The sequence below is a fragment of the Juglans microcarpa x Juglans regia genome, unplaced genomic scaffold (genome assembly GCF_004785595.1).
Source record: "Juglans microcarpa x Juglans regia isolate MS1-56 unplaced genomic scaffold, Jm3101_v1.0 JmScfU0001, whole genome shotgun sequence".
NCBI lineage: Eukaryota > Viridiplantae > Streptophyta > Magnoliopsida > Fagales > Juglandaceae > Juglans > Juglans microcarpa x Juglans regia.
This window is the reverse complement of record NW_024475745.1, coordinates 532095-604183: the sequence shown is the minus strand read 5'-3', so window position 1 is coordinate 604183 and position 72089 is coordinate 532095. Positions and strand designations below refer to the sequence as shown.

At 36.1% G+C, this 72089-nt stretch overlaps 1 protein-coding gene and 1 pseudogene across 1 annotated transcript; one reads left to right on the top strand and one right to left on the bottom strand.

Moving 5' to 3' along the window:
* Positions 1 to 54461: 54461 nt before the first annotated feature.
* Positions 54462 to 55930, top strand: LOC121245220 (annotated as a pseudogene).
* Positions 55931 to 60382: 4452 nt separating this feature from the next.
* On the bottom strand, positions 60383 to 64291 carry LOC121245219 (acyl carrier protein 2, mitochondrial-like). The gene is made up of 2 exons (XM_041143494.1): positions 63958 to 64291; positions 60383 to 60762 (listed from the first exon to the last, which is right to left on the bottom strand). The coding sequence occupies exons 1-2, from the start codon at positions 64165 to 64167 to the stop codon at positions 60586 to 60588; spliced, it is 387 nt and encodes a 128-aa protein (XP_040999428.1). The 5' UTR covers positions 64168 to 64291; the 3' UTR covers positions 60383 to 60585.
* Positions 64292 to 72089: the final 7798 nt, after the last annotated feature.

Sequence of the window (72089 nt, the reverse complement as noted above, 5' to 3'; positions counted from 1 at the left end):
GCTAATTATAAAAAGATTAAAGGAAACGCAATGGCTGCATCATTGAGTGATAAGGAGGCTAAGTCAAGTGACTCATCTGAGAATTATTCTTCAGAAGAAAATCTTAATTATATGGTTTTTGCCTCCTCTGTTGGTGGAAAAGTCGCAATAGTGAGAATGTGTCTGATCACGAGATCGTGTTTGAAAATGAATTTGAATATGAGGATGAATTGCAAGAAGTGTATGAAAAGCTTTACAAGGAGTGTTTGAAATTGAAGAAACTCAATAAAGTAAATCTTGAGAAGTTAGAACTTTGCGAAAGTGAAAAAGAGGGTCTTCAAAACAAACTAGATGAAGTCACGAGTCTAGCAGATCAATTACAAACCAAAAATGTTTCTCTTGAAGAAAAAGTCAAAAGTCTGGAAAGTGAATTGATAGTGTCAAACACTAAACTTCAAAACTTTTCAAATGGGACACAAAAACTTGATAAACTCCTTAGTCTAGGGAAGCTATCTAGTGATAAGAGTGGCCTAGGCTATCTTGAAGAAGGATTTCATGTACCTTCTGCTTCTCAAATCTTTTTTGCTAATACAGAAAAAATAATGTTTAGTATTGCTTCTTCTGAAAATAGAACTGCTCACCTCCCTGAGAAAGAGAAGAAACCCATTCATGTGCTTAATTCTGTTTCAGCTTCCAAGAGTCAAATAGCTCGCAAACCGAGCCTTGTATGCCATCATTGTGGAAACATTGGTCATATTTGACCAAATTGTTATACCTTAATCTTATGGGATCCTCTAGGACCGAGAGTCTAGGAAGAAAGAAATACATATTGGTGATGGTAGTAGATAATTTTACCAAACACTCAGGTAGAATTCTTGAGAGAAAATAGTGAAGCTTCTGACTTGGTTAGAGCACTGTGTAAGAAACTTCAAAATGAACAGGGAAACCCCATAGCCAAAATTAAGAGTGATCATGGTAGGAAATTTGAAAATTCAAGTTTTGAGAGATTTTGTGATAAAGAGGGTGGCATTCGTCAAGACGATCCTGTGATGAAGAGGGTAATAAATGACACTAGATTTTTTTTAATAGGAAGAAAAATAATGAGGTCATCTAGCCCGTTGTCAATTCTGTATACAAGTAGAGCTCTCCTACACCTCTGATTGCCTCTACAAAATCTCATAAGGTAGTAAAATGTCAATTGACTGAACTAGGTGTGTAATGTGTGATGCAGGTAGCAAATTACAAAAAATACTTTTTTTTCTGAACCTTTGTGACCTATATAGGCATATGACACAATTTTCAAAAGATACATGCACTTAAATTTTTAGAATTGCCAACACTAATGTCTTGTACCACATCCATGTGCACAATATTATGTATTTTTTTAAACATAATAACATGAAGATGCATAACAGGAAAAAAATTGAAAAATATGATAAAACCAAAGAAAAAATAAAAAAAATACACAAAATAGAAACACAAAATATGCATGTAATGCATGACTCTTAGCCTTCAGGTCAATACACAAATACCAATAGTCTTTTTAAGACATTCAAATCGAAGCTCATCCAAGAGTTTGGTAAACAGGTCAACTAATTGGTGTTCAATGGGGATGTACTCAAGAGACACAACGTGTGTTTCCACAAGTTCTCGAATAACATGATGCCTGATGTCTATGTACTTGGTCTTAGAGTGTTGGCCATGATTTTTTGAGATGTTTATAGCCCTAGTATTATCACAATGCACACTCCTGATGCCTTGAGTAATGCCATAGTCACTCAACATCTACTTCATCCAAAACAATTGTGTGCAACAACGTCCAATAGCAATGTATTCGACATCAGCTGTGGACAAGAATTTAGAGTTTTGCTTCTTGCTCATCTAAGCTACAAAATTAGTGCCTACATAAAACACCCACCAGAGGTACTTTACCTATCATCTGCATTTCTTGCCCAATCTGTATCAAAATAACCCACAAGTTCAGTATTTGAGTCCCTAGAGTACCAGATTCCATAATCAACTGTCCCATTTACATATCGAAGTATACGCTTGACAACTGTCAAATAGGATTCTTTGGGATTGGCTTGAAATTTAGCACATTCCCTAACACTAAATGTAATGTCTGGTTTACTAGTAGTGAGATACAGTAGACTCCCAATCATACTACTCTATAATGATTGTTCAGCACTATTGCCAGCCAGATCAGCACTAAGCTTGACACTTGTACTCATGGGGGTTCTGGCATGACTATTGCCATCTAACCCAAATTTTTTTTATCAGATCCTTTGCATACTTTGATTGAGATTTAAACATCCCGCTTTCCAATTGTTTCACTTCGAGACCTAAGAAAAATGTTAATTCACCTACCATGCTTATTTCAAATTCATTTCTCATTTCTTCTGCAAATTCAAGAGAAAGTGCATCAATAGATGATACAAACACGATTCATCCACATATATCTGAGTGACTGTTATATCATCTCTAACTTTCCTGATGAATAGTGTCTTATCAACACCACCTCTCAAAAACCTATGATCTAATAGGTATGTAGTCAGCCTCTCATACCAACTCTTTTCTAAGTGTGTTGAGGGGAATGGACTTGTTTTTCTTAGATTGTGGAAGAGTATATTTATAGGTTTGTAGAGAACCCACCAACTCTTAAATTTTCATGTTGTCCAAGTCTTTGCTCTCTTTTATTACAGTGACTTTGGGACCAAATCTCTCAGGTAGAGATCTAAGGACCTTTCTTACAATTCTATTTTCAAGAATTTTGTCACATTAAACCTTGAATTGACAATGTCATTCAATTTGGCATAGAACTCATCAAAGGTTTCATCATCTTTCATTCTAAGTTCTTCAAAGTTGGTGGTCAATATTTGGAGTTTGGAATTCTTTACAGCCCTAGTACCTTCATAAGTAATTTCTAGAATATCCCATGCCTTTTTGCTAGTTTCACATATGGAGATTCGCTTGAACTCCTCAGGTGACACGACCATGAAAATCACATTCAGACCTTTGTTATTCCAATTACAATCATTAATTTCATCTCTAATCATATTTTCAATCCTTTTGGGAATTTAAGCTCCATCAATGATTGTAACAAGTTGTCTCCATCCTCTTGCCATATTTAACCATACTCGTTCATGTATGTATTTCATAAAAACTCTCATTCGAACTTTCCAATAGACATAGTTGCTGCTATCAAAATATGGTGGTGATGAGAGTGATTGCGGCCTATCCATTCTAACCACTAATGCCGGATCACACTTAAGAACTAAATCCTAGCGGAGTGAACCCTCTCTAATTCCAATTGAAAAATTAGTGGTTCTAGTCCAACACAACACCAAGAGGGGGTGAATAAGTATAATTCACTTTTATTGCACTATTTAAAAATGTTGTCAAACAAGTAGTCAATTAATGAAAAAAAAATTATAAATTTGGGAGGGAGTCACTCATGGACAGGTGATCTTCGTCTCTTCTTAAAAAAAAGCAAATAAATAAATAAATAAATAAATGAAAAAATTCACATAAAAGTAATCAACACAACAATTTGGTCATGAAGTGAAAACTCATTTGAAAAATGTCTTCAAAATCTAAAATTACTTCAAGTGTAAGTCACCACCTAAAATCCACTATAGAAATTTAGTTTGTTACAATTAATTTAAAAACACTCACAAGACCCTTATAGTAGCTAAATCTGGCTTGAAATATCACGACTGACCCACTTGATCCCTGCATGCATGCAGTTTTGGAACTCTGGCCTTTCTATAGCTTTACCATAAGAACCTCTTGATCTTTGCTTCAACGGCAGCTCCGAAATCCCTTCTAGCCAAAGAACATGTCCACACCAATGAACTCAACAATGTTTGATCTTACGTTCAATTGGATGGAGATATATTTTTCAAGAGAAAATGAGCTTTGGATGTGAAATGATATTTCTCTCAAGTGTTCTTACAGTGTATTTTGTTTATGCTCTGTATCTCCACAAGTTTGAACTGAGCTGAAGTAACCTTTTATAGCCATAATGGACACATCGCTAAAACCCTAGTCAAAGTCATATTTTTTAACATTCGTTCAAGTGGAGTGTTAAGCAAGTGTCAAACACACGTTATATCAAAGAGCTGCTCAATCCATGAGTCGAGCAGGTGTCGAGCGAACTCTCTGTCTGGGTAACTGCTTGAGCATCATGTCGAGAGGGTGTAGAGCGAACTCTTTGGTTGGGTTAAGCTCGAGCGCTATGTCGAGCAGGTGTTGAGCGAACTCTCTATCCACTTGAGCACCGTGTTGAGTATATGTCGAGTGAACTTTTTGTATGAGCTTTGCTCAAGCACTATGTTGAGCGCGTATTAGACGAACTCTTTGTATGAGTTTCGCTCAAGCCATGTTGAGCTGATTTCAAATCTATTTTCACTTTATCTCACACTATTATAACATAATTTAACACAAATTGTCACGTGAATATACCAACCTATTTATTTTACACTAACACAATGGAGAGAAACCAGCCCAACAGTTTGGACAAAATCTTGGAAATTGCATCGAAATACTTGCTCCTCCAACTGGGAAGTTTCTTTTGCGAAAATAGAGAACCAAACTAGAAAACTATAAGAAGCTTTCCCTATCTTTTTTGTTGAGAGCAGCTGTGCCTATGATTTTGACTTGTGTGAAAGAACTACCAATAGGGTGAGCTGTATAAATTGGACGTTCTAAGTTCAAAATCCTGCATTCACATTCTTGGAGCCGTTGGATTGACAGAATTTTTTCTTAAATTGCGCGATGCACTTGAGATTAGCATAGCCTTTTTATTTCTGTATATCCTGTGCTAATAAAAAAAGAGAGGTAATAATGCATTTAAGGCACTGTACTTTTCTACAATCTCACCCCAAAAGGGGGGCAAGAAAGGCTTAAAAACAGTCCCCTACCAAGTGCCAACATCTGCATATCACGTTCACTTTCCCCAGTAGCCTGCTAAGAATAAAAAACCTACTAGCTCCTCCTCTACCATCTCTTTGGCATCTGTCAATGGACCCCTTTGTGCTCCCCAATAGGATTGTGCTGATTCTCCTCCATTTCCTCTAGCAGCTTCTCTGCTGTATCTTTATTACGTTTAGATAACGAGAATATTTAAAAAATGTTAAGAATATTTATGAATAATTATGAATAAAGATTGAAAAGAGTTTGTGAATTTTATTGAGAATATTTTGAATTATTTAAATGTATAAATTATGTTGAATTGTTAACTTTTGGATAAGTAATTAAAAAAGATATAAGTCTCATAAATATTATAATGATTTTATTTTTAGTAATAAATATTATAGTGATTTTATTATAGTGATTTTATAATATTAATAAATATTATAGTGATTTTATTTTATTTTTATATATAATAATGATAAATATTATAATGATTTTATTTTTAATTTCTATATAATAGTGATAAATATTATAGTGATTTTATTTTTTATTTATATTTAATAGTGATTTTATTTTTTATTTATATTTAATAGTGATAAATATTAGAGTGATTTTATTTTTTATTTATATTAAATAGTGATAAATATTATAGTGATTTTATTTTTTATTTATGTATAATAGTGATAAATATTATAGTGATTTTATCTTTTATTTATATATAATAGTGATAAATATTATAGTGATTTTATTTTTTATTTATATATTATAGTGATTTTATTTTTTATTTATATATTATAGTGATTTTATTTTTTATTTATATTTAATAGTGATAAATATTATAGTGATTTAATTTTTTATTTAAATATTAGAGTGATTTTATTTTTTATTTATATATTATAGCGATTTTATTTTTTTATTTATATATTATAGTGATTTTTTATTTATATTTAATAGTGATAAATATTATAGTATTTTATTTTTTATTTATATATTATAGTGATTTTATTTTTTTATTTATATATAATAGTGATAAATATTATAGTGATTTTATTTTTTATTTATATTAAATAGTGATAAATATTATAGTGATTTTATTTTTTATTTATGTATAATAGTGATAAATGTTATATTGATTTTATATTTTATTTATATATAATAGTGATAAATATTATAGTGATTTTATTTTTTATTTATATATTATAGTGATTTTATTTTTTATTTATATATTATAGTGATTTTTTATTTATATTTGTAGTGATTTTATTTTTTATTTATATTTAATAGTGATAAATATTATAGTGATTTTATTTTTTAGATAAATATTATAGTTATTTTATTTTTATTTTTATTTAATAGTGATAAATATCATAGTGATTTTATTTTTTATTTATATATAATAGTGATAAATATTATAATAATTTTTGAAAAGATTTTGGTATAAAATTCATTGCGTTTGGTATGTAGAATATTTTTAATAGTACGAAAATATTTAAAAAATATTGAAATATGTTGGTTATCCAAACGTAGACCAAAGCCCGGAAACAAAGGGACTTTGTATCAACTGTTGTACTAGTCAACGTTAAGTTGAACTCTTAAAATTCTTGTATACTCGTCGAGATTGCAATATTCCGCAATATTCCCAAGGACGAGCTTGGAACGCTGTCAGTTGTGTTCCGAACGAGATGTTACAAGCTTCCATCTGATAACTATGCATGTAATCGATCTATATATACTGTTTATATAACGTAATTTAATTTAAAAAATAAATTTTAAATTTAAATCTTATAAATTAAATCTTACTATTTAGATGATATAAATGTGTGTACTTTACACACCGATGTGGCAATAGTAATACTCATCCACATATTATGTGTAAAGTGCTGTAAAAAGCATTTGGGACAAAAACTCAACAAATATTGAAAGAAAAGTTTTGATAATAAGTGCAGCCGTGACTAGATTAGATAAGAAAACCATTTAATTGGAAAATTATTATTTTCTATTTTCAGTCCGAACAAGTTTTAAATACCAAAAAATAAAAATAAAAATAAAAAATTAATTAATACAGATAATTAAATAATAATATTCCAAGTTTTACTTTATGTAACTAAGAGACATTAGATGAGAAAAAAAAAATCACCACCTTCAGTTGTCAATCTTTAGGCTTTGTATGGTTACACAATTTAGATGAGATGAGATAATATGTTTTGTTGAAAATTAAATAAAATATTGTTATAATATAATTTTTTAATATTATTTTTATTTTAAGATTTGAAAAAATTGAATAATTTATATATTTTATGTGAGAGTTTAGGAAAGTTATAATGATTATATGAGATGAGATGAGATAGTTTGATTTTATGTAACCAAACAAGCTTAGTATCTATATGAATCTCAACTTATAACATCCTGTTATGAGCATAAGGAACTGTGTTTTTTTTTTTTTTTTTTTTGAGTCATCGGGGTTGGGGGTGGGGGAGGCGAATCAAATAGTTATATTTTGGAGGTTTGAGTGTTATGTCAACAGGGTATATGCCTTTGGCAGAACCGTGTTAATGATAATATGTTGTTAAAAGTCTTTGGCATCTATAGAATTCTCCCTTCCTATACTGTTTTTTTTCCCCTCCTTGCACGTCCATGCTTTTGATCGCCATCCGACTTGCATTATTCTCCTGACTCCTCAGGTACTTGGAGAGAATTAATCTTCAAATTTTAAACACTATTGTCTTGATTCTTTTGGATGTCAAATTAATTCCTTCTTTCTCAATAATAAAATAGGATTCAAACTGAAATTCTTCTAATCAACTTGAGATAAAATAATGGATTCGTTGAATTTTTCCATGAATCAGGTTTTCTTTCCACATTCAAAATCCAAAGCTGATTTTTTTTTTCTTTGAGGAAAACCTCAAAACTTCTCCGATTTCAAGATAAATGGCATAGATTGTTTTCTCAAAATTCAATTGAAATTCCTCACACTGCATACTTCACCATTATCATTAAGGAAAAAATCTTACCTCCTCCAATCTAAGGAAAAATGTTTATTCTAAAGGCTATTTTCCTGATAGTAGTCATCAAGTCGGGAAGAATCCTAGTTATTTCAATATATTCATCATCCAAGTAGTCCATTTCCTCCTACATATTTAACTACCTGCATTCATGACTACTCTATTGATTCCATCCTCGTTATCCTTATTAGTGAAAGACATGTTTGTTTGATATATAGCAAAGACCGTAAGCAACATATCGAGTGATAATTTGTCACATAACTACCTTTTTAAGCGTTGTTAAAAGGTCTTTAGTTGCTCTTATAGTGCTGCCCAATTGCGTTCTTAAATATCGTAGATCCAACTTTGAAGCATGTCTTCCTCCATGTTTTCCTTTGCGTGCCATGGTAGGGACTTGAGCCTACAACTTTGATGCCAACTGATTGTTAGGAATTTGGACCTTCCAAATTCACTCCCAGTATTCACTTTTTGGTGAAATATGAAGAAAAATAGAGAAATAACAACAACACAAAAATTTACGTGAAAAATCTCAAAAAGGAGAAAAATCACCAGATTCAGAGAAGAAAATATATTATGTGAAAAATTATTACAATCACACAATTTTTCTCCTCACCCCAAATGACACCCACAAAGCTTCCCCACTAGCAAAACTTTAGCTCTCACCTCTTTCATTTTTACAAGAAAAAGGCTAATAGAGGAATTTTCTTAGAGTCACAAGTTACTAATTAAGCTTATGACTTGGTGTACTTTATCTAGAGGCTAAGCCCTCTTATTTATAGGCCATGCGCCTTGGCTCCCTTTACAAATCTCATCATCGGTGTGCGATTCCAAAAGGAGCACAAACCCAACACCGATGTACTGTGTAGATTGGGATTCGACACTGCTTGATAACGTAAAAACAAAATTTGCTACAATCAAATCACGCAACTCTTACGTAAAATTCGTCTGTTTGGATGCTAAGAGTATCTCAGATCATCTGTGAATAGTAATAAAGTAATATAAAAATATCTGAGAATAATTGTATTCCCAAACATGCCCTCAAAGAATCAATCTTGGGATCAGATATGACAAAAAGAAAAAAAAAGTCTCCATGCCCAAAAGGAATCATAATTTTCCTAAATACTTATGACAAATAAGATAGAATCAAAACTCCACTGCAAATGAGATTTTGATGAGACCATTGCACTCGACCAAGGTGTCTATCGTACATCAAACAAATCAAAACCACAAATCTTGTCCAACCAATCCTTGTATTTGATATCTTACACCATGGAGTCTCGAGCAAGAGTCAGAGCGAAATTTTGGGTTGGGCTCTTTTTGCATGCCTGTGCGATTTTCTAACATCCTTAAACTCTCCTTTTTACCTCTTCACTATTCCACACTTTTAATAACATTGCGACTAGCATTGGGAGAGTAAGGGACACTCCTTCCCTACACCCATGTGGTGTGGTGTCGAAATACCAACTGGTTTTACGAAATACCCTAAAAATTGTGCATGTTATTCAAACCATCAAAATAAATTGGTGTCACTTCAGCTCATGTAGAAATGAGAAACAATTAATGGATACATTTCGTGTTGTCGTTAGTAGTGGTGATGAGAGCCATTTAGAAAAGTAATGAAACATTTTTGTTGTTTAAGTTATACAAAATGAACGCCACACATCAAAAGCTATCGAAACACCAAATGCAATCGTGTTGTTTGTGTAGTGATAAAGATCCAAAAGTCCTTTATTAAGATTTTTTTTTGGTGGCATTAAATTATTTTCACTAGGGGTGGCAATATGTGACACGACCCATTAACTCAATATGAATACGACAAGATAAAAGTGGGTTTTGATTTAGCTTTAACGGGTTCGAGTCAAAATGGATTGACTCATTAAAACACGATTGCTTAACGGATTACTAACTAGTCAACCAGTTATGACCTGTGAAGAAAGTTAAATTTACATTTTTACCCTTATACCTAAAAACTTAAAAACCCTACTCCCGCCACACTCTAACTCAGACTCCCTCACAATCTCACATTCATCTTCAGATTTAAGTCTTCTGCCCGTTTTGAAAAAACCCTAACCCGTGTTGCCACCTGAGCCACCTCCCTCACGAGTCGCAACCTTGCTGCTCAGCCATTAGCCACTCAGTTGTCCTCACATTCTTATTTCTTCTTTTCTCCTCAACCTTGTCTCACGAGTCACGGCTCAAGCACTAGCAGGTTCTACACTTCTTCTATTCTCCTTAATTTTTCTTTGTAAGATTAGAGATGTTGCAGGTCATCTTATTAAAAAAAATGTTCATCGGATGCCCTGCAGATCAATCTCGGTTTTATACCAATATAGTATTTGGTTGTTATTCAACATCATAAAGAATTTCGAAATGAATGTTGTACCTTCAACTTGTATGTTTCCTTTGTAAATATGACTAGTCTCCCTGCAAGATTAGAGCAAAACCTTAAGACATGTATAATGTCTGTAGTGATAAGATTAGAATAGTTGAAGTGAATCAAATGGAGATCAATGTAAGCGCACCTATGCACAAATCCAAGGACAAATACAATATGGTAAAAACATCATAATACACAACCCAAGCTACTGTTGGCTTGAATGATTTCTTGCTAGCCGCGACTTTAGCCAAACAAAAATAATTTTCTTTAACCTGCAATCCAAAACTATATTTTATTAGTACCAAACACAAGGTATTTTTGTTTTGTTCTATTTTCATTCATGCATTCCACATTCATATACGTGCCTTACATAAAACATTTTATTTTCTTGAAAAACATTACAAGGTAGGGTTTTTCTTTTAAAAAGATTTTCATTCCTCAAAACGTTACCCACCTTGCACATTCCTTCATAAAACTAAAACATTTCATACATCCAATTATTCTTATCACTTTTCCTCTAGCCGATACACACAATTACACCCCGTGTGTTGGGGTTAGCGGTCTTTTGGACTCGATTCTGCCCGTGGTCACGGATTAGAAATCCCTCAATCTGGGGGTATTTGGTGCACTACTAGTACTGCTTACCCGACATTGCAATCTACCCAGTCCATTGATACCATCATTCATTCATTCAGTCATGGTCGTTACGCCGTTTCATACATTAAAACATTCATTTCCTTTTTGTCCTTTCCTTTCATTCATTACTTTCCTTTTCATCATTTCATTTCATTTCATAAAATATCTTTTCATAATCATAAAGCATAAAACCTCATCATTCATTTTATAGAAGATACATACATACAATACATACTATACATATAACATTCATTCACATGCATACAACTATTATTGGGATGCATAAAAAGGGGCTGCCAAAGAAGGTCATTACATACATATACTTAAACCTTAATACCTTAGCATTGATTCATAAAGTATTTTCATTCTAAGAAACATTTCTTTTCGTTTCATTTCATAAAACAACATTTTCTCATAAAAGCATTTTATAAGACATTCATTTTCATTTTCATATCTTTAGAAAATTCTAGAAGAGTATGAACATAGTACTTACTTGGACTCCATGCTATGCACATTTCATCTAATCCGTTCATGTGTATGTCAGATGGCAACCTACATGCATTCACAACCTTTTGTCATTTCCTTTTCATTTACAAGAACACTAAACGTAGAACCTGCATAATAAAACTATCCCTAACTCTTAGTCCATTATCTCCCTCATGACTTTAACCTCCAATTGGTTCTTTACTTAGATTTCTCCCTCTTAGACCAGTCATTGTCCAAATAACCTCCATTATCTATTTACTTGCATACTCCTCCATAAGATTCCTAATTGTACAAACTTACACATCTAGGTATTCAAAATATTCATATTATTTCACTTACACATGTTATCATCCAATCCTTGAAGTATAAACCTTGCCATACATCTTAAGCCTAATTACGAATCTGAAATCCCGACTTCATTTTCTGACTAATAAAGTGAGCTTCCATGCTTCTCTTTATTCTCCAACCATTATTCATGAGCCTACAACTTAATCCCACTTTACCATAAAACCCAACTACAGTCACAATAGCAGTTCTTAAACAATACCCTTCCGCCCGTACCTAATCCAATCCACATTAACCCAAGTCCTAATTCACTTCCTCACATCCAAATGCATAACACAAGCCAACTAAGCATACTAATACAATCCACCAAACACACACGTGCGATCCACCAAATATACATGTTTCATACTCTTTTATCACCTAAGATTAACATATAATCTAATTAAGATCAACAATCGCCATCCATGTGAAATACATTCAAGATATACAAATTTGTCCATTTAGAAACCAACATCATCATCATGCCTTTTAACTCACTACAACTCCATTGTTAAATTCCAACACTTCAAACAATTCATCTCCATCCCAACTCCGTGCATTCACATCAATCGTCCCAAAATAATTCAACTAGGTAGCAAAATCCACAATCAAGCATAGCCATGAAAATTACAAGCCACTCACATACTCACATCCAAAGTAAATAAACCCAAGATCTGAATTAATTGACTGATCTAACTTAACAGGCTGATTTGACTGGCTCACACACTTAACCATGTTTGCAAGGTTGTGCACCGGCCCCACATCCCGCTGTAGTAAGGGGAGCCACTAAGTAGTTTTCTAGCATACTACGGTGGACCACACTTGAGTTCTTGACTTACACATCCACCCTAAAACTAAACTGAATGGCCATTTGGTTAGCTAATTAAATTAACTGGTCTTATTTTATCTTGTACTTGAACTTAAGATAGTTTATGTATCTTATACGATGTGAGACACATGACATACATACTAATATAAATAACTATAAAATGTTAAATCTGAACATGATGCGGAATGACATGATCCTATGTTATACTGAGTGACATGCTTGCATATGACATATGTGGTACATAAAAAGTAGCTGACAAATAGTCTAACTATGTGCTAATCCTAATTTGTGATCAAATTACTTACTTCGAAACACTAATACCGAATAATCTCCTCATATCTCGTTGCCTATAGGAAATACTATACGTCACTAAGAATTCTAGAAATCGTATTTTGACGCTACATTTAATATTGAACTCACACTATAGTGAATAATAATTTTAATAACTATTTTGTTACATCTAAAACAAATACTATTATTATATTAAATTCAAATAATTATCTATTCTTCTCAATCATAACTCAGTAGAAATTTATATTAAAATCTATCAAAATAATTAGTGGAAAAATCATAAACTGAAACAGTTTAAATTGTTTTATTAAGCTTTAACCTATTATTATCTTCTACTGAAATTAGTAATAAAATACTTAAGTTTAAATTAAGTCCAGTTAAACAACCAAGCCCACGTAAATAGGACAAGTTAACCCGTTTTGTCATATGCCCTCAAAATCCGAAAATGTAATTACAATAAAAGCTGTTACGGAAAGCTCAACAATAAGCATTTATTATTTAAGGGTAAAAATGAAATTACACAACTGTAACACCCCATACCCAGGTGGGTTGGAGAATTACTACCTGTCACTTATAAACATGTCTCCCAACACATCTAAAAAAAGATCTCCAAAAAACTTCATAAGCAAAATCAATCTCATGTCTTCTAAATAAACACCTAAAAAAAAAAAAAAAACTCCACAAAATCATTACTGCAACAATAATAAACCAAGGGGTCCAGAATCTCCCGGTAGTCATAACATACCAAACTGATAATTTCATAAGTCCTACTAAACCCAAAAAAACATAATTAAATCTAAAAGACATCAGAATTCATTCTTTTAATATCTTCTCCTCAGCTTAATCATGCTCACCATTCTAATCCAAGTCCTTAGTTGGACTCTCCACATCATCTGAAAATATTATGAAGATAAAGGGGTGAGTTATCAACAACTCAGTAAGTAGAGGACATATACTAGCGTGCAAACATGAACATTTACAAAGTACAACATGCAGAACAAAATATTTTCCAGAGTTATTATGCAGAATAAAACATGTTTTCAAAAGTAACAGAGCGATGGTTTTAAGACCAGTAAAAATCCATCGTACTTTGGCATAATATAAACTGAGTATCATCATCACATCAAAATAGAGCATCTCACAGAGCAGATACCATGTTTCACCCTCGTGGTAGAGGTGTGCTAACCCTGGTGGCCAAACCAAGCAGAGACAGAGGTGAAATATTTCATTTATTCTTCTCGGAGTCCCGAGTGTGCACACAGGAAAGACCACAATAAAACCACTTTGTTTCCAAAGTGGGTGCACTTAGAGACAGAGAAGTTGGTACCAACCCAAACAGAGCAGAGCAAAGACAGTCAGATACAAAAATCAGTACAGCATGCTAAAGGTTTTCAGATGTTATATCAAAATAAAACCGAGTACCAAAACATAATCAGATCATTTTCACATACTGAAAACAAAAGTCAGGGCATCTTTATAAATAAATGCACAATTTTTCATATTTCCAATATCGCTCTTTTTAAGATTTCAGAGACCACATGACAGAATTTAGCTCATGTCTACACAATGCATGTCAGAAAATATTTTTCATTTTCTACACAGATTTCATGAGTAATACAAATAAGCGACCGAGATTGGTTTTGTTTTCCCGAGTTCTCATTTCATCACAAAATATGCAAAGTTTTTAGAAAGTCAACCTCAGTTTTAATAACTCGTATAAAGCCTAGCATAGGAACCCCGCTTACTTGACTCGTATTATCTATGCCTTGAATTTGACTTCTAATAATCTCGTCACCTATTGGTAGAAAACAAAATATACACTAAATGTTAAATGGCCATTAACACAACTTTGATCCAAAGTAATTAAAACTCAAGATTCCAACCCTCATTTCAACAAAAATAACCACACTCAAACAACCAAATAATAAACCAAACAGCTCACACTTCAGTTCAAAATACCGTATTTCAATTTCAATAATGACAGATACATCCACCAAACCAAAGTCAAACACACTTCGTCACACACAACCAGCCATAAAAACAGTCTTGACTGCCAATATCAACTCAGACCACAACTTATAACTCACAAGAAAATCACGTCAATTCCATAGTCTATATAAACACTCAAAACAACCATAAGCAACTCCAAACAATTACAAAACTCCTCCCACACAGCCACGTCAAACGCAACAACCACTCTTTATAATTCTTCTTTTAAAACAACTCACCAACATATTACATAGCCCTCAAGTTCAATTATAAAACAGTAGAAGTTTTCCAACGATCACAAAAATATAAGCCACTAATTTACACCATGTCAAAATGTAAAATGGACACTCGGCTTACCTTACCTTCGTTCGACAGGGCTCGGCGTCAACACCTCGATAATGAGGTTAACCACTTCGCAGACGGGAGAGGACAAGAGAGAACCAGAGTGGGTGATCGTCTAAAGGGAAATCAGTGAGGGAAAAATCGTAGCAACTCCACCTGGAAAATCAACGCATGAAACAGAGAAGAAAAGAAAAGAAAACTAAAAAGAGGGAAGGCGTTGACTTGAGAGAGAAAAGGGAGCGATACCTGAAGACGAAGAACACTACGCGAGAGGGAGGGAAGAGACGAGTATGAAGAGAGAAACACAAGATTTGAGGAGAATACTAACCACAAGGGAAGAAAACCTACTGTTTAGAGAGAATGGAATTAGAGGAGTATTTTTCTGTAACAACAGAGCAGAGGAAAAGGAAAATGGGGAAGCAGTCGAGCATGAAACCCGAACTCACCAAAACAGAAACCAACGAAGGGAAGAGAAGAATCGGGGGAGGGAAAGAAAGAATGAGTATTGGGTGAGTGAGCGACAGCTGGAAGAGAAACAAATAAAACCAAAAAGAGAAAGAGGGGGAGAAACAATTGGATGCAAATGAAATGCTTACCTAAAACGGCGCCGTATCAAGCTCTCCAAGAAAGGCTGGGCCTTGTTCGTGGGACTGTGCCTCACATCACTGGGTCTTACAACAACCCATGAGCTTCTAGAGACCTTTTACAGAACAAATACGCTTCACAGCAGCCACTATTTGACTGCATCCATTGCACACATGACAAGTAGACCGGGTTCACTAATGCCATTGAACCGGTTTGCTCCTTTCCGTCTCTCAACCTTCATTCAACCATTTCGCCCTCAAGAGTTCAAAGCACCCCCCCCCCCCCCCCGGTTTGCTCCTTTCCGTCTCTCAACCTTCATTCAACCATTTCGCCCTCAAGAGTTCAAAGCACCCCCCCCCCCCCAAGCCCTCAAAGCCCTTCCTAAACCTTAGAGCCATCAAAGCCAAGCACAGCCACTGACCTCAACCCTCCCCACCACGACCCAGCCATACCACCAAGACCTCAGCCCTCCCGAGGAGATCAGTCCCCAAGCCTTCGGTCCCATCTCAGTCCACCGGCATGAAACCACTCTCAGTCCACCAATGTGAAGGTTTAGCATACATTTCTTTTTTCTTTTATTTTTTTCTCTTTGTTTACTCCATCTCTGTATCGTCACTTAGTAGATTTAGCATATATGGTTTTTTTTTTTTTTAAATAAGTAAATAGAATAATGTCTTTATCATCACTTAGTATATTTTCAAGCATAAATTTAATTTGCACTTAAAAATTGGTTGAATAATTAGCCTATATTTCTTCTGGGACAGTTGGCTTTAAGATTTAAGATTCAACGATTTGGTAGAACCATTATTTATATGCATTTTGTGATGATGTGGAACCTCACCAAGGAGCAGGACTTTTAGAAGCATTATTTAAGTGCATTGAAGGTAACTAGAAAAGAATTAGAAAAATCTATATATGAATTAGAAAAATCTGATACATGTCCAAGAGTTAGAAAAATCACTACCCTCAAAATGAATAAACTTGATACATGTCCAAGAGTTAGAAAAATCTATATATGAATTACAGTGAAGTTATACCATCCCCAATATCAAAATATTAAATATTAGTTGTCCCTTTGTTAAAAAGGCACTGAAATAAATAATTATGAGAAAATGAGAAAATATTTTTCTAAATTGAAGAGCACATTGAGATACCCATCATAACACATAATCCTTTTTTTTTTTTAATAACCCATCATAACACAATCTGTGGATATGAACCAAGTGTTGCACTCCAAGACTAACCACAACAGGTGATCTATGTACAAGATCACATTGAGATACACATCATAACACAATTTTTTTTTTTAATTTTTAATTTTTTTATCTGATAACCCATCATAACACAATCTATGGATATGAACCAAGTATTGCACTCTAAGACTAACACAAAATGTGATTGGTGTGTTGTACATACAAGTGTTGAATTCCGCATCCTAATATGGACATTGGACACACAATGTTGAGAAAAATGATCCCTTGAAACCCAGATACCAAAAGCTTAATTACTTTAAGCATGTGATTGTATTAATTTAAAATGTGTTCCATTATATCTTTATTTACAACTATTTTTTGTTCTGATGAACATAGTTAGCAATGCAACAAAGGAAATGGAATAACTCATTACTTTTCCATTGACACCTACATTAAAAAAAAGCGGGAAACATTTCTTGCATATAGCAAGACACAAGTCACAAGTTACATACATATTTATATCTATTAATCATTACAAAGATAAATTGGGAAGAAACCCAAACAAAGGGAATCTTTGCAGTGCTAATAAAGATGTCCAATATATGAATTACGATAAATTTCTACTATCCTAAAACCCAGAAAACTAACTGCCCTTTCTTCAAACACATCAGATTTGCATAAATGCATCGCCAACTTAGATAAAACATAGTGGATCGACATTGAGAATATGTTCATTTTGCAGATGATCACTCACTCAATTGTGTTCTAAACTAATGCTAAGACAGCTAGTTAACATATACTTCACAACACATTCATATTGCAAGTCGATCAAGTTCCTCAACATGCTGACACTGGATAATAGGATTCAAACCACTAAATAGTTGGTTAGAGATAAAATTAGAATAATGAACTTTGGGAATTGTCTAAGGGCTGACAATTTGTCTTTGGTTTTTCAAAATCACGCATGTCATCATTTCAATCATCATCTTTAGTTAATGATTTTGTGATGAAGTCACCAACTTGTTCGTGTGGTCTAAAAACACCACTAAAGATGTCCCACACTAAGAAAAATCCTTGAAAGAGTTTTTTTGTCTGCCCAAACTATAATACGGTATATCAACTTTATATTTGTCATATTTGCATATCAATTTGTTGCTTGCAGGGTGTATTTTATCAAGTTAATTGGGGAGTACGCATTGTGTGCAGGGAGATGCGAGGTGTGAATTCTTCGTTATACTTTATCTGCTAGAGGAGAATTTTCGTGTAAGAGAGAATAAGGCTTCGAAGATGTGGAACGATGTACTATAGTGCGAGTATGATGTTCGGAAAAGGAAAGATAAACTTAGAGAGATAGCAAAGAATATGAAAAAGGAAAAGCAAAAATTGTTGTGTTTGTATTGGGTTCTGACATTTGTAATAGTGTTTGCTTGGTTTGGATGAATTCCATGTAAAATGCACGTTGTATGGATTAGATGGGTAGCTCATGAATGGAAACAGCTTGTTAACTCCATGTTTTGATGAAAACCATGTAAAGACACAGTTGCTAAATCAACCTATGTAAGGTCTCCTTGTAAAAATATGCACGAAGTAAAGTGTATGGGTAGCTTCTGTGCAGTTTCATTTTTTCCCCTGCTATCTTTCCGTTGTCGGAATATGGTCTCCTTGTATAAATATAGATGAAGTAAAGTGGGTAGTTACCAAATATAAAATGAATGCTGAATTATTTTTTTGGAACATAATTGTCTTAGTAGCCACATTTGCTAAATTATTGTTTTAGAACATCTGAATGCATTTCTTTAAGATGGTTGAGAATTCAACCACCTCCCAGTGCAGGTAAATATGAAAAACTGATATTTTTAATTAAATCATGAGTCCTATTTAAAAGCACTGATCTAGGAAGAGTTGACTCTATGAACTTCTCACTGGCCATTATCTCCAATAGAGTCTATGCAAATTCTTTTAACGTACTGTAATGACCATAAAAGGAATGTTAATGGGGGCTACCCTAGAGAAAAAGAAAAGAAAAGAAAAGAAAAGGGATGTTATTCGGGACATATTTTGTTGTATCTTGGTCATAGCTTATCTATTAAAACTCTCAATGATAGAGTTTTTCACCATTACTGTGCTTTTTGAAGCTTTTCTGATTTCACTGCAGACAGAAACAACTTCTATCCTTTCACAACCAATGGAATACATACAGTTCGAAATAAACCATTTTCACATTCATTCTTCATTCTTAATCTTACAACAAAGATACACCTCCACTATCCATTAGAAAGTACAAACCAACCCCATCAGTTTTCTGAAATTGAAAACTATTTAAAAAAAATGGAAAAAAAAAATTACTTTTGATAACATATAGAGATAACTTAAGAAGTAATTCTATAACAAGGAAGGTGAGCAAAATTCCTAAACCCAATATTTATCAACACTCTTTGGAGAGGTTGCTGCATGGTCACAACCAAGGGGCTAGTGGAGTCCTTCCTTGCCTGTCATGTATTTTTAAGTAGGAGAAGAAAATCAATCATTTGTATACTCTATGTTAATTGCACTAATTGTAGCTGTCACAATTGAACTAGAATCAACATATGTAGAATTACTATTTAAAATTGCACAAGCTAGAAATCACATAAATGAAACCAACTTTTAAAACTTTCTATCAATGACCAGACCAAGAAAATACTTTGGGATTTGTATAACATATACTTGTTGTACACAGCACACCCAATCATCACACCATGAGCTCCTGCTCTTAGAGCTGCATTGGCCTATGATTTAGATGACCATGAAACAGGTAAAAATGGAAGTATCAAAGAATTCACCAATAAATTACAAGATAGCAAACTCATTTAAAGAAAATTGCGTGAAGCATAACTCAGAACTAACAAAACAAAAGTAAACTGAACCCCATTCCCCCCTCCCCCCACCATCTTTTTACATATTCTTATCATTTTCTCCCATATTGAGAATAAATAATAGTGAGTATGTCGAAATCTAATACATCTAAGACCTAAGAGCAAGGTGGAAATGGACCTACCAACACAATCGGAATCAACATGCATGTCAGTGAGGAAGTTCCAAGATAATTTAACAATTGAAGCCACGACATGATTCAATTATAAAGAGAGTTGGAGATACATCTCATGTTGAGATAAATTTAAGTTCTATCATTGTAACTAACAAACTAATTACTATAGTACACAATTTATTAAGTTACATGTTTGATGAACAAAACAACATCCCTAATGCTTATTAATTATATGAAACTACTCATACAAGGTAGATTAGTAGAGATTTTTCTCATGATTCTTAACAAATGGATAAAGACAAAGCAAATCAGTGACTAGCAATCAAACTAATTTCCAATACTAAAGGTCAAATCATATAGACAGTACAGTTAGGAAAAATTACCTTGCTTGTTCATCACTACCTTGTAGGTCTAATCCTATGCAAAACAAAATATAATATTATGAGCAAATGTTTGATATGAAACATGTAGACTTCATAAGAGAACATCTTCTGTCCAAAAAAACACATTTTTAAGAAAACCATGCGATAGGTAAAAGTGAAAGTATCAGAGAATTCGCCAATAAATTACAAGATAGCAAACTTATTTAAAGAAAATTGCGTGAAGCATAACTCAGAACTAACAAAACAAAGGTAAATTGGCCCCCCATTCCCTCCACCACGTTTTTACATATTCTTATCACTTTCCCCCGTATTGAGAATAAATAATAGTGGGTATGTCGAAATCCAATACATCAAAGACCCAAGAGCAAGGTGGAAATGGATCTACCAACACAATCCGAATTAGCATGCATGCCAATGAGGAATAGTTTGATTGTTAGAATTAAAATCAGTCATTGTCTCTACCTCCGCCTTTTTTCTAAGAGCATTATTAAATTGGTCGATAAATTCCTTCAATATCGTACTGGAATGGACATAACCATTGAAAAATGCATTCATGCTTTCCAACTTTTGTGTTGTGCTCATTCTAGCCCAAAATACATTTTTCAAGTAAGCTGGAACCTAAAAAGACATTCCTCGTATAAGGATTGAAGCCATTTATTGCCAACCAGATCATACTTCGCAAGTAGTTGACCCCAGCTATCCTCAAATTCTGTGGTGGTTTGTGAGTCATATAATGCAGTCTGAATGTCAGTCTTCAACCCTGCATTGAATTTGGCATGAGATCCTAACTTCTCGAAAAATTTGCACATTATATGTTATAAACAATATTTATGACGAGTTTCGGAAATACAATGGCAATAGCACTCTTCATTGCCCAATCTTGGTTGGTTATCATGGCTTTGGGCGCCTAACTATTCATGCAATCCAACCACATTTGAAACAACCGTACAAAAGTATGTGTGTCATCGCTTGAAAGCAATCAACCTCTAATAATATGGACTGATCATGATGGTTAACACCAACGAATGGAGCAAAAGGCATCCCGTACCTATTTGTTAGGTACGTTGTATCGAAGGTTACAACGTCTCCGAAATACTTATAGGCCGCTCAACTCCGAGCATCAGCCCAAAACACATTCCGTAACCTTCCTTCATCATCCACGTCCATGTTAGAAACGAACCCATCATTCTGATCTCTCATTCTTTGAAAATACTGATTAAGTGATTCGCCATCTCCTTTACCCAACCTTAAATGTCTAGCCTTGTCAGTGAAATTCCTGCAATCTTTCTCTTGAAACTGAAGATTCTCAAAACCCCCCGCATCAACGACAAGAGAATAAAAATCTTGTTCATTTGTATACTGGCTCGATCATTTAGGTTGAGGATCCTTTGACTGTATTCATCTAGACACTTGTGAGATCGCAAGAGTCTTGTCTTCTTAGAACTCACAGTTATGTGGTTGTGCACATTTTAAACAGAGGTGAAAACTCACTTGTTATTCTTGCTCAACGTCACACTTATTCTCGCCTTACAATCCATTCTAGTTGTTGGCCGTGGCTTCGAGATATTATTGTTCTTAGGTTGGTACTTTTCGCCCTGTGCACAACCAACGGTCACATACACAGGCCTCCCATCATCATCTCTCCTAGTCCTCTGTGTCTGTACACCAAAACCCTCTTGCTTGGTATATTGCTTATAGTAGGCTGTAAGCTCTTTCACACTGTCAAATTTCAAACTGGATCTTGGTGCTTCAACTCGTACCTCATCATCTTGGACAATAGTGGTACCCTCTAAATCTTTATTTATGTCGAAGACCATTTCTACAAATGGAAACATATGGATGGATTAGCATCAAAATAATATTACAATCATTATAATCAAGGCAAACAAAATAGTAATACCATTGGCGTTATCAAAACTTTCATCACTCATCCGTGATGTACTTCTAAGATTTTGTTCAAATTCTACAGCAGTTGGCACAATTGACGACGGGGGCGCTTCTTGCCTCAAGTCCTCCAGATTACTCGACGAACAGTAGGGCATATAAGATGGCATTTGCTCAAACAGGCACGTTGTTAGGCAAAATGAATTACTCTAAACAAATTAACCTGTTAATTTTTGGAATTTAAAAATTCAAATAAATATACCTCAAATGAATAAGCAAATGGGCTAAAGTCTACCGGAGTACTTGGCGGACTGCAGGGCATATTTACATCAAAAGGATGCTGCAATTATGCTTATATTTAGATTCATGGGCATGTCAAACAAACTTAATTAAAAAATAAAAGGCATCAACTTGCCTACTCACATGGTAGACCTTTGGATTTCCACCTCTATTTTGAGGCGTCATTAATGACTGTGAAGTTGACGTTAAAGGCCTATGTGGCATTCCACCTTCCTCTTCCCTCATCACACTAAGACTAAGAATGTCTTTCGAGACTTTATAGGCGAAGAACCTGATGGCAAAAGAAGAAAAATAAAGATTAAACTCTCATAGGTAATCCATAATCTAAAAACATAAGCATTTTCTATAGAAATGAAATACAAACGTACAATGATTTTCTAAAATTGATGAGAAGGCTTAGTCTGAAACTGATTGGTAGCTCATGAAAATCCCAGCCAGGTACAGGTTTCACTTTGGAGTCTTCAAAGAGCTGCTCAAAGACAAAGAATAAAATGATAAGAATGAAATAAAGTTTATTTTTTTAACATATATAGCTTCGTAAATTCATAAAAAATAAACTATATCCACAAGCTTATTGTGTCAAATAAAGGTCATTTTGTCATTATTACTTCAAAGCTTGAAATGCTGTGATATTGGTATGAATAGAAAAAATAAAAACAGATAACTCTCAGTAAGCATAAACAGATCTTTCCAAATCATGGAATCCATCGAATCATATAGCAAGTATTTAGTCAATCTATTTTCTCGATGTCTTTCTACTTATCAAGAACAAAAAAAAAAAAAAAAAAAAAAAAAAAGAAGTTAAGCTATGTACAATGCTCACATTCTAGTCTCATGGTGCTACAAACCCTTGGATCAACTTTTGTTTAGAAATATAATAATTCAATATCTGATGGTGCTACCAACACAAATAAATCATGAAAATGTAGTTCTTGCCATTCCTCCATATTCAAAACTAACAGAAGCCAAGCAAAAGCTAAGATTTTTATATCACAATCCACAAAAATGATCTTCTCTCAAGTACACTCCCTTGACCTTTCCCATGATTACCGAAGTAATATGAGACTGACAGAAAATGACCAATCGGCAAACTCAGTGGTTGCTCGAGAACCTCCAACCCCTTGTGGTGGTCAACGATGGTAGAAATAGAATTTATAAAGTATTTGGTTAATTTCAAAAGGGAAAAAAAGCAACGGAGATCACTAAAAATATGAGCGTAACAGAAGCTCACTGAGAGAAATTACAAAGCTCAAGTGCTAGATTGAAAGTTACAACGGCAACACTAAAAACTCAGCTTATGGTGACGAGGTTTTGAGAAGGGAAAAGTTTGCCTAATGCTATAAGATCAAGAATAGAGAATTAAGGAGATGGAGATTTGCTGCTGTGCTGAAATCACTGAGAATATGGAATATAAATTGAAGGATTTGAATTGAAGGATTTGGCTCTTACATTGTAACATCTTAAAATCAAAGAGATCATCCGAGGAATTGAAACGGAAACAATGACTGAAAATCTGAAGGTCATGGAGGAAATAAATTAAGAATTAAAATTAGTAATAATAATGATACTAATAATATAAAAATAAAAATAATTTAAACTCCTTAATTTAAAATCATGACTGTTCCATTTTATATATTGAATGTGTTGGTTGTGATAATAAACTAAGAAGATGTGAAGCACTGGTTGGGATTGTAATGGAGTTGTAAGTGAAGTATGAAGATTGTGAAGATTGTGTTGGTCTGTCCTATGAGGAGTTTAAGTGGACTATGGGTTCAGTAGGTGTGTTTGTATGCATTTTAAAAAGGCTTATGAATTTGAGTAAAGTACTTGTGAAGGTAGAAACAAGAGAAATTAATTCAACCTACTGCTTGATGAAGTTTAGAATAAAATTATGCTCTGTTTTTTATCTAGGCAATTCGGCTTCTATTAAAGTTTCTACTATAAATTTAGCTCTATCATTTCCTTTACTTGAATCCCTTCTCAATTAGCTTTAAACCTTTATTTTGTACATCAAACCATTAGAAATCAGTGTATGCTTGTGAGCCACCTTCTCAAGCATAAACTGACAACAAAAGAAACGTATCGTAGAAACACCGACAATCATAGATTACACCAAACCAGTAAAAATCTGCAACAGCTCGTGACAACAAAAGAAAGCAGAAGCTTGAAGTAATACATCGTAGAAACATCAAACAATAGCAGAAATTGAAGCAAACAATAGCAAAACAGAAACGGAAGCAAGAACAACAACAGTTTGACATTGATTTTGGGACTGAATCGGTTCCAACAAATGTATATCGTAAAAGCCACTGGTTTAGTTGTGGACAACACCTTTCGTTGTGATTGCGTAGAAATCGAGGATCATACAGAAAATGAGAACTGAAGGCTGAGGACGCACTATAAGTGGAGATCTATAAATTAAACTTGTAATTCATGTTTATAAAATTGGATTGCTTTGTGGAATTTGTTGTTTTATTTGAAATGCGATTTGGTTAATTTGAATATTTATGACATTGAAAAAAATACTTGAGTATATGAGAACCTTTGAGACACTCTCTGTAATATCCCGTATTTTTAGTGTATTTGTTTTTAGTGAAGGTTTATTTTAATTAATTTAAATATTATTTTTCTTATTTTAAAATTTATCAGATTTCTCGTTGGATTTATTTTATAATTCTTAAGTTGTGAAATTTACTTTGATGTGCTTTCTTGAAATTCATTAGTATTTGCATTTAAATTTGCTCTTTGCCTTAATGAATAATTTTATTATTGGACTTTAATTATTATTTTATTTTATTAATATTGAGTTGCAATGTTTTTAATTGGCTTTTATTTATTTTAATGTGCCTTTTTCTTTTGTTGGACCATTCTATTTTTGGATTGGGCTTGTTGGAGTGTATTTGTATTTTTCCTTTTGAGCCCAACCCATTTTGGTCCCAGCCCAACCCGTGAGCTTTCAACCAAGCCCATGAAGCCACGAACCACTTGATGTTCCATGTTTGGTGCCATGCACGTACGTGATCTTCGCATCTAGGGTTTCAGTAGCCGCTCACTATTTTGATCACAGAAACCACTCATAAATATACATTTTTCATCTTATACCCATTGAAAACTGCCCTTTACCGTCGCTGCAACTAGCCGCAAGAACCACCCAGCCCTCCTAGTTCGGCGCCAATCTCCTCCCCACGCAAACAACAACCACAACTCCTCCTTGCACAACGTAAACCACCGTGGAACAGCCATTGCCTCCATGTCCAGGAAACGTCCAGCAACAATAGTGAACCGCAGTGCCGCTACACCATCCAGAACACAAGCCGCCGCTCCATGCAGAATCGACGCAAACCGTGCATGCACTGCACCTCCATGGATAGTAGCATCGCCTTGCCATGCGCCACCTTCACTTGACCCTCACTGGAGCTCCAGCTCTTCTGCCGTACACCACTGCACTACCACCATATTGCCGAGGACAACCACCTACAAAGTGAACCGAAAACTCCCCTGTTTTAGCCACTAAAAAACAGAGCATTTCACTTACCGCAACTCCTCCACGCCGGTTGCCTCAGCCTCAAGCAACATCACTACCCAGCCATCGAGCTCACCTCTGTCGACCTCTGCCTAGCCCTTTTGGTCTGCCACGCGCCACCTCAGGCTCACGGTGAGCTTCATTCTCTCTCTCTCGCGCCGAGCTCTCTCTCCGTCTCTCTCTCTCTCTTTTCTATGTAAGGTTCCTCTCTCTCTCTCATTAGCTATTCTCTCTCTCTAGCCAGTGTGATGCAGCCGCCCCACCACCGTAAGCAACCGCCCAGCTCGCCGCCTTCGTGCACTCCATTGCTCGGTGAGTATGGCTCCATACGAATTTAATCTGTGATATATGAACCTGTCATTTTTCGAAAGGGTCCTTTTGTGTTTTTTTTAATCCCTATAATACCCTTATATCAGACTAATTATAGTTTATCATGATTCGGTTTATATATATTAGTAGGTTTTGTTTTAAAATACAATATTTTATAAAGGAATAGAGAAAGATTTGAGATATTATTAGTGATATTATATAAATTTTAAGAAGTACATAGTAAGTGCAAAATTTTATTTAGAGATCTTTTATGAGAAACTAATTAATCTATTTTTTTATTAAATGAAATTTTTACTTCCTAACTTTTAATCAGTTTTGTTATAATTATGTTAAGAGAATTTTTTTAAACTAGAGATGTATTTTTATGGCATAGTTGTATTTAGTATAATATTATTATGCAATTTAGAAATGACTTAGAGTATAATAGTGAGAGGAATTAAGTGGATATTGATGGTTTTAGAAATGATGATATTTTAGGAATTATGAGAATTTTTGGTTTTGTAGATTTAAAATAGGTTCTTTTAGTATTTTAGGTTTAAATATCGAAATAAGTGGTTGATTGGAAGTTTACAGGAATTACTTGATTATTTTATAGGTGACGATTGTTAATTGTTTGACATATTTGAGGAAAATTCTGAAAGGGCTAAGAAGTCCAGGTAAGCGGAGTTCCTATGCTAGACTTTACACAAAATAAAATGAATTGATGTCCTTTTTGGAAATGTGCATGTTTTGTTATGAAAAGAAATCTGAAAATAACCTCAGATATTTGTTCTGCATTACTCATGAGATTCTATTTAAGAAGAAAGTATTTTCTGTCATGACTGGTGTAGACATGAGCTTATTTTTGACATTCTGTTTTTGAACTTTGAAAAGAGAGAAAATATGAAATTTTGTGCATAAATTATGTTGTGATATGATTTTGTTCTGTTTTGAAGATTTTTTTTGTACTCTGATATGATCTGATGTGATTTTTGAAAAATCTTTGGCATGACCTTCTGATTTTGTTCTGACTCTAATTCTAATAATGGTGATTCTGATTCTGTTTTGCTCTGATGTCTGGCCCTGTCACAGAATATAATAGTGACCTTTGGCCCTGTCGCGGGATATAATAGTGACCTTTGGCCTTGTCACAGGATACAATAATGACCTCTGGCCCTGTCACGGGATACAATAGTGACCTCTGGCCCACCACGGGATATAATAGTGGTTTTCTGTTCTGAGTGTAATCGCTTTGGTAACATGGTGATTTATGTTCTGCTTGGCTTTCCGCATGATGCACAACCCTACCACGGGGGTTAAACATGGACTCTGTTCTGATATGACGCTCTGATATGATATAATAAGATGAAGATGTTCAGTCATGTTATGCCAAAGGAGTCCTTGAATATGAAAAGTTGGTTTCTGAATATAAAATGTTTGAAAAGTCACTCTGATTTTCTGATAATGTGTATTTTCGAGATTTGCATATTGATACTGAAATGTTTTTGTTTCTGCATTCTGAACTCTGTGAAAATGCTCATGTTTACACACTAGTATATGTCCTCTGCTTACTGAGTTGTTGATAACTCACCCCTTATCTCTATATATTTTTCAAATGATTTTGAATAGTTCAGCTAAGGATCAGGATTATGGAGCATCGGTGAGATGATTATTTAAGCATAGTGGATTACTCATAGAAGATTTCTGAGAATCGGCGGATTTTATTAAGAGATTTTTTGTAGTATTCTGATGACTTTACATTTTTGGAGTCTGTAAATGTATTGAGGAATTATGAGTTTTAAGTTATAGGGAGTAACTCTTTGATCCCTCCGGCAATGGGGCGTTACACTCTTAGCCCTCCCTTGGGATTTAACAACAACTAAAGCGTCGAGACATGTAACACAAGGCTACTTACTGCTAGTACATGACAGATAAGATGCAATGCACTTAATGATAACTAGCAGTATGCAGTATATCGCAGTGAAAAGTCAACCTAGGTCAAATAATATGACAATAATTATGGTACCGAAGCACATAAAATCCCAATATTTCAAATTTCATAAGAGTCATCAAATTAGATAATTATTCCCAAAAGAGACTCCCAAAATACGGGACCAATACATCAAGTCATCAAAATAGACATTTATCAAAAACCTTATGGATCAGAGTCAAGCTTTCATCCTCAACTAAACTTAAGAACACTCGTCTAGTCATTCGAGGATCTAGATCCAACAACCCAACTCAATAGTGACTTCCGTAGCTTCTACAGAAGATTTTTTTGGCTTGCTCCAAATACCTCGACACAAAATTCATATTGTTCTTAAATCTCAAAATCCTCTTAGGATCCAGGGATGAAATCCCAACACTTGACTCATTGAGGTTTGCTAAAACTTTCTTGAGCCGCAACCTTAAACAATTCTAGGGTGGATTGATGACGAGCCTCCACCGTGAACTATTCCTCCACTATCTCACAAATCTCGTCCATGTCTAAGGGTCTTGCGTACCTGACACAACTTCTATCATTTCGAGTAGGGGAATGACAGTGGAAATTACAATAGCGAGATTTCGAGAAATTTCAGTAAGTAAACAAATAATATGTAACGGATATCGTAAGCATATATACACAAACTTAACAATGAATGTATGGACATGAGACTTTATTTATGCATTTAACTTCTCAAAAGACATCGCATTAATCATAACTTTCATAACTTTTTCCTTTCATAAAATATCTTTTTGTCATTTTCATACTTATTTATTAACATACTTGTGAGCTCAGTTCTTGTTCATATAACATAGCATAACTTTGAACTCGAGGCCTTTCATGACTTTTAATCATATAAATGGATACCTCACCACTCCCTATGCACCGTGTGCTCCCTACTAGTTACCGCATTAACCATTTGCCACTTTGACCAAGGTGACTACGTCTTACTTTTAATCTTTTATATTACGGCAGTTTATTTTCATCTTCACTGTAGGGAACCCACTAACTTTAGGTGCAACCCTGCTCCGATATTTTTTTTTTTAGGAACCATTCGAGATCCGTCGACTGTACTTCATCGACCCAGGGATTACCACTCTATTTTAGTCACTCCTAAGTCCACTCCATTTTAGTCACTCCTAAGTGAACATGAGAGTTCCACTAGGACATTTTCCTGTCCTAGCTCTTTGGGTCGTGACAAAATTTTTAAAATACTCTCTGTCATTTCAAAAGACTTTCACAATCCCAATGCATGTGAAATGAACTATGGAAACTTTGAACTTTCATGTGACATATGCAACGCCGAATGCTTCATCATAATCATATAACATACAAACATGCAAATCTTTGTACCTTTCGTGTTACGGCTTGAAAATATTAGAACATGCGACCATGTTCCTTTATAAAAATTATAAGACATTGAATATTAAACAAGAAACAAACATTCAATACTTTCCATGTAGTGGCCGAGACATACAAACCCTAGCACATCCAAGAATCAGTCTTAACTCATTAGACTTCAATCACAAAATGATCATACTTTATATATGGCAATAGTCGAGACCTTTAAGTTTGAAAATAAACATTCCAATCAACTTTTCATGAACTTAGAATCTTCTAATGTGTTCAATAAAATTTTAACAATGAACATTCATGGGTGGCCGAAACACGCTAGTGATCATACCTTTAAAAGACAATTATTTTCATGAACCAAGTTCCATAAGCAATTCGGTCAAGTGGCAAGTAATCATCTACAAATTAAATATTGTACAATCTGAACCCTAAGGTGGCTTTTTATTCCATTTTTATAACATGAATAAATCCCATAGGCTATTCTAATCATACATTAGATAGTCATGCAAAGAAGAAATCATAACACATGGAAAAAAAAATCAATATCACAAACATTTACATAAAACCTAACAACCAACAAGTTCACATGACATATACATAAAATATCCAAGTACAAGTTAGAGGTTTACTTACAAAAATCCACAATAGATAACAAGCAAGCTGAAAATATATATAGTAATTGTTAGGTTTGGTCATTCAAGAAAAACCCTAACCCGTGTGATTGAGTGTTATGCTCTTGACATGTTTTTCCAAGAAAAGACTCCAAATATTCGGACCTCCATTTCCTCAAGTCCGAATCTTACATAAACTAAACCCTATCTCAAATAAACACTAAGGCCGTGACCCTCTTTCTTCAAAACATCATGCTTATGAGTTTAAGCAAGTAGGGTTGAGTCCACCTTCCTTGAAGAAAAACCCTAGTCTAGCCGTGTGTATAGGCGTGGGTTCATATAGGAAAAACTTCTCAAAACATGAGCTAACTTCTTCTAGCTCAAATGTGTGTGTGTGAACATGAGTTCTTGATAAACTCACTAAAACCGAAACTTCAACCCTTAATGTCGTGTGTGTGTGTGTGTATTGGAAGGGTGATTTTAGCTTCATACTTTGTATGACTCTGCTCTTGGAAGTATCTTTTAGCTTTACTTACCCTCAAAGTGTTGTTTGAGTGAGAAAAGAATAATGTGGAGAGTGTTTTGGATGATAAGAAAATGATGGAAAGTTAGAGAGAATGGTGGTGGCCGAACACTTCAAGAGAAATTCACAAAATGACTAAAAGACTTAGGATTTACGGCTTCTCTCCCTTTTATAGACACAAAAGCTTCTTGCACAAGCCAAAGTTCATTGCATGGATGCCAAGTGGCATCCCATCCTAAGGCTTCTTCCCTCTTTCTCATCATTTGATTGTGTTGGAAACACAATGGGATCTTTTTGGACAAGTGTCGCCTCCTTCCTCAAAACCGAAACCTCCTTCCCATTTTGGCCCTTCACTTCATGTCTTGGTTCAATAAATCTTGTGGCTAAAAGGTCTTTGTTAAGCTAAAAATATTCCTCAATCTGTTACATGTGTACATGTGTGCCAAGTGGCATGTGAGGAGTGTGTGTGTGCATGGGGCTGTCGAAACCTCCTCCTAGCGTGTAGGCCTTCTCTTCCCAAGCATGATTTTGCCCTTTCCCAAGACAAAAATCTTCTCCTACTTTTTGCATGTGTGACACATGGCAAAAAGCAAATCTCCCTTTTTTTCGTGGTTGTCGTGCATGCCCCTTTGGGCTTCCCTCCAATTTTTTTCTAACTTTTCATGTCTCTTCATCTTCCTTCTAGAAGCTCTTCCCCATGGTGACGTGTCACAAATCTTTTTACTATAAGCAAGCCTTCTTGCATGCATGACACATGTCAAGAGGGTGGGTGATCTTCTATGGTAGGCGTGTAAGGCTAAAATCCTAGATTTTCTCTCACCTCTCTTCCCTCAACTCCATCTAGATTCATCAAGTCCTAGACTTAAGTTCCATTGGGTGAAATGTGACGTTCAAAAACTCAAGTTAGGCGGGAGCCCTAGATCCATTTGGTTTCATACCCTAATTTCCTATGAAGGCCGAAACTCTCATGGGCTTATCTAATAATTTAAAATACACAAAAAGTCTAGAAAAGTCTTGGTCGTTACAACCGTGTAACTGAGTTATGCCATAAAACTACATGCTAGGAGGGGTATAATCCAAGTGGAACTCCATTGATCACTCTGGAGTGAGTAAATATGGAGTGGTATTCCTCAGGTTGATGATGAACAATCAACATCCTTGAACGGGGTGCACGAACCTCAGTCTAAGGAATTATCCTTTTGACTGGGGAAGTACCATAGTTTGTTCTCAAATGGGGGTGAAAGTACCACGATCGAGAACCAGGTTAAATAATGAGTTGTCCTCCTCAGATGATAGACACACCAAGACACTTGGGCAGTATGAGGGGCCGCGGCTTGTGTACAGAGTAAAGTTCAAAGGTTTGCCTGCTCGCTAGTGGAGGCTAGAGAAACTTGGGTGAATGATGTTTATGAGAAGCCCTAGTTTCATGAGTCGAAGTCACACTGAAGGATGTTTATGTAAATGTGTGATGAAGAGAACAAGTACAAAGTGAAGTACGAAATAAAGGAAAAAGGAAATAAAATAAAGTATGGTTTTATAAAATGAATGCTTATTGTTAAATTTTATGAAGTTATTGTTTTATTGATAAAGTGTACAATAAAGTTTACAATTGGAATTGATTGTGAATTGATGAATGATTATGGTCGTTGTTTCTATGATTATTGTAAACTGAATGTACTTCCCATTGTAAATGTTTATGTTATTCATTTTAAAGTTTATACACAAAAAAATGGGAAATGTTGAACCAATGCAATCACGTCTAATTTATAGATCTTGAACAATGAAATGTAAGTCTCACCGTGGTGGCCCACCTGCGGTTTCAGTATCTACCAGTAAGGGAAACGCAAACTTTATTGCAGGAACAATAGAGGAAGAAATTTGATAACACAAAGAAGATGAAGGACATAAGCCTCTTATTTCAGATATTATAAGACTTCGTAGAACTTTGTAAGATGATGAACCATCGTCATTTGATATGTTTTGTATCTATTCTTGTTGTATAACTATATTGTAAATTAATGAGTTCATATGATCTCAAGTGTCTCAAGGGTACCATGTAAATTCGTACTATGAAAGTTTATTGTATATATTTGATAGATCTTTGTTTTATCTCAGGTATAGTAATTATAGTTAGTTAAAATGTTCCCGTCGAGTTGTTTAGGAATTTGGAGAAACAAAAATATATGCCTCATTTTTTTCGTAAGTCTTAATAGCACGATAGGACCATAACTACAAATTATAGGTATGACGCCTCAACGACCTAGTAAGGATAAGAAAGGAGAAGTTGGGGACGTCACAGTGTTCATGTTGGATTCACAAGTCGTATCACATATTGTCACCTTTACTTTCTAAATCCATTTAGTAGGATATGCAATTTTCTAAGTCGCCTAGGCAGGCATGTTAAGATATAAAATAGAAATAATTAAATTTATATATTCCCATCAACTTAAACTTTTGGGACAATTGATGATTTCATATGATATCAAAACTAAGATCCTGAGTTCAAACTCTGACTCTACACTTTACCCCATTTAATAAAATATTCTAAGTGTTGGACCCGCTCATTGAGGAGAAATCTAGTCCACATGTGAGTAGGAGTGTTAAGATATAAAATAAATAATAAAATCTAACTCTCCCTATCAACTTATGCTTTTGGGATAAATGATGATTTCACATAATATCCTGATCACCATGTTCCTATCCAACTAAAAGCTCCTTGATAGGGTAGCCAATGCATTCAAGAACTAGCTCCTCAGTAGATCTAGCATGCACACCTCGAAATCCCTACCCTAATGGCAAGCTCCCCATTTGAGGACTGGCTCCTCGGCAAGGCACACAACTTTCTAGGTCCTCTTCCCAGGACAGGCTTCTCACTAGGGAATGCGTGCCTCTTAAGTTTCCATAGACGTTAGAATTGCAAAGAGAAGATGGAGAAAACTTAATTTATTTAGAGTATGAGGGAGTTGCCTCACTCAATCGTTTCTAGTCCCATGAGGCGGCAACAAGACATCTAGTTTGCCACATCTGCCTAATTAGGTATGTCTTGACATTCATGTTTTAAAACGCTCTTCATAAGTCGTCATGCTGCATCCCCCAACAAAGCAAATGTAATTTCTCATATTCAGTTCATTTCGGAGTAATTTCATTCTCTACTTTTTCTAGCTGGAAAAGTTAGTTGTCGAATACTAGTAAATAGTTAGACAGTTACCACAGTGCATGCAGCCTATATAAACTACTATGTATGGATTATTTAATCAATAATAAGGTAACTCTTCCAGTAGAGATTCTTTTAGAAACATAGAGTCTCTTCCAATAGTTAGGAATATATGCGCTTGCCCTTCGTCTAAGCTCTAGGCGGCTTATATGCTAGCATATTCACCAATATTGGGTGGTGACGTATGTTAAATATTTTAACATAAATATTAATAATTGGCTAGAGGCACAATAATAAAATAATAACAGTTAGAAAACGTACCTCCCTCCATTCCAGTTTGATAAAGAATTTGACTTGACAATGAGAGAATGATCACCCTAACAATTTTACCTCTGAATATCTCCTGATGGCTAGAGGCACAATGATGTTGTAGGTGAGAACTCTTTAATCCCTCAACCCTATTTAGCGACTTCTAACCATCAATAAATCTAAGACTTTGTGCTTGACTGTGATTAGATCAGATATAGAATTAATTTTATCTCTTAAGAGTTTTCTTATCCCATTATAACTTATCTATTAACTGATAAGTTTTGAGTTATTCCAAACTCTATCAAGATGGGTGTGTGAGACATAGAGTTTAAATAAAACTCTTACATCCTCCCACTTGGCCCATACGCCCACAAAATAATATTTTCCGTTCATGGATTTATTCAGGATATTAACCATACTGCGCAAATTCATTTCCAGAAAACTTTCATAACTCTAATACATTACATGAGTTCCGTAATATCAATGTCAAACTAGCTACCAATGCGAGTCATGGTGGTCCTCTGTTATATGACCAACAAATTCTCTTCCATGTACCACAACACTAGTAACTTTATATCGTTTAACATTACCTTTAAAGTCAGGGTTTTGTCTCCAACACCCATTTACATTGACTTTTTTATATATTTCAGACAGTTTAGACGAAATTACAAACTTTACATTTATTCATGGATTTCAATCACTTTTTTATGCATTGGTCTTTTATAAAATCACTTATTTCTATAACTTGTGAAAACATATGCGAACTTTCATTTATTTCTATGTCAAATTCAAATTTTAAAAATACACCACATAACCTAACCAAAAACCAAATCAAGAAGATCATATGAGGTTACCTATTCTGATGTCTCTATGGCTAATTTTTCAGTGGTATTTCTCTGATGAGATAGATGATCATTTGCTTGTTGTTCAATGTTATCATTAAGATAATCACAAAATAAACTATAAGTATTTTCGAAGTACAAGAATGCACTTCACAACAATCGCATCTCTAGTTTCTATACTCCTACTAATTTTGCCAACCATAAGGAATTTGACATTTCAATTTCCTCAAAATTCAAATTATGAATAGATACAATACAACCTAAATCATTTGGATCTCCCTGAATAATCAATAATATACCCATTAACTATTATACGATCCAACTTTCTTTCATTTGGATTATAAAGTCTTACTTTAGATTGATTAGTCATACATGTATATGCCTTACATCAAGTATTCTATCACTCCACAACTCAAAATAAGTCTTTGAGACTACTTACGAGGAACACAATTTAAGATATATATCCATTGTCTTTAATAATTTTACTACACATATTTTCAAGAAGTTAACAAAATAGGTCAGGGTTATGACTTGACTCATAATATTTTTCCTGGCTCTCACTACTTCAATCAAATTCGATGATTTTCACCTTTCAACCTAACTGCATTTCCTCCCCATGAGAAGTTGTAACGCCCCAAACCCGGTTGGCCCGGAGAATTACTACCTGTCACTTAAGAACATGTTTCCCAACACAACTAAAATAAAACTCCAAAACTTTATTAGCAAAACTCAATCTCATATAGTCTAAAAAACCACATTGAAAACTCTACAAAGTCATTAATGCAGCAAAATAAACTAAGGCGTCCAAAATCTCTCGATAGTCATAACAAACCAAACTAATACTTTCATAAGTCTTACTAAAACCCAAGCCCAAAATATAAATAAATCGAAAAGACATTAAAACTAAAGGACATCAGAATTCATTCTTCTAACATCTTCTCCCAGCTTAATCATTCACACCAATCTAATCCAGGTCCTCAGTTGGACTCTCCACATCATCTGAAATATATTATGAAGATAGGGGTGAGTTATCAACAACTCAGTAAGCAGAGGACATATGCTAGCGTGCAAACATGAGCATTTACAAAGTATAGCATGCAGAACAAAACATTTTCCAGAGTTATCATGCAGAGCAGAACATATTTTCAAAAGTAACAGAGCGATGGTTTTAAGACACGTAAAACCCATAATACTTTGGCATAACATAAACTGAGTATCATCATCAGATCAAAACAGAGCATCAAACAGAGCAGAGACCATTTTTCACCCCCGAGGTAGGGTTGTGCTAACCCCGGTGGCCAAACCAGGCAGAGACAGAGGTAAAATCTTTCCTTTATTCTTCTCGGAGCCCCGAGTGTGCACACAGGAAAGACCACAATAAAACCACTTTGTTTCCAAAGTAGGTGCACTCAGAGACAGAGAAGTTGGTACCAACCCAAACAGAGCAGAGCATAACAGAGCAGAGCATAGCAAAGCAGAGACAGAGTCAGATACGAAAACCAGTACACCATGCCAAAGGTTTTCAGATGTTATATCAAAATAATACAGAGTATCAAAACAGAATTAGACAGTTTACACACACTGAACACAAAAGCCAGAATATCTTTTCAAATAAATGCACAACTTTTCATATTCTCAATATCGCTCATTTTTCAGATTTCAGAAATCACATGACAGAATTTAGCTCATGTCTACACAATGCATGTCAGAACATATTTTTCTCTTTTTCGTACAGATTTCATGAGTATGCAAAGAAACGACCGAGGTTGGTTTTTGTTTTTTCCCAAGTTCTTATTTCACCACAAAAATATGCAAAGTTTTCATAAAATCAACCTCAATCTCAAATAATTCGTGTAAGGCCTAGCATAGGAACCCCGCTTACCTGAACAACTTAGCTTATCAGAATTTTCCTCAAAAATGTCGAGTCGAATATAAATCGTCACCTATAAAAAAATAATAACATAATTTTCATAAGTTTTCAATCAATCACGGATTTTGACATTTAATCCTAAACTTCTAAAATAACCTATTTTAATATCTCAAAACTTAAAACCCTCATAATCCCAAAATATATCATCACTTCCTAAAAATCACCAATATTCACCATGACCAACGTCCAACTCAAAACACCAATATTTAAACCCAAAACAGCCAACAAATTTCATAGCATAAACCAGTCTCACACTAACAACTCTATCATCCAATCCAACTGACCCCCCCTTACTCCTCGGACTCAGTCCGGCACAACCAACAAATTCACAGTAAATATGAATTAGCACAGAAATACATTTAAATCTCAAAAGTTCTTTGGGAAAAATACTTACAATGCTATAATATAATTTTTGAAATATCACGGAGTTGTACGAAACGACAACGCAGCAACAAAACAGTGCCAAATGCACTGTGGCCGAGGGTCTCAAAGACCCACTTTTGAACGGGTGCAAACGAAAACCCGAGATTGATAGGGTAGGGCCTAGGGATGTCGGTGAAGCTAGTGGTGGTGGTGGCTGGCCGTGGGTGGCGGAGCAAAGGGTGGTTGAAATGAAAAAATACCCAAAACGGAAATATTGATGGTGGGGCTTCACCGGTGACAGATCAGAGGTGGGGTTGGGTCCATTGGGTTGCTAGGAGGTCGAGGATGATGTGGTGAGAAGATGGTGGCCGGAGGTGGCGCGACGGCGGCACAGCGGCTCAAGGAGTGCCGCGGCTTGGTGATGCTCGTGGGAGCTAATGGCGGCGCGGTTGGGGCTGAGATTACAGGGTGGTGGTCGCCGGTGGCTGGGGAGGACGGAGGGCCGGCCCGGGTCGATCACTGCCGGCGCACGGCGGCGGGCTGGGATGATGAAGGAATGGACGGAGAGAGGAGAGGGAGAGACGTGCCGCGTGGGAAGAGGCCAGGAAAAAGAAAAGAAAAGAAAGAAAAGAAGGAAAAAAAAAGAAGAAAAAAGAAGAAAAAGAAAAGAGGAAAGAGAAAATGTAGGGAAAGAAATGAGGTCCAATTCTCACATCTTGGGTCGCAAAAATGATCCGACGGAAACAATTTTAAAACAGCAAGTGAAATAAAATAATTTAAACGCAGTGATTAAAATGAAAATAAATAATTAAACCCAATAATAAGCTAATTTAATATGAAAAATAATTTAAATGTATTACAATAATCAACTACAAGAAATCATTTTAGAATAATTTTCACAAAATTAAAAATCATAAAAATAAACCCACTAAAAATCCAACCAATTTTAAAACAAGAGAATAAATTTTTAAATTAATAATAATAATCTTTCAATTAAAAATACACTAAAATATAGGGTGTTACAGAAGTAACTCAAGAATTACTAATGGCTTGAGACTTCTCATGTAGCAGATAGATACATCTATACCATGAAAATCATCTATGAAAGTAATGAAATATTTATATCTATCAAACATTTTAGAGAAAAGATTTATATGCATCTATATGCATTATCTCAAGAAACTCTCTATTCCTTGTACCATCTTTTCTTGATATATTTGATTTGATTTCCTTATATATAAATCAACACACATCCTGAGATTAGAAAATCTAAATGCGGAAAATATTTTATTAACTAAAATCTATAACTTTTCTTGGAAATATTATCCAAACTTTTATGTCACAACTTATGTTTCAAATCATATACCACAAATTGTAAAAAAAAAATCATAAATCATTTTTCATTTGGTTCCAATACATGCCTCATGAGTAAAAATGAAAAACTTTTAACAAAAGCACTAATATGAAGGCATGGCAAATAAAAATTTTATTGGAAGGAAAATTAAACAAGCATAAATGTCATTTTGAAACAATTTGAACATTTGAACATTTGTACTCGAGTTCAACCACTAAAATAAGTATCAACATTTATACTTATACGGAAAAAAAGATATGAACATTTGCACTTGAGTTTAATTAAAAAGAAAATGTATAAACATGTATAAGATCTGATTCGAAACTTATACATAAAAAGGTTTTACCCTTCCCTTCAAATCATATCTTATACTTAGGACACCTAACCCTTCATGTGTTATTGTTTCTTTCAAACTTCAATTGACACTGTTCTTATATTTTTATCACCATCATTTTCTTCCTTTTCGAAAAGATACAAATAATTTTTCATACAAATTAGCAAAATAAATTTGTATCTAGCTAACAATCACGCTACCAACTTGTTCATATCTCATAATAATGCCTCTGAAGTAAACCATTATGCACAAATATAAGAAATTCCTATAATTTGATGTGTAGCAATTAATTCAATCTTCTTAAACACTATATTTTTATGAACTTTATCACTATTCTCAATAATAATTGATGTTAGATTTAAAATAGACAAACCAAGGTCTTAAACTCTTAGTGTAAATTTGGCATGCTCATGTTTATCTAAACTAGAGTCCATTCTATACAGGAAACCTTGTAAAGATATTTGTATACTTATTGCAATAAAAACATTTTAATTACATTAATGCTTTAAGTTTGACACTCACAAGTAATGATAGAATTTAAACCATTATGGATGAACTAGTAGTGTCATCGAAATCCCTTCTTTGGAAGTGAAATCCAACACACAAAATGTTCATCCAATTTTAAATTATGTAGATGAACTAGCTGTATCATTAGAATTCTCCTTTGAAAGTAAACTCTGGCATACAAAGTGTTCCCTCTAACTTCAATTATATGGATGAACTAGTTATATCACCAGAATTCTCCTTTGGGAGTAAACTCTAACATACAAAGTGTTCCTTCCAACTTAAAATTATATGGATGAACTAGCTTTATCACCAGAATTCTTCTTTGTGAGTAAACTCTGACATACAAAGTGTTCCCTCCAACTTTAAATTATATGGATGAACTAGCTATATCACCAGAATTCTCCTTTGGGAGTAAACTCTGACATACAAAGTATTCACTCCAACTTTATTTTAATAGATGAATTGGTAGTGTCATCAAAATCCTCTTTTGAGAGTAGATCTTGACACACAAATTGTTCACTCCAACTTTACTTTAATAGATGAACTAGTAGTGTCATCAAAGTATCCTTTGGGAGTAGATCTTGACACACAAATTGTTCACTCCATGTTTACTTTGATGGATGAACTAGTAGTGTCATCAAAATCTACTTTTGAGAATAAATCTTGACAGACAAAGTGTTCACTCCACCTTACTACCGGTTTAATAATTTGTCATAAAAAATTAAGAAAATCTTGTACTTTTGGGCAACCAATCTTTTCTTTAATTTTGATTTGAATCATTTGACTCATATTGGATAAACAAATATACATGGCATGATAATGAGAGCCAAAATAAACAATTCATACATGTATTTAATAATAATAACATGTATATAAGATTTAATACATGTATTTAACAATAATGACGTGCATAAATTTTTTTCGTAATAGTATAAAATAATATAATTATTTTAATCTGACTGGTCCGAGCTGAACCGGACCAGTTCAATAAACCAGGCCGAGACCTGGTTTATTTAAATGGTCAACTGATAGTGTTGACCTGGGTCGGTCGGGCCTACTGTTCAAGCCTGTTCCCCTCCTCTCTCTCTTTTTTTTTTGTTCTTTTATTGGGCTGGGCCATTCCAATTCGGCCTGTTTGGTATTCAGGTCTTCCAGACTGGGTCATAGCTCACGACCCGGTCCAGTAACTTTTTTTTTGTTCTACTATTGGGCTGGGCCACAACAGTGGCCCAATTAGCCCTTTGATTTTTCTTTTCTTCTTGGACTGGGCCAGAGCCCACGGCCCAGCCCAATAGCCCATCCTTATGTGCTAAAAGAAAAGGAAACAGTTTTCTTTTCTTCAACCTCCAGCCGCCGCAACATTCAATTGCTGCTATAGGCATCATCGGTGAGGAGGGGACGGCAACATGTCTCCGTCCTCCTTCCGCGAGCGACCTTCAGGTCATCTTCTTGTCTGTGGCGCCCTCAATCCCCCTTATATAAATACACAAGGATCGAGACGCCAGAATGGTGACAACACGGTCACACATCCCAACGAAGTGCCAGTGTGTGTACATGCAACAGTGTACAAATAAAATAACGCAGCGGATAGTCAACTAAGTACCAAAATTTATTTACAATCAAACATCAGTAAAAATTTAAATAGCAGTTATACAGTCATCCATAAAAATATAATACAATAGTTTTCAAATAAACAAACGAGTGATCCCAGATTACTCCTCAGGCAGAGCCGTCTCCTCAGGCTCGCCCTCAACCTCCTCATCTGCATCAAAATCTGCGTTACCACAACATGGTATCGCAGGTAAGTATAACCCAAATAATCCTCAAGAATAAAATGCATTTAATGCAACCAACATGCATGCATATGATGAAATATGCATTTTTCCTCAAAACATCATTTTTCCTGAAAATGATAATTTTCCAACACATGCCAAAATCCCATTTGGCCCAAAAATAATCCGTAAAACATTTTTCCAGAAAATGATTTACACAAAATCCAACGCACACTATTTTTTCAGAAAATAGCCAATTAATCCGTTATTACCCTATGCACCATGGCCTCCCCTATGGACCATCTGCACGTCCTGGCTTCGTAGCGGTGCTCAGTTCCGCATCCGGCGCGTACATGGCCAAGCACCCACACTACGCAACAAGCGATGCCCAGTTCCACGCCCAGCGCGTACATGGCCAGACATCCTCTAGTCCCCGCCAGCAGAAGGACCACGGAGTCGGCACGAATCTCTCTTCCGATCCCATTGTCGCCCGGCGACAATCCAGGGGACATTACTCAGTATATTCCGCTCCCGAGTAACCAGAGGAGCTCCACCGAGATAATGCCCCATCTCGGCTTGGGGTCGTGATACACACGCACCCAAATTCCATACTCACATGAAAATCCAGTTTTCATAAACACATGAACATGAATGCAATACACAAAAACTCAGTTTTCCTTTACAAACATGATCATGCGTGCCAAATGCAATGTACATGAACCAACACAATATCCAAACCAACAATTACCAATCCAATCAAATCCAACCAAACAACTCCAATCACCAATCCATCCGACCCCCGTACCCCTCGGACTCAGTCCGGCAAAACCAATCAACAGTTCAAATACAGTGAAATGTGTTAGTGCAAAAATACATTAAATTCACAAGAATTCTTTGAAGAAATACTTACAGCGCTATATAGCAATTTCCGATGGATCACGAAGCTGCAAGAAATGACGTCTTAGCAACGTAACAGTGCAAAATACACTGTGGCCGTGGGTCACAAATACCCACTTTCAAACGGGGACAAACGAAGACCCAAAAATGATAGGGTAGGGCCTAAGGAGGTCGGTGAAGCTAGTGGTAGTGAAGGTTGGCCGTGGGTGGCGGCGCAATGGGCGGTAGAAGACCAAAATTCTCAAATCGAAAATGTAGATGGTGGAACTTCACCGGTGGCGGATTGGAGCTGGGGTTGGGTCCAATGGGTTACCAAGAGGTCGATGATGATGTGGTGAGAAGATGGTGGCCAATGGTGGTACGACGGCGACGCAGCGGCGGAAAGAGTGTCGCGGCTTCAATGGGCTCGTGGTGGCTAACGGCGGCGCGAATGGAGGTGAGGTTGGTGGGGTAAGGTCGCCGGCGGCTGGGGAACCAAATGGGGTGGGTGGTGACAGTCATGGCGGTGCGACGGCGGTGGGCTGGGCGGACGAAAAAAATGCATGGGGGAGAGGGAGGGGGAGCAGTTCGCGCGGGAGAGAGGGCCGAAGGAGAAATAAGGAAGAAAAGAAAAGAAAGAGAAAAGAAAAGGAGGAAAGAAAAATAGAGGGAAAAGAAATGAGGTCCAATCCTCATAACTTGGGTCACAAAAATGATCTAATGAAAATGATTTCAAAACCTTAAGTTAAATAAAATAATTCAAACTCAATGGTAAAGGGAAACTAAAAAATTAAATCCAAAAGTAATTAATTTAGAATAAAGAGATTTTAAAGCATAACAATAATTAATAATAAGAAAGCACTTCAAAATAATTTTCACAAAATTAAAAATCATAAGAATAATCCAAATAAAACTTAATAATTATAAAATAAGAGAATAAATTTTTGAATAAATAAAAATAATCATTCAGTAAAAATACACTAAAATATGGGGTATTACATTGTCCCCCTTTTTTTTTTTTTTAACTTACCGTAGAATTACCCCGATAGTGGGCTTTAGAGCCCTCTGCCGTCGTTACAGGGACGCCGGCGAGGAGGTTCTTAGCCTCCTCGTGGCATCGACCTCCCCTCAGCCTTTGGGACCTTAAACAGGCAGGGGTAGCACCCATTTGGGACTTCACAGCCCCACTGTGCTGCCTAGCCACCTCCTTTACAACCACGTGTTGAGACATCGGCCACCACACACGGCGCTCTGCCCCATACCCAGTGGCTGAACAGTACACGAGCTACACAACCACACAGCAGCGACTCACATGGTTTTCTCCATAACCCTCGACTTCCTTTGCTTCTTTGAAACATACATTGTAGCACTCAGGTCGAGCACCAAGCTATTTCCTAAAATTTTTGGATTTATATGGATGAAAAGCCCACTTGAGATTAGCAAGCATTTTTTTGAAACTCCATTCAAGCCGAAATTTTATTTTCGACGGATGTCCAGTATATTTTCCTTGGGCTTATTAATTAGGTTAGAATCATTAATTTTTTTTTATTAGGTGAAATCTTTTTATGGGCCAAGGAAAAGTGGTGGGACAAGTTAGTTTATTTTAGAGGTTGAATTGGGAGCCCAAAACTTTGGGAAAAAAAAAGCCCAATCATCGCTCAAAACCGAAGCCCATGAAGCAAGGAACCAGTTTCCACGTAGGCACATTCCATGTTTCACGTCATGCACGTCTCTCATGCACGGTTACCCTCCTTTTTGTTCTCATCTAGGGTTTTTCCAATCAACTCTATAAATACATGTATTTCTCTCCAGCAAAAGAAGTTGTCGTAGCCGAATTCTTTTCAGTGAATCACCTCTTTCACGTAACTGCCATTTTCTTCCTACTTCATGCCTCTTTCCACAATAGAAACAACCCCAAACAGCATCTGCACCTCCATAAGCCGCCAGTCCACTTACCATTGACCCATACTCTGCCGCAGCAACCCATGCATAGCTGCCTCTCCACACCGCCGTCCACAACTACACCGTCCTCCGCCCCGCACCATGCACTTCTATAGTGCACCACCCACAGCCAGTAGAGGTCGAACTCCTCCATGAGCACTCAGATCGCACGGCAAGGGACCCACCCACTGAGAGCCACTCCACGAAAGCCCAATCTCGCGTATGTCCACCGCATGGAACCACCCTGCCCAAACCTCACAACCACCACCGAAGGGCAGTTCCACTGCCAAGCTCTTCCACACCGTAACCCACACGACAACCCCCCTGCACGACGGAAGACGCTGCTTCCTACCACCGAAGGACCTTTGTTTTTGCTCCCTGAAACAGAGCAGTCTTGACTCAACCAATCCACTGCCCTTAAGCCACCGCCCATGTTGTTTGCCTCAGCCGTAAAAGACAATATTGATGCCGCTCTCAGCCACCTTGTCGCCGTTTTGTCACTGCCCTCACGGTGAGTCCATCACACCCTGCTCTCTTTCTCTCACTCTCTATTCTCTCTCCCTCATATCTCTCTCTCTCTCTCTCTCTCTCTCTCTCTCTCTCTCTGTGTTGTTTCACGTCGCTGACCACCCAGTACCACCCCAATCCGCTGTTGCGAGCTTCCTTCTGGTGAGCAAGGCCTTCGCCGCTAGTCTCCCTTCCCTCTCGGTAAGCTTTCAAAATAGGAAAGTATTTCACACGTAAAGCCCTTACGTTGAAAGAAGAATAAATTTTGAGATGATATTACAATTTTGCCCTTTTAGTTGTAAGCCATCCAAAGCATATTGTGTTCTAAACGTGTAGTTTTGGTTAGGCTTGTTTCAATGGTGAGCTTGGCTTACATACTGGGCTTGTTGTTATTTGGAATTAGGTTAAGTGATTATTAAGTGGATACCAATGAATTTGGAAAGTGAGATATATTTTAGGGTTATGATAATTTTAGAATTTTAAGAAAATATGTTATTTTAGCATTTCAGGTTTAAATATTGAGATACGTGTTTGATCTGAAATTTACGAAAATTACGTGATTATTTTATAGCTGATGATTTATAGTTGTTCAGCAATTTTGAGGAAAATTTCTGAAAAGCTAAGAAGTCCATGTAAGCGGGGTTCCTATGCTAGACTTTGCATAAAAATAAAATGAGATGAGGTTGATTTTTGAAAAATATGCATGTTTTGTTATGAAAAGAAATTTGAAATGACCTCAGTTATTTGTTCTGCATTACTCATGAAATTTTGTATAAGAATAAAGTATTTTCCGGCATGACTAGTGTAGACATAAGCTTATTTTTGGCATTCTGATATTGAACTGAGAAAAATCAGCGAATATGAAAATTTGATAATTTTTGCATGTGACGTGAAGATATTCTGAATCTATTTTGGAAAATGTGAAATGATATGAATTTCAGTACTCTGTTTTGATATGATGTGGCACTTGAAAAATCTTTGGCATGACTTTCTGATTCTGTCCTGACTCTGACTCTGATTCTGGTTCTAATATGGTGATTCTGATTCTATTTTACTCTGATATGTGGCCCTGTCACGGGATATAATAGTGACCTCTGTGTAATGCCTGTCCTTGATGTGTGATTTTTTATAAAATGTTTTTATAAATGACGACGGGAATTACCGTTCGATTTAAAACTTTTTACTTGCATACCCAGGGTACAAGACTCTACGTTTATGACATAAAAATATGTTTTTAGAATAAAAGAGGTTTACAGCAGAAAACATTAATCTTACAATAAAAGGGTCCCTCGTGCGCTTAAAACTCGTGCCTAGACTTCCGTGCTCTTCCCCATGGGCCGTGTCCATCCTTTTCACTCAGAGGGACATGCATAAAAACTAAAATGAGTCGATGACTCGTAAGCATTACTTCATACAATTAAAATATAACAACATAGGTTTTCATTCATACATTCATCATTCATACATACTATATGCGCGTGCGTGCGTGCATACGTGCGTTCGTTTGAAAACTTCATTGGACGAGGTTTTCTTTTAAGAATAGACTTTCTTTTCGTAAAATGTTTTCCACGCCAGTGCCTTCATTTCTACAAGAATGCAGTGCATTCTTGCATACGTGCATTCATTCAAAAACATCACTGAACGAGATTTCCTTTTGAAAAGGAGCTTTCTTTTTGTAAAACGTTTCCCCCGTCAGTGCCTTCATTTCTTAAAAGTTCGTGCGTTCGTGCGTTACGTGCGTACATGCATACATGCGTTCATACATTCTTTCTTATAACTTTCATAGGTCAGTACACACTGTTACGCCCCGTGTGTTGGGATTAGCGGTCTTCCTTGGACCCGGACTCCGCCCGTGGCCACGGGCTGTGAATCCCTTTCATAGGGGGCAGCACTAGGTGCACTTCCAATACTACTTATCCGGCATTGCAATTTGCCCATTCATTGGTACCCTTTCATTCATACATGTGGCTGTTACGTGTCTTCATAAATTTCATACTTTCATGTGTTTTCTTTACTTTTCATTCGTTCATGCCAGCTCTAAAGAGTTGGAGCTTTCATTCAGTTCTTCAGTTCATGAGAAAACATTCATTTTCATGAGAAAATATTTCTTTTCATGAGAAAACATCGTTAATAGTTCGTTCGTGGAAAACTTCATTTTAAAACATACATGTGCTTAAACGTCGACTTTCGTGGCATCCATAAGCGTCACCTTAAACGTCGTCTTTCATGGCATCCATGAGCATCACCTCATGGCGCTCGTGAAAGCGTCGGTTCGTAGGATCCATAAAAGCGTCCGTTTTCATGTCTTTCGTGCAGTTCGTGGATTTGCTTAGAAAATATATACAATAGATACATCGTATAGCCATCCATTCACATGGGTACAATTAATACTTTCGTTGCGTAAAAAGGGGCTGCCAAGGAGGGCCGTACATACGTATACCATTGAACACTTAGCATTTTCTTTGTAAAACGTCTTTCGCGTCTTTTCGTAAAGTATCGTGAGGAAAAGTGTTTCTTTTCCTTTCTTTATATATTTTAGAAAGACTCTAGAAGAGTATGAACGTAACACTTACCTGGACTCCATGCTACTTGCATATCATGCAGTCCATTCGTGTGCATGTCAGATGGCAACCTACATACATACATATAACCTTAACATCATTCTCTATCTAATGCATAATCAACTTAAACTAGAAATAGAACTATGCTTTACTTAGAACACTCTCATTCTATCCTGTGCACTTACGTGCCCTTTACTATGTTAAACCCTTTGGGGACCATTACGGTCACCACATCTTCTAACTCAAGGTCTTGCCTTGAGTGCTTATCCACTAAAGTGAACCCATGATTCACCTTAGGATTAAGACACTAAGACCTTAGTCTTACTCTTCTTACTAACCACATTCGACGCATGATTCCGACCACAGAATCACGCATCCCAATCCTAACAATACACCCGTCACAACCTTCATGCACCTTAGCCAACACTAAATCCTCATTCCCATCCATACAAGCCACACGGCTTTAAGCCAACTCTGAGGCTTAAGTACGGTGTAACTGTCCTCAGGACAGATTACCCATTACATATGGTAAATCCGTCCGGCACATGTGTCTAACCAGATTACACATGTACCTTACCCCCCTTATTACCTAAGATCAACGTATAACATGTTGATCACCTGCTTGGAGGGACAAGGGCCATACTCCGATACCAACCTTCTCTTAACTTGGCTAGTATGACTCTTCACGCTACCCGTCCCTTTTGACAGTTCATCCCAACACTCAACATGATAAAACTCCATTCACAACCATGCCTTATATCATGTCATATAGCTCGAGACTATGCCCAAGCTACACCATGACCTTGTCACGTCACTTGACATCCCGCTACGTCATTCTTACATTAACCCTTAACTCATCACGAGTACGGTTCCTCACGTACTCCTATTACATCGTGACATCTCGTCACGATCCTGCTATATCATTTCTACACTAACTCCTCACCCATCATAAGCATGACTGTCTGTAACCACGTCACTTCGTGACGTTGCCTAGTCATGCTTCTGTTGCGTACTCTTACACTTGTTCAGCTACTTCACGCATACTCCTAGCCGTAAGTCCATCACGGTGACACTTGTCACCTCAGACTACAGGCTACGCCATAACTACTTCGGGACACTGTTCCACAGTTCCCAACACTACTCATCACGTTCCACGCCCATCAATCACATAACCATCCTTATCTCAGCGATACGCCACCCGGAATGTCGATGCCTCGTGGAGTACACTCCACATTTACTCCATTCACACATGCTACGACCCATCACCATTATGGCATACGCGCCACATGGTGCATTGCTCCACTACATGGAGTATATTCCTCGTGTACTCCCTTCACACACATTACGCCACATCACCATTATGACATACCCACCATATGGTATGTCACTCCACCACATGGAGTACGCTTTACGTGTACTCCATTCACACACTACGCCACATCACCATTATGGCATACCCGCCATATGGTGCATCACTCTACCACATGGAGTACACTTCACATGTACTTCATTCACATACTATGCCACATCACCATTATGGCATACCCGCCATATGGTGCATCACTCTACCACATGGAGTATACTTTTCGTGTACTCCCTTCATACACACTACGACCCATCACCATTATGGCATACTCGCCATATGGTGCATCTCTCCACCACATAGAGTACACTTCTCGTGTACTCTCTTCATACACACTACGACCCATCACTATTATGGCATACTTGCCATATGGTGCATCTCTCCACCACATAGAGTACACTTCTCGTGTACTCTCTTCATACACAATACGACCCATTACCATTATGACATACTCGCCATATGGTGCATCTCTCCACCACATAGTACACTTCACGTGTACTCTCTTCACACACGTTACGCCACATCACCATGATGGCATACCCGCTATATGGTGCATCACCCACTATATAGAGTACACTTCACGTATACTCTTCCCATTCCACAATACGCCAGGAGGGTATATTCTACATATACTCTCCTTATCCCACACTATGCCACACACAGAGTACACTCAGCTTGTACTGTTCCCACTCCACATGCCACGTCACCAATACAACACATACTCCACATCCATACTACACCGCACAGTCCACAACACTGTACAGGATAATTCCCCACTACGCTCCACACCTCACAGCACACTACACAGATAAGCCCGACACTTCACTACACAGAATATCCCAACACAGCAAACTCTACAATACTAACAGCACAGTCCACAACCTAATCAACTAATCAACATCTAACATAATTAACCAAGGGATAGAGGGTTATACCATCGACAGGATAACCCGTGCGTTACCCACTGATCGTCACGGTCGATGATGCCAGAAGGGCCATACTTGGCGGCTAACCCACGTACGGTGACTGTTTGGGCATTTGGATACCTAAGTGTGGTCTTGGAAGGGCTCGTAGTGGCCTTGTGATGGTGACAAGGAGCGTAACACGACAGATCTGGCCGTGTGCAGTGGCGATCGGTCACGCACAGTGACTGTCCATCACGTGCAGTGGTTACCCACCACATAAAGTGGTGGTCTGGACCTGGGGCTCGACTAAGGGAGGTGCGGTGGAACTCGTGGTGGCGTCGAGGTGGCGCCACGGTGACTCACGGCGGCGGATCTGGCCGCACGGTGGAGGAGAATCTGTGGGAGAGTGAGAGAGAGTGTGCGTGCATGGGTGACAGATCGGGGCCGTGGGTGGTTGGGATGGATCGATGGTGGCTTAAGGAGGCTGAAGGTGGCGGTTACCCGCCATGGGTGGCGGCGTACTGTGGTGAAAGGTGTGCAACCCGTGCGTGAAAGGAGGGGGAAGCCCGTGCGTGGAGGAGGGGCTACGGGTTGTGGGTCACGTGGAGGAGGAAGGGGGAGGCTAGGAGGTGCCTATGGTGGTGTCCGGTGGCATCGATGGCCTTGAAGCCGTGTGAATCCATTTTCATGGGTATGGTGCGTGTGCGCGACGGAGGGGGAGAGGGAGGCTGAGCTTGCTAGAGGATGATGGCCTGCGGAAGGAGAAGCTGCCATGGGAGTGGTGGCGCCGTTGGGCGGCGCACTGCGGTGCAGTGAGCACCAAGCCCATTTGGGCTGTGTACTGTCGAGATAGAGGAAGAGAGAGCGTGGGAGAGAGAGGCCGGTGTGGGGAGGCTCGCTGGAGGGAGGAGGTGTCGATGGAAGGGGCGGTGAGGCCAGGTGGCGCACAGCAGCACCGGCCTGAGCTATGGAAGACACGGCTTGGAGAAGCAGCGTGCTGCGTAAGCCGAAGGAGAGGGAGGAGAGAGAGAGGGCTGGGGAAAAGTGAGGGAAAGAGAGAGGGGGGTCGGGTATTTAATCTAGTCCCTTTGTCTGGAGATCCTCAAAACGATATAACAATGAGATTAAAATACTGATTTGAAAATGCGTAAACATTAACTTAATTAAAAGCACTTAGAGGAATTAAGGTAGAATATTATTTAACTAACTTTAGTTTATAAAATAATATTCTTTATCATTAATAAATGATGAAGTCTTATTTAATATATTTAAAAGGATAAAATCAAACTTAATTCAATAACACTGGAAATACTCTTTATAAATATTTCCAGTACATTTAAAACACTAGGCGTGCCTTAAAAGTCACATAATATCTTTTGAAACATGTCATCGTGGTTCGGCACCCATGATGAGGCTTGCAGTCTCTAGATGGAAGGGGCAGAAAATCACATAATCTCTGCCCTCGAGATTTGCTTACGTCATAAAGAGGGAACGTATGTCATAAAGAGAGAAGCGTACGTAAGAAGAAATGAGCAGGGTATTATACTCTGGCCCTATCACAGGATATAATAGTGACATCTGGCCTTATCACGGGATACAATAATGACCTATGGCCTTGTCACGAGATATAATAGTTACCTCTGGCCCTATCACGGGATATAATAGTGACTTCTAACCCTACTATGGGATATAATAGTGGCATCTGCTCTGAGTGCAATTGCTTTGGTAATATGGTGATTTATGTTCTGTTTGACTTTTCGCAAAATGCACAACCCTACCACAGCGGTTAAACATGGTCTATGTTCTGATATGATATGAGAAGATGAAGATGTTCAGTCATGTTGTGCCGAATGGGTCTTTGAATATGAAAAGTTGGTTTTTGAATATGAAATGTTTGAAGTGTCGCTCTGATTTTCTGATAATATGTATTTTTGAGATTTGCATATTGAAACTGAAATGTTTTATTTGTGCATTCTGATTTCTGTGAAAATGCTCATGTTTACATACTAGCATATGTTCTTTGCTTACTAAGTTGTTGATAACTCACCCCTTATCTCCATAACATTTTTCAGATATTTTTATGGTTTAGCTGGAGAACAAGAGTATGAAGTATTGGAAAAGTCTGATGATCATAGATGAATAAGTGCTAAAGGTACAAGTATTTTTTGGAGGATCATATTTAGTAATTTTATCTTTAACGATTATTTTGGTACATCAAGTTATGAATAATTTGAGTTTTTATGAAGATGTCATTTTATTTTATTGAGATTTTGTTCAGTATTCCTGTGAAGGGACACATATTTTTGGATTGAACAAATAAGTTAAGTATGTTATGGAGTTTCTGCTTATTTATTATTGATTATTGGAGATGTTTTTTTAAAAAAAAAGAGCTAACTCTTCGGACCTTCAAGATCGAGACGTAACAGACATCCTCAACTTTCTCCACACAACAATATACAACAGAGGAAGGAAAATATGAAGTAACATGAAGTATATGCATAGTATGGGAGAAATAAGTACACTGAGACCCGAAATGCATTAATGAATGTCAGAGTATCATTATTTCATAAAACACAATTAATATTTTCAATCTTTCGCAATATGATAAAATCACAATACATGAAAGCACATATTCACCGTATATTTTATCGAGATCATAAAAAATCTATAATCTGAAGTTCTGATACTACATGTTAAATATTTTAACATGAACATTAATAATTGGATCTTCAATTTTCTATTATCCATAATAATAAAATAATAACAGTTAGAAAACGTATATCCCTCCATTCCAATTTGATAGAGAATCTAACCTGACTATGAGAGAATGATCACCCTAATAACTTTACTTCTGAGTGTCTCCCGATGGCTAGAGGTACAATGATGTTGTAGGTGAGAATCCTTTAACCCCTCAGTCCTATTTATAGACTTCTGACTACCAAAAAATTTAAGATTTTGTGTTTGACTGTGATTAGAGATATAGAGTTAATCTTATCTCTTAAGAGTTTTTTTATCCTATTATAATTCATCCATTAACTGATAAGTTTTGAATTATTTCAAACTCTATCAAGATGGATACGTGGGTTATAAAATTTAAATAAAACTTTTACAACGTAAAGCAAGAAATCGAAAAGACAACTGAGGATAATTTGCAATCTCACCGGATACAAAACCAAAGAAAAACCCAAGACGAGCTCAACAAGACAGGTTGTGTTTAAAAGTAAAAATAAAATTGTTGGGTTCAACAAGAACAGTGAGTGAACGAGATGAAAAGATGGTGGCGTTCAAATGAAAAACTCAGAAGGTTTTAGAACGGGAGAATTTTATAGAAGCTTAAAACGGTGCCATTCTACTATACGTATATTATATTCGTAAATTATCTATATGGAGGCAAATTTTTTTTTTTTTTATAAGTAAGAAAGATTTATTAATTCTCATAATTAGGCAAAATCTAAGTACACATGTAGTATACAAGTAAAATATACCTAATTACAACCTATTAACAAAGAAAGAATCATACAAATCATTAAAATTAGCCCTCTCTAATACAATGGCCTTGGCCCAAAGAAACAAAGATTGATAAGCCCCCTCCCCCAAGAATGTTCTTTATTTTGAAAGCGTCGGCCATTCCTCTCGTTATATATACACCACATAAGACATACGTGCACCATCTTCCAAACCTCCACTACTTGACGATTTCCCCATACTCTACTCCATCAAGCCAAGAGATCCACCACTCTCTTAGGCATCACCCACACAATGTCCATCCTTACAAATATATCATCCCAAATACCCTTCGCCACGTCACAATAGAGAAGAAGATGGTTCGTTGATTCTCTATTTTTTTTGCACATAAAGCATCAATCTATTATAAAAATATCGCGCTTCCTCAACTTGTCTATGGTCAGAATTTTTCTATGAAAGGCCAACCAACCAAAAAAAGCAACTTTTAGAGACATTTTGCTTTTCCAAATACGCTTCCAAGGGAAAAAATAGAAGATTGAGAAGTCAAAACATTATAAAAGGATCTTGCTTAGAAGTTTTTGTTCTCGGGATGAATCCACAACAGTTTGTCATCTACACCATGCTCCAAAGTCAATGCATACAGGTGCTGTATAAGTCAAAAATATCTTCCACTTCCCAATCTTGAATTGCTCTTATAAATGGCATATTTCACTGCAGTAGGCCATTTGAAGTGTCCATAGGATCAGCAGCTGGAACCTCCTTAGAGCATTCATATTGGCTCATGCATATGCAAAGTCATATTTGCATAATATGAGCTTAAATTCTTCCACATTGAATTATGCATCTTTATATTTTTGCATAGCTATGAATAATATCTATACAAATTTAGAGATTCACTCTTCAAATGTTATTTTACTAATTATTTCTCTCTCCTCCCACTCTCTCTCTCACAATCATTTCCTCTTCTCTCGCATTTAACAACACAACAAACCTTCATTTACACATTCATTTTATTATTATAATATATTATAATTCTTTTTCATTTTATTATATTTTTAATATAATATATAAAAAAATTTATATTTTTTATTATTAGATTTGTATTATTAATATCAAATGTATGTAGTGGATGCTAATTGCAAAAAATATATATAAAAAATTGATTTTAGAAAAAAATTAATAATAATAATAAAATAATATTTTATTATTATTTTATCTCAAATATGCATAAGCTAATGTGAAAGTTTTACTTGAATGGCAAAATTAATATGCAAAAAAAGTGATTTTGTATATGCATTATATATGCATAGATGAATATTAATACTCTACAATGCTATTTAGAAAAGAGAAGGAAAAGCCTCCTTAAGAGCAACCTCACTGCACCAGACATCAAACCAAAATCTGACCCAGTACCTCGGCCCACCATAAATATGAAATTACAAAAGAAACCCTCTCAGCCATTCCTTATAAGTTTCCAAACACCTACACCATACTTCAGACTCAGTTCCACTGGTGAAGATTGAAAATTTTGCTTTCGCTCAGCCAAAGAAGATATTTGCCTCTGAGGAATAGGTGAGTTCCTTTTCTCGCTACTTGAATTTCAAAACCCATGTTTTATTTTCTCTGCAAAACCATACGAAATCGGAGATACGCTAATGCAACTCCCCTACCAATACACAAACTGGGTTTTCTGCAGCCTCCATCTTTATCTTTGAAATACATCTCAGGCACTCCCGATCAACAACCTTTCGCAGTCTCATACCTCATAAATGCACTTGGATTGTCCCTAGAAGTTGCTGTATCAGCTTCCAGATATGTTAGCTTCGAAACTCCAGAGAAAGCAGACTCCGTGATTAACTTTTTCAAGAGCCTTGCATTCTCTGAAACCCAGATCTCGAACCTTGTCAGAAGATTCCCCACGGTGCTTTTGTCTGATACTAATAGAACCCTTTTTCCCAAAATTGAATTCCTTGCCTCTAAAGGCATTTCAAGACTTGACCTTGCCAAAATGTTATCTAGGTGCCCTGATCTTCTTAAAAGAAGCTTAGAAAAACAAATTATCCCGTCCTTTGATTTCTTTAAAGATTTGCTTCAGTCTGAGGACAAGACCGTTGAAGCAATAAAACGATTTCCGGGTCTGCTTGTATTTGATCTTGAAACTCATGTGGCGCCTAATATCAATACACTGAGAGAGAACGGAGTGCCTGAGTGTCATATTCTACTTTACTTAAATACCAGCCTAGATCTCTCATGGTCAATCCAGTTCGGTTTAGAGAGATTATAGAGGAAGTAAATGAAATAGGATTCAATCCTTTGAGGTTGAAATTTTCTCTTGCGGTATGTGCTTTCTGTGGAATGAGCAAATCGACATGGGAAAGCAAGGTTGATGTTTACAAGAAATGGGGTTGGTCTGAGGATGAGGTTTTTGTGGCATTTAAAAGACATCCATGGTACATGATGGCTTCTAAAGATAAGATTATGGGGGTAATGGATTTTTTTGTCAACAAGATGAGTTTGGAGCCTTCGGTTGTTTTCAAATGCCCGTCACTTGTTTCTCTTAGCTTGGAAAAGCGATTGATTCCTAGGGGTTTGGTTGTTCAAGTTTTGTTCGCCAAAGGTTTGGTGAAGAAGGATATTAGCATGTCTTCATTGTTTGAATGCCCTGATGAGACGTTTCTGAGGAAGTTTGTCATGCCTCATAAGGGGGAAGCTTCTGAACTCTTGAAGCTATACAAAGAGGACATCAGATCTTTGGAGATGAAAAGATAATAGAGGGCGTACAAGGCAGATAATGGGTTGAAATAATTGTAGATGGCTTCATCATAATGACACCTTGTTGAATTTACTCAATCCACTTTGATTCGTTGCTCTTAAAGCTGTGCTTTGTGATTAATTCTTTCTTTATATGCTGGCATACCTCCCCTACTAGTTTCATTGGGAACTTTTGCTAAATGCGAATAACCTGTGGAAATTTTGCCACTTCAATTTAAAAAAAAAAAAAAAAACACTCCACACCATACGAACCACACACTTCATTAGATATCCAGTTACCCTAAGAGCTCCCAAGTTTAGCATCAACCATGGTCCTTCATAAAGCATCACTTTTTTTATGGCACCGCCAAAGGCATTTCCCAAGTAAAATCTTATTGAAAATACTCAACTTTCTTATCTCCAAACCACCACAAGAATAGGGGGAACAAATATTGTCTCATTTAATCAAATTGAACTTCTTCTCATCTCCAAGTCCACCCCACAAAAAGACACGGAAGATCTTTTCCATTTTATTAGTCACACGAAGAGGAATCGAGAATAAAGAAAGAAAGTATATAGGGAGATTAGATAACATACTCTTAATAAGAGTGATTTTACGCCCATTTGAAAAGATATATCATTTTCCAACCAGTTAAGCTATTCTCAATTTTTTTGATGACACCATCTGTAACATACGGGTCCAAATTTAGTGCTTAAAACTAGTATTTTATATTTTATTTATATTTATTTATATTTATCTATTTATTTATTTTTATTGTCTTTATATTTTTATTATCATTTTAGGAAAAATGCTAACCAATAGATTAAATTAGTGATTCCTTCCCTATCAGAACCTTCGTATGGTTATCCATTAGGTTTCCGTATTAATTTTGGTTCCTAGTTCAAGACCAACTCAAACTCAAAACATTCAAAATCCTCTTAGAATATGATCCCTCGTAGGAAAATATTCCTACAGTTTAGGCAATTTCGAATTATAAACAATCTCCTAAAGATGTACGTTGTTTCCCTCCGTCGCCTATAAGAAACCTAGAAGGCCTCCGAAGTGTACACACAAAAATCCCTAGAGAAAAGACTCTTTCACGTAGAGAAAGAAACTCACCCGCAAGCACCACGCAGCATCCCTCCCAGCAACCAACAGCCATCTCGACGGACCACCTGCCACACCACCACAGAAAATGCCAGCCAATCTATTTTCGTTGCACCCACTCCCTCAGGTAAGCCTTGCCACCGCACGCCACCTTCCTCCCTCTCAATATTTTAAGTTTTCATTTCTCTCTCTCTCTCTCTCTCTCTCGATGTCGCACCACCATCGGGACTCCCTCAGTTGCGCCGCGGGTCACTTCCAGTCACCCAGAGTCCCAGCGCAACAGTTTACTTTTCCCCTTGATTAGTTGCCTTCCGTCGCATGATGCTCCTCTCAGGAGCTTTTCTTTCTCAGCCCTTGGGGCTTTTACGTTACTGATGTTAGAGTGGGCCACGAGCCTTAAGCCTTTTGGCCAAGAGCCTTATAAACTCGAAGAGGACCTATTTCTACATGGGCCATGTTTTAAGTTGGACCCAATCTTACAGAAACTGGTATAATATTTAAAAAGACTGTTTTCTAATGTGGGTCTACAGTATTATTAAACCTGGGTTGCAAAATCATTACATTGTTATTTTATAAAATACATAATATGTAGATATTTTCTACTATTTTATATTTAAAGGACTAGATATGATATTATTGTTTTAGTAGCCATAAAATAGTGAGATTAATCAATGAATTCAGTATATAATTGGATATTTTATTAGATTTAAAGTAGCTCAAGTGGGAAAGATGTTAGGACACTTTTTCCTAGAAGATTAGTAACGTCGTGTACCTCGTATTGGTAACGCGCTATCACTTGGAAGTCAAGAAGCAACGCTAAGAGGTAAATAGTATGATCATATAAATGTATGCATACTGTGAATATTATTGTTATGTATGAAAATATGATATGCTTATGATGGTTGACTACGCTACGCTAAGAGGCAAGTCAAGGTTAGATTCCTCTTACGATCTTTGATGAAATATGAGATTATGCTTGAATGAATTTGTTGTTCAATTGATTGAATGTTACTAAAATCATATGAAAGCCATGAGATGTTCATGTAGTAATTCAAGTCAAGTATGTCATGTAATGGAATAGTCAGATTATACAAGCCATGTCCATATAATACATAGATTATGTATGCCATGTTCATATAGTACTTAGATCATGTATGCCATGTTCATGTAATACTTAGATCATGTATGCCATGGAATTTCATAAAACGTTCAGAGCATGTTATGTCATGTCATGTTATGCTATGCCATGTATAAGAAAATGCTATGTTATGATATGTCATGCTATACCATGTACAAGAATATGCCATACTATGTTATGCCATGTACAAGAATATGTCATGTAATGATATGACATGTACAAGAATATTTCATGTTATGCTATGTCATGTACAAGAATATGCTATGTTAGAAATGTTCACGAAGCCTAATAAATTCTCATGCATTAAGAAAGATAAGAAATGTTACAGTGCCACGGATTCAAGCGTGGTTAACCACAAGTTAAGTGAAACACGGACTCAAGCGTGTTTCACTCCATGTATTTTAGTTAAGCAAAACACGGACTCAAGCTTGTTTCACTCCATGTTACTCAGTTAAGAGAAACACAGACTCAAGCGTGTTTCACTCCATATTACTTAGTTAAGTGAAACAAGGACTCAAGCGTGTTTCACTCCATGTTAAGACAAGATAAACAAGTTATTATGCATTCACGTTATATGTTTGCCCTGATTATGTATGCTTCCGCTCATGATGACGAATATATATGTGCTATGTGAATATGTGACGATATATATATATATATATATATATATATATATATGTGAAGTTGTTCAGAAAGTTATATTACGTGTATGATTGGGAATTTATGATGCTATATGTATTTTGTTAAGAGTCTTCAGAAACTAAATCCATGCTAGGCCAGATTATGTTTTACAGTATGATGTGTTATTTACTCAGTATTCGACTAATTTTTGTTTATCTTCCTGTTTTCTTTCATGTCTAATTTTTACAGATGATGTTTATGACGATGCAAAGCTGGATGACCAAAAGTAGATTTAGTACAAAGAATTAGGAAGGAATAAGTGATATTCACACAAGAATTAGATCTCTTTTACGTCATTCATAGGATTAGTTTATGTTCTATTACTTTACGTTCAGTTTTCGAGACAATTATGTTCACAACAGTTTTAACATTTTAATGCTTTTCAATAAATGAGGTATTTCAGGATATGAATCTCTTTACCAGGCATTATGTTATGAATGTTAGTAACATCTCTATCTTATGAGAACGGGGTGTTACACCATCCCATATTGACTAGGATTTATGAGGGCTCTAATGGAAGACCAAGGTACTTCAAAGGCAAAGAACAAACCTTACAATCCAAGATGTTAGCCAAGTCTCTAATAGAATTAACCAAGCCAACTAACCAAGCCAATTGGTACCAATTCAGACTTGGATAAATTCACCTAAAGGTTGGAAACAACTTCAAAACAAAGTAAGAGAGCTCCCAATGATCGAATATGGTTAGGATCCGGCTCACAAAAAATTACAATAGTCAATGAAGAGAAGATGAGATACATTGACGCTCCCAAATGATGTACCACCCACTGAAAAGCTAGACAAGAAAGATCCATTCACCGATGCCTTCAACATTCTATTCAAAACATCCATTATTAAAACAAAAGAGAAAAGTAGATAGAGGATTTCCTTGTCTCAAACCATAAGAGCTGTTGAAAAAACCCTCAGGAGTGTCATTGACCAGCACTGAGAATCTAGCGGTATTGATGCAATGCTTCATCCAATTGCACGACCTCTCCCCAAAGACACCTAAGATGTCGGATCTAATTCTACTATCCAAACATTCATTTGTAATAAGTATCAAGTCCAAAATCTATCTCTCCTTAACAAAAGTATTTTGTGGCTTCAAAATAATATTGTACATGACTGTGCTCATACGATTGTACAATTGGCAAAAACTTTGGATATAAACTTGTAGACTCCACTCACAAGACAAATGGGGTGAAAATCTTTCACCTCCAACAACTCAGCCTTCTTCACAAGACTTTTCTCAAATTTTATATGTGAGTGAAATTCGACAAAAACCTTCATAACATTCTCCTTAATAATGTCCCAACAAATTTGAAAAAAAAAAAAGCCATTGAAAAACCATCGGACCTTTATCACCTTCCATACCTTTCAACACATTATATACCTCTTCCTCTTCAAACATCCTCTCTAACCAATTAGCACACGATTACCTTAGGCCTCCAAGGGAATTGCTCTATAAGTAGATTGTCAAAAAACTGCACAATGTGTTCCTTAATATCATATCTGTCCGTAAGAATATTACCTTCCGAATACAGTACCTCAATAGCATTAAATCTTCTATGAGAGTTGGTCACTCTATAAAAAATCTGGTGCACTTATCTCATTCCTTTAGCCAAAGCATTAAATCTTCTATGGAGGTAAATGTAAATGCATGCAAGAGGCATTTCAGATACATAACAATTTCCAAGCCCTTGGAATGAACAAACAGTTAACTACATCACATTTATTTCAACAAGATTGAAGTTGTCACATGCCTAAAGAATACCCCTTAAACAGGGTTGGTTCAAAAGAGCTTAAAACCGAGTAGCATTTCAAAATAGGTAATTCCTCACATCAAGCATATGAAATTATGTGGAGAATTCAGAGTCTCCCTCTACTTTGCTTGAGGGTGGGAAGCAATGAATTCAACAGCAAGATTGATGGAGTTAATCTTGTCCGCTTCATTATCCGGGATCTCAAATCCAAACTCTTCTTCAAGTGCCATCACGATCTCCACTGCATCTAAACTATCTAACCCGAGATCATTCTGAAAATTGGCATTTGGTGTGACCTGCCAAATAAGGAAAACTATCAAATCAAGCAGCAGAATAAACTAAATGACATCAAGTCTTAACATTATTAAAAACAAACAAACAAGTAAAACAGATTTAGCAACCCATCTCTAGAATAGTTTTGTGTTCTTGATAACGAAAAAAAAAAAAAATTCTCTTACCAAACACTAATACCACCTTAGTTTTTGCATAAGAAAAAAAAAAGCTTTAAAACCATTTTATTAAACACCAAATCCACAAACTGCATTTGTTTTTTACAAGTTATACTTTAAAGGATTTCCTCAATTACCATACACTTTTCCAGTTGCTATAGTAGACAAGCAAACTCCTCAACAAAACAAGATGGGGTGCTATTGTATATAAATGATCTTCAATATCAACAAAATACTTAAGAATATTTGTTTCCATCATTTTCTAGGTCTCTATATGATAATTTTTAATTTTTTTAAAACATTTCCAGAAGTGCTCTTCGCTTTTGGTAAGCAAAACTCTTTGGCCTTAGCACCTTGCACTTAAAGCTCACTTTTACCAACACTCTCCCAATTCCCAATGGGTTGGGGAATAACCCACTCAAACCTAAAAAAAAACAAAGACAAGACCGATACCCATAACTCCCTAGACACCTCATGGTGAAGTAGGAGATGATCAATGCTTTCTCTACTCCGATTGCACATACAATACCATTGAATTATTTAATCATCTTTAACCCCTAGGGGTTGGCTCAAGTGATAAGAATCTTGGTCTTGGTGGTATGCTCCCTCCTGGTCTAAGATTTGAACTCTTGAGTGCAAACAATTTCAATGGGCCATTGAACTAGGGGAATTTCTACTTAAATTACCCAAGGTAGACTTGCGGAAAACTCCTTGTCAAGAGCCTGTGCACCATTGGAATTAGTTTGAACTTTGTTACGAATACCCGGTGCCAATAAAAAAAATTATAATAATCATCTTTATGAGTTCTATTGATGATCAATCAATGAAAAAGAGGCTCAATTGAATACACAACAAAACATCCGATGAGAGAAAAAGAAAACAGCATAAAAATCCTGTTATGTGAGGCTAGAGTACATAAATAAGCTTAAATGGTTTAGAGAGCTGAACGAGCGAGCCTTGAGATCTTCAGTGTTCCTTGTGGTGTCATCAAATTTGTGGTTGCTTATCTCCCTCCATACATGCCACATCGCTCCATATATGACACATCAAGCAAATCAGGATCATGTTCCACAAGGTCTCACTATGCTAGCTCTCAAACCACACTCTCAACATGATAAAAGATCTACCACCTTTCTAGGCACCACCCAAATTAGCCATCTATATTTTAATTAGTATACAAGAGAACCATAATTCAGAATAAAAAGGACAACATCAATTCAAAAAACTTGAAAAGCTAGAAAAAGTTTGCCATAATGTGCTAGCTACGTCACATGTGTTTCAAATGATCCCTTGATTCCCCATTCCTCTTACATATGCAACACCATTCTACCATCATGACTTGCCACTTTCTAAGGTTGTCCTACATAAGGATCTTCTTGAGTGCAGCTCTAAAGCATTATAAAAGGACTTCAATTGTAACATTCCTCTCTTCGTTATGCTCCATTGAATCCTATCTTCTCCTCCTAATCTAGTGCCGCTCAAACAAACGCCACCACTTTAATAGAACCATTTTCATTTTCATCATAAGATTTGTAACCCTTATCTTTCTTATCTACTTCATTTAAATTAATGGTCCAAAGAAAACGTAATAGTTAAAAATGAGATTTATATATTTATTCCAAAAAATCTACAAAAGTGTGAATTTTGAGCTTTAAGATCAAAAGTGTCCAAATGCACTTTGCTATTGGTATTGAGCTCTTCAAACTTGGCACTTTTCACTTTTACGCTTAAGTGTACTTTTGCCAAAACTATTATGACATAAAAGATAAAGACCTAACATGGAAAATAAGCATAGTAGGATGGGATGGGATATCTATGAATCACTTTGTACTGCCAGTGAGCACTTTGAAGCAAGTAGTTTTGGGTCTCTTTGGGCTTGATTGGGTGATGCCTATATGAGTGGCAAATTTATTAGCATGCTGGACAGATAAACTTGAGACCAATCACAGTTGGCTTATGTAGAGAATGATTCCAATTGGTTGGAGCTTTGAAGACAGAGAAATGATAATGGAGGAACGCAATGCGTTCTTTTCTTACATGCTATAACATTGGATGGCAGCCTACTAATTTTTCTTTAGCTTTAGTTTCCAAAATTTTCTTGATAAATTCACTTTTTCTAGTTAGCTGGATCTGATTAATATTCCCAGTGTGCTTGGACAGTGTTTTTTTTTTTGCTCATTAAATAAATTTATCTTATTAATTAAAAACATCAGACCAGCGAAACTTTTGTAAGATCCAATTTTATTTTTTTCTTCTAACCGATATGCAACTCGAATGACCTATGAAGAATAAAACACTTATTGAATTGAAAATAACAACCAATTATTAAAAATTATTCTCATGGGCTTTTCTTCATTATTCTCAACAACCAAACATAGGTAATACAAAATCTAGACCTTATCTTGGAAAATTTTATACATCGTAAGTAATAAAATGAAAGATTCACAACTTGCCTCATATCTTTAGGGCCCGTTTGGATTGCAAGATGGTCTGGTCTTATCTCAACATCCAATCATCACAAACAGAAATACTTTTCAATTTCAAATCCTCAACTTTTTCATCTAATCACTACTTAATCATTACAACTTTTTCAAACTTCTAAACAAAATACAAAAAACAATTCAACTTTTTCAAATTCTAAAACAAAATATATTCTAACAATATTTTAATTTTTTAATATTTTTATTCAATTTTTTCTTTCTCATTTTCAAAACCTTATAAAACATCTTAACTTAAACCATTTCATTACTATTCACAAATTATTTCACTATTATTAATAAATTTCTCATCTCATTTCATCTAAACATCCAAACGGATGTTTAGTCTCAAAAACCCAAAAAGCCTACGGCAAGTCAGGTTTTCTTTATCATTGATAAATAAACAAAAAAATTGGGTTTAACTTGTATGTAGTAATTGTTACCTTGGAAGTAACGACTCAAAAAATTGGAAGCAACAAATCGTTACATCCTAGTTTATCCAGGAAGTAACGCATTATACCGTAGTAGCAAAAAATCAAAATACTTGGAAGTAAAGGGATAATACCTTGGAAGGATCGACTTTCTGAAAGTTCTTGACGACGGAGATGACCCGATCTGCGACCTCAGATTTGTCGAGGAAGGAGCCCCTAACCTCTTCCGAGAAGAAACGGTGTCGTATTACGCTGAAGGAGAGCGTGTAACTAGGGTTTCGGGGCACGGCCTGAACGCGTACTCTCAGGTGCTTGAGCAAACCGCTCCTTGCCGCCGCCGCCATTGGAAGCTCTTTTGGCAAACTTTTTCAGCTCTGGCTCGCTCGCTCTCTCTCTCTCTCTCTCTCACTCACTCACTCACACACACACAGCTGAAAGCGGTGAGGAAAAAGCGTGAGGCACATGAGAAATAACGGGCTGCAAGTGCGGCGTCATTTGTTTGGGCCTTTCAAAGGCAATGACGGGTTAGCACACATTCGGCCCAAATCAGACCGCCCACGGGGCTATCGACCAAAATTTTGAAATCCGTTTCCGTTAATACACTAAAACGGATACATTTTGGTTACCGTTTTGGAATAGACCTTATATAAATAAATTATATATATAATAACTATATTTTAAAATAAAATCAATACAAATCTTAAAAGCATACATACTTGATAAACTTAATAATACTTTTCAATAGTCAATACAAGTCTTAAACACACATATTTATAAAACTCAATAAAAAATCACAAGTTCTCAATCCAATTGTTAAAAGAAATAATCATTTATCTTCATCAATAAGACAATAAGAATCAATATTTGAAATGTTACTCAAAATATTTTCTTGAATGTCACCACCATCATCATTAACATCAAGACCAACATTATCACCGCCTTCCAAATTTAGTGAGATTAATGGCTCCTCAATACTTCCTCAATTAAAGTCTTCTCCATCAATAAGCTCTGATTCTTCACCTACCAATTCCTCCATCAAGTTAATATTCTCAAGGTTGATTGGATCTAGAGCATCTTTTATCCTTTTTATGTTTCTGCCAAAATAAAAGTCACATATAAGTGAAAATTTAACATATTTTTCAACAGTAAAAAACATTACTTTTGAAAATTTTTACCTCTCGCGCAACTTCAAGTTATAACGAACAAATACTAGATCATTCAAACGTTTATGCTCTAATCTATTCCTCTTCTTCGATTGAATAAACTCAAATGTGCTTTAATTTCTTTCACAGCCAATTGCACTACAACATTGACTTAGTATGCGAACTACAAGCTTTTGAAGAGTTGGAACCTCATTTTCAAAATTAGTCCACCATGCAACTATAGCAAAAGTGCAATTATAAATTATTACTTAAACTAAATAAAAGAAATAAAATATAGACTCACACTATTTAACAAAGGATATTGAGGTTACCTAGACTAATTTTTTCACGCTGACAAATTGCTAAAAATTGTCCAAAATCACCGTTTGCATTCTTATACAATTCAAGTTGTTGAATGATCTCGTCTTGTTTATCATAATCAAGTTCCAACTTTATAATGCAATTCATAAACCCACTTGAAATATCATTTTTATTTTTAAAATAAAATAAGGGTTAAAGTAAATTTCAGGGTTAAGAAAACAACTTACTGCATGTAATGGACTATGAAACTACTTATCCCACCTAGCATCAATGATCCTGATGAACAGCATATATGCAGTAACTTTGTTCTTCAATCTTACTTTTATATTCTCTTTGGCTTTGTCCATTGTATCATACAAGTAATCCATTCCAGACTTCTCTTCCCCATCGACAAGTTGTAGTACTTTAACCAAAGGTTTGCCAATTTTTACAATAAACTGACATTAAGCCCAAAACTCTCTATCTTCTAGAAGAATCCCGACTATCTCATTCCGTACGTTGCTTTTAGAATAACTTGATACAACCCACTTATCACAAGTAAACATTTGTCTAAGCTCTTTCTTAAACAAAAGTAAGCATTGGATACTTAAAAAATTTGTAGCAAACCTTGTGACTACAAGGCGATATAAATCATGACCTTTGGTGAAATCTTTTCTCATCAAAGCCAAAATCCAAGCATGGTTATAAATGAATTTTGTTATCTTCCTTGCCTTCTTTATAGTTTCATCAATAATAGGAAAATACCTGAGATCACAAAAATTCTCTAACATCAAATCTAGACAATGAGCTGCATAAGGGGAACAAAAGAAAGAGCCATATTTCTGTTGTAACTTTTTTCCTGCAACTTTATAACTTGCACCATTGTCTGTTATGAATTGTACAATATTCTCAAACCCAAATTCTTGAACAACTTCATCAAAAATGTTAAATAATGTTTCAGAATCTTTTCTAAGGCTCGATGTATCAATAGACTTCAAAAACATTGTACCTTTTGCGCAATAAACTAAAAAGTTAATTATTGGTTGTTGCCTCTGGCTTGTTGAACCATCTGCCATTAGTGAACAACCACTCTCCCCCCAACATGTTTTAATATCTAAGAGATAATTCTAAACCTCAGTCACAGAATTCTTCAACATATTTCCTCTCAACTCATGTAAAGAAGGACCCTTGAATTCTGGCCCGATGGCAGCTATGGCATCTATAGTCGATTGATAAAACTTGGATTGAGATGCATTGAAAGGTAAATTAGCATTATACCACCAATTTGCTATAGACATCTTTTGCTTTGTTAATCATCTCATTTGAACGCATAGTACTCTTAATAGAAGATTGAGACCCAGGAGTTGTTCTTGGAGCGAAAAAGCTATTAAATACCGTCATTGACTTTCCACCTCCTTTCTCATTCCCCTTCCCTTTTGAAGCATGAATGTGTCCCTCGTTATCATCATGAGCATTAACATCAATATCATCATATGGTAAATCTACAGGGCTTCCAATATCTAAGTTTATTTTTCTTTTCTTCTCTTTGTTTTTTTTTTTTCATTTCATTGACCAACTCTTTCATTTGCCATTTTATATCATCAAGGACCTTTTTATATACTTCTACATCACCTGAAATCTCACCTAGATGATACTTCAACCTTGTGACTCCACCACCTCTAATTGTTTTGCTACAATAGACACATTAAGTACTATTTCTTTCCCCTGGCACTACGCATGCATGAGCCCATGCTGGATCCTCTGATCTAGCAGGAGTAAGTGTCGTAGATGTAGCACTATTTGATTGACAACTAGACATTTATATACTCCTACATAATGATAAAAAAAAAAAAGGGGGATCAAGTCAAGAACCAACAATGAGTATATCTTTTATATTTTTTGTGTTTAAAACTATAATCATGCTAAGTTTCCGAAATTTACTTGATATGATTGATTTTTCCAAATTATGAGTATTTAGGCGAGTCATAATCAAATACTATAAAAAATATGAGTATATGTTTCCTAACACCAATTAATTTTAACTATGAGGCAACATTTCAAGCGTCAAAAATTCTAAATTGATCAAGTGTGCATTAAAAAGTATTTAGAGTCTTAGACAACTCCTAGTGGAGTTCAGAGCAATCAATTGTGAGGACCACCATGAAAACCAGCAAGTGCTTTCCCAACACCAACATATTTCCAAGATCTTCATTTTTCCAAACATATTTTCCCAACCCAATACTCAATCATTCATTCCCACCCACTACATCACATTTGGGGACCACTTTCCATATATTTTAGTAATTGTTTGATTCATTAGGGATTGTTTATAATGCCCCGACCCCGGAGGTCTAAGGAGTTAACTACCACCCCGGAGGTCCAGGGAGTTAACTCCTGACACCTGATAATCAACTCCAACAATACCAATATATTTCCAAATCCAAGAATATATACTTTCAAAACTCCAAATCAAACGTACATACTTCAAATTAATAAACCACACGTACTCACATATCAGATCCTTAATACAACAACCCAAATAAAATATCAACTTCTCTTCATGTCTCAATTAACAAAATAGAATAAAAATAGAATTGACATAAGTCTCCATAAACCGTCTAAACATATTGAAATGAACCTACTAAATAAATAAATGCACCAATAGCACTAGTACCACAAGGTACCCAATTACTATCCACAGCTAATCTTACCCACAAACTCTAATACTGATCTTCAACTGAACCATCAATGTCATCTGAAAAATATTATGAAGATTAAGGGATGAGTTATCAACAACTCAGTAAGCAAAGAACATATACTAGTATGCAAACATAATCATTTATAAAGTTCGGTATGCATAACAAAATATTTACTTTCAGAAAACAGAAACTACATATTTACTTTCAGAAATGCACAAACTGAAACACATTATCAAAAAGGCAAAGCGAAGCTTTCATAAAAAAACAGAACTTTCTTATTTCAAAAATATCCCTTGGCATATCACAGATTGAAACCTCATCTTCGTAGCATATCAGAGTATCACTTTGGGACAAATACCATGTTTGACCCCGTGGTAGGGTTATAAACCACCATTATACTCGTGGCTGAGTCATATACGATGTTTCACCCCCGTGGTAGGGTTATAAACCCCCACAATACTCGTGGCTGGACCGTATACCATATTTCACTCCCGTAGTAGGATTATAAACCATCATTATACACGTGGCTGAGCCGTATACCATGTTTCACCCCGAGATAGGGTTATAAACCACCATTATACCCGTGGTTGGGCCTTAACAGAAACAGAACATAGCATCATCGAAACCAGATCATATTCAGATACAAAATCAGAAGTTCATGCCAAGATTTCATATGACACATCATATCAAAACTAAATACTGAACACTTTTTGAACATTTCACATATCCAAGCATAATAGACACAAAACTTTTTCATTTAATCAAAGCAAAACTTTTGGGATCTCATATTTACTCTTTTTCACTGTTTAGAAATAGAATGTTAAAATTAGCTCATGTCTACACCAGTCATGACAAAGATACTTTCTCTTATATAGGATTTATGCATATACAGAACAAGCATCTGAGGTCATTTTTCAGATTTCTTTTCAAAGATAAACATGAATAACTTTCAAAGTCACCCTCATTTCATTTCTTTTGTGCAAAGCTAGTATAAGAACCCTGCTTACTTGATTTCCGTGTATATTATCTATGTCTTGAGTCGGAACTCTAGCAATAATACCACCTAAACAGAACATATACCCAACATTTAATAAATCAAACCAGTAAACTACTATTTATTGAGTAACAATCCAAAACAGCCCTTTTTTAACTCAAAGTCTATCATAAAATTAAACCCGAACAGTATAATTTTCAAACCATTGGCATTTAAATCCCAACACAGCCACTAACATCTCCACCCAACAACCAAACTCAACCCATACAGTTACCTCTTACCAATGCCAAACCAACAATAAAAGCATCTCCAAAACCAACAATAACAACTCATGTGTTTAAAACATAACACAAACAACCACTTCAACTCCGACCTTCAATATAAAACTTCAGCACAACCATCATATATTTTTAATCATCCAACATTTCAAATCTTGGGTATCTACGCTACTCATAGCACACCCAACACAACCAGCTCAAACACACATTGCACACACAATCAATAAACCACCCCGAACAGCCGTCAATCACTTCCATTCGCCATACATCAACCCAAATCATCACACTTTAACATAAATAATTAAAATAACTAAACTTAAAATCACATAAAATCCCTCTTTTACTAAGCGATGTATAAAATAGAAGAAGAGAGTAACGTGGGCTTACCGACTTTGGGCTCTTTGATAAAAATTGACAAACACAAGGGGCACTGCTCGATGGAGGGAATTACTCTATGAAAATAAAATGAGTTTGTGGTTAAAGTGTGTGTGCGACTGGGTAAAAGAAAAAAAAATACAGAGTTCATGAGAGCTTGAGTGTGTGTGTGGGTATGAAATGGAAATTGAGAATGAGAGAGAATGTAGGAACAAAAGGTAGCGGGGAAAAACTTACCTATGAGGAACACAAAAAAAAAAAAGAAGAAAGTTATGGCCCTTGATGGAGGAGGTGCACGGCTAGGAGGTGGTGGAATGCTCTACAAATAGGAGTTGTGAAGGCCGAATGCAAACCGCAAAAGAACAATGAACTAGAAAGAAAAATAAAGTGGCGAACATAATTTGTGCAACGGGAGGGAAAGAAAAAAGAAAAAAGAAAGGGAAAAAAAATAAAACCGTGTGGAGACGTGGGAGGATGGAGACTAGGTTGGAGTGAAAATCGGTTTTGAAGAAACTGATAGAGAGAGAAGTGGGTGTGGGGAAGGGATTTGGAAAGGAGAATAACTAAAAGGAAAATAAAAACTCACCTAAACGATGTTGTCCACTGGGTCTTTAGAAGCTGAAAATTTCTTTTTGTGGGCCAAGGTTTGGGGCCCGAGTATTACATCCTTCCCCCTCATAAAAAAATTTGTCCTCAGAATTTGTCACAAGTTATCAAGATCACTGTCGAACAATTGTGGGTACTTTACTCGCATTTCCTCTTCTAATTCTTAGGAGGCTTCACTGATAGCATGATTATTTCATACCACTTTAACCAATGGGATAGTCCGATTATGTAACACTTGTTCTTTTCTCTCTACAATCCGCACCGACTTTTCTGTATAAGTCAGATTTTTTGAAAGTTGAAGAGGCTCGCAGTCAATAACGTGGGTGGGGTCGGGTATGTACTTCCTCAGTATAGATATATGAAATACGTCGTGTACCCCTGAGAGTGCTGGTGATAAGGCTACCCTATAAGCTACTGGGCCAATCCGATCAAGAATCTCAAAGGGTCCGACATATCTAGGGCTCAACTTGCCCTTCTTTCCAAACCTCATGACCCTTCTCATCGGTGCAGTCCTCAAGAAAACCTTATTCTCGACTTCAAACTCTAAATGGCGATGACGGTTATGTGCATAACTGTTATGTCGACTCTGAGCTACTCTTATTCTGGCTCGAATGGTCTCTATCTTCTCTGTTGTCATCTGTATGATTTCTGGATCTAAAATTTATCTTTCCCCTACCTCGTCCCAAGACAAAGGAGATCTCCACTTCCTACTGTAAAGTGCTTCATAAGGTGTCATCTCAATGCTAGCCTGGTAACTGTTATAATAAGCAAACTCGACCAAAGGCAAGTGTCGTATCCAGGTTCCCTTGAAATCCAACATAAACGCCCTCAATATGTCTTCCAAAATTTGAATGGTCCTTTCCAACTGACCATCCGTCTGCGGGTGAAATGCAGTGTTGAAATTTAACTTAGTGCCCATGGCCACTTGTAAGTTTCGCCAAAATTTTGAAGTGAAACGAGGTTCCCTATTCGACACAATGGACACGGGTACCCCATGCAACCTCACTATCTCCTGTATGTATAGTTTGGCTAGTTTTTCTAGCTTATAAGAAACTTTGATAGGTAAAAAGTGAGCGGTCTTCGTCGAACAGTACACTATCACCTATATTGCCTCTTGTCCAATCAGTGTCCGTGGTAGGCCTGTAACAAAATCCATAGAAATATGCTCCAACTTCCATTTTGGAATCTGAAGTGGTTGCAATAACTCTGCTAGTCTCTGATGTTCTACTTTCACATATTAGCAAGTTAGGCAATGCGCCACAAATTTGGCAATCTCCCTCTTCATGCCATTCCACCAAAAAGATTCCTTCAAATCCCGATACATTTTTGTACTACTTGGGTGAACTGTGTAAGGGGAGCGGTGCGCTTCTTCGAGGATGAGTCTTTTTATTTCATCATTGTCTAGCACTCAAAACCTATTTCCGAACCTTAACACTCCATCTTCAGAAATGTTAAACTCAGATTTATTCCAATTTTTTACTTCTTCTATTAATCTCACTAACTCAGAATCTTCTTTTTTGGCAAGCTTAATTCTGTCTATCAAAACTGGTTGAACTTTGAAACTGGCTACCAATGCCTGCTGGTCACCAGTAACAACTTGATGGGAACCAAGGTGGGCCTACTCTTAAAGATCCTTTGTAAGTTCCAGATGTGCCAATTACAAGATCAAGTGCCAAGAAGATCAATAAAGCAATGCACGGATTGGTGCAATCCACTTGGGATAAAGCTAGCAAGAGCCCAACACTCAAGATGGGTTTGAAAGAAGGAGAACCAATTTTGATCCACTTGATTCAAGCTGTGGAAGACATGACTTAGATATAGGGCCTATTGTTATTAGAGGCATCCAATTTGGTTAAATGATTTATTTTAGTA

What these genes read in the sequence shown, in the direction of transcription:
- LOC121245219 (XM_041143494.1), bottom strand. Translation starts at nt 64,167, where the DNA reads ATGGCGGCGGCGGCAAGGAGCGGTTTGCTCAAGCACCTGAGAGTACGC. An exon ending in AGAAAGTCGATCCTTCCAAG is followed by an intron (nt 60,763 to 63,957) that starts GTATTATCCCTT and finishes CTTATTTGGCAG; the next exon opens with GTCACACCAAATGCCAATTT.